The 72,089-nt window shown below is 38.5% G+C and overlaps 1 protein-coding gene and 1 pseudogene across 1 annotated transcript; both read left to right on the forward strand.

The window, feature by feature from the left end:
• The first annotated feature begins 11,813 nt into the window (after positions 1 to 11,813).
• On the forward strand, positions 11,814 to 17,175 carry LOC149207912 (uncharacterized). The gene is made up of 8 exons (XM_089398182.1): positions 11,814 to 11,904; positions 12,431 to 12,604; positions 13,097 to 13,437; positions 13,879 to 14,457; positions 14,926 to 14,959; positions 15,077 to 16,326; positions 16,954 to 17,028; positions 17,149 to 17,175. Exons 1-8 carry the CDS (start codon positions 11,814 to 11,816, stop codon positions 17,173 to 17,175), a joined length of 2,571 nt encoding a protein of 856 aa, XP_089254308.1.
• Positions 17,176 to 28,822: 11,647 nt separating this feature from the next.
• On the forward strand, positions 28,823 to 30,895 carry LOC149207913 (protein ASPARTIC PROTEASE IN GUARD CELL 2 pseudogene; annotated as a pseudogene).
• The last annotated feature ends 41,194 nt before the right edge of the window (positions 30,896 to 72,089 follow it).

Below are 72,089 nucleotides of genomic sequence, written 5' to 3' on the forward strand. Positions count from 1 at the left end.
CATTTAAATGACCTGTAAACATACCATGTTAGGTAACCAAGTAGATGCCATAATCAAACTCGTACCTTAATGTATCTCAGGGGAGGCTATCTTTTCTGCACAATAAATCTAGATTAGCATGATATAACTTCAAAACATATCAACTTAACATAAATAAGATCATGATATCCATAACATTAACTAGTTAACATGTTCACATCATAAACTCATAAACAATTGTTATTCATGCATAACAATCACATATGCACAATCAGTCTAGATTAGTACAATACAATATCAAAAATATGTCATCTCATACCTTAATACCGTAATCATAACCATCTATACAGGCCAATCCAAATCAAAAAAATACATATAACATCAATATCTTAAATTCAACAAACCTAATCATCAAGTTAACTAACATAAAGCAACAAAAAGTTACTACCATTCATGATTATCCAACACATATGCATATAACCGCACTGATTAACTAACATCTAATATACATGTAACAACAACAACCATAGTCCCGGATGCGGGTGGAGATCGGGCGGGATAGCCAGGTGTCGGCGGTGGCAAGTCACGTGGGCGGTCGTATGCCCGGACATGCCACGACGCACCCTGCAGCAGAAGCCATAAATACGATGGGAGACTCCGCATACTCGGCTTCAATGCTGGGTTTATGGCTGGTTCGATGCACATTCATTATGCAGCTTGGTTCGAGGCATATGGCGCCCGTTATTTACGCTCCCCCGGTCGCCTGGATTCATACCTGCAAACATTCCACGCAGAGGTTAGTGGAGGAGATTCTGAGCACACATTCTCTGAGGGATTCGGGTTCGAAGGTTGACCTGACGATGCCGCGGGAGAGGCTAAGGATGGTTAGTCGCAGAGGAGGTTCTCGGGGCCGCTCTGCCACCCAGCACCCTGTCAATTCGCCCTCCTCCTCTGCGAAAATTGCATATGAGCACATTAGAAGCTCCAACAGACCTGTAGTTCGCGGAGCTATGTGTGGATGGGGAGAAATTCCGTAATGTGGGCATCTGGAGCACCCAGCTATTCGTTATCGAATTCCTTGTACGCTGGAAAACAATACTCTGATAGTTTCAGTTATGGTGGAACACTGCAATAACCACAGAGGTCCTCAGGACAATCTGGGCGCACCGGTGGTCGATATGCAGGTCCCTGCAGTCGATATGCGAGAGCCTCCCTCAACTCGCGCTCCCCCAGCCACTCAAATGGATGAAGCAGGCCCTAGCGTTCCGGTTCAGAGAGCGTTGAGCGCGGATTTGAGGGTTTCACAAAAGCTTAAAGGTCAGGTGAAGGATGGGGAGGTCTTGCAGAAGCTTAAAGGTCCGGCGAAGGAGGAGCCCAAGACGACCGATGAGGATTAGCTCCGCTGTCATCAAGCTCAATGCTGCCAGGAAAGCAACTCTTTTTGCTCCATGTCAATTTACTGTGCTCTTTGTATTTCAGTCTATGTGTCATCCATATCGGACTTTGTATCCACTATGTCAGTCCACCGTGTCAGTTTATCGGTTTGTCTATCCACCGTGTCAGCTCACATATCCACTGTGGCGGTTACTAAGTCTACTGTGTTGAATCATTTTTGTAATGATGCTACTCTGAAGGTTTTTCATGAAGAAAATCCCGCTGAAAATGCAGGGCCACAGCCCTGGTGTAATTCTGATGTAAATTTTGATTTTTGTAATATAAATTAGCATAGATTTACGGAGAAAAAAAAAAACAACAACAACCATAGACTAAAATACACGTACATAACCCTAATGCTTATAACAACATGTTATCGGGAAAACTAGTGTCCATTCAGAGCTACTAGTACCACTAAGACGAGTAGCTATCTTAGAAACAAACAATCTAAATCACTTGTGTTTTCCTTTATGAGAGATAGATGAGAGAGAAGCAGAGAGTACCAACCTCAGTCTTTCACTAGTCTCCTTGATTGTTTCCTCTCTCCTTTGTTAGAGCTTTCACCACCCATTTCTCCCTTGTCCCACTTCAAAGAACACCTGTAAAGTCAAGGCAGCAAAATACCATCAAAGCATAGAGATCTATAACCATAAATAATGTAGGATCATATGTACATTAACCATACAAATGCATATACAAATACAAGATTTAGAGATATACAAGCATATGGAGGAAAACTCAAATAGCTTTATTGATAGAAGTAGTAGAAGAGAGGATTACAACCAAGTTGTCTGATCCAGCATCATCCTCCCAGCATGAAAGCCCTCTTCACCTCATACAAAGCAAGATCACCCAACAATGTCTTCAAAGAGAAACCAACAACACTTCCTTGCAAATTACAAAATTCCAGCCTTTGGATCTCTTGTATGAGGGATCCATATATAGATGTTTACAAGAGAGTGATTCAGCTTTTGGGATTTTGATTAGTGTCATTTCACTGATAGTTCTTGGTTCCACTTGGAGATTTCAGATCTCTTACTCATCCCTGGGTGAATTCAAAGAGGCAAGTGTCATATGAGCAGTTTCTAGAAGATTCTATGGGTTTCCACCTAGCAAACTTCTTTTGCCATTTGTCTGCTCTCGCTCATCGCACCCTATAGAAGTGCTTTCTAGTACACATCGCACCCCCCATGTGTAATAGGTGAGATGCATCACACCCTATGGATGGAGCAGTCTGTATGGTCCAGTTTTGACCAGTTCTGAGTAGTTTTTCATGGAGAACTTTTGGGAGATGATGTAATCAACTGACCTTGTTCCTTTAGGGTATGAAACAACACTTTTAGGGGTTTAGAAGCCCTTGGTTTATGGACATATGTGATTGGGATTGCATTGCCCAAATATGTCTATAACAATTTCCCCCTAAAGCATGAGGTCGTAAATCTTTTGATGTCAGGTGAAATGCTTTATAAATGGGGATCTGAGGTTTTTTGAACTGGAAGGTGACCTGTAATAAGAAATAATACAATACGTTATCTTCACAATATTTTCATGATCTAGCTGAGGCAGGCATTCCCATGCTCAGATTTAGAAATTCATATTCATGTACATAAGACAGACAATTGTCTGTGTGGCAGACTGATGATTTTGGTAGAGCCATCATCCTTTAGTTTGGATGATTATCTATGCAGCTGTGATGTACATTTGATGTCTTTATTTTCCTGAATATATCGCAGTCCGGATGGATGAAACTAGATTCCAGGTCTTCAAACTCATTCAATCTTCGCCCGAAGTATAAATCGATCCATGTGAAAAGATGTTCTGATGTTGAACATGAAAAGACATCACCTGATTACCAGCCAGTGATGTAAGCTGTTAACAGGTGCGAGAGGAATCACCGATAATGATAATGACCCTCAAGGTACTGCAGTACCATTCACATGGTGTGAATACATGAGTTTATGTCGAACACCACGTTAAATCTTTCGGTCGAAGGCCATTGATGTAAACCTGTCACCAAAAGTGAGAAACTTGCCATTAAGGCATGCAAGCTTCAAAGTATTGAAAGGGTTGTCCCTAAGTCAACTTCTTAGATAATGAGCTGATGTTGACAAGAAGTGACCCGTCGTAGGAGGGCCTTAATGAATCCCACATCTACGACACAGAATGGAGCAAATGATTTTGTGGAGGCAAAAATGATCTAATGATATAAGGTTCAGGGTGGCGGTCATGAAAAGTGGAGAGTGAAGGTATTGCAGTGGATGAGAAGTTAGCTAGGTTGGTGAATTCTCTGAGCGACTTCTCTTGAACATACCGGTGACACTGAAATGGATTGGTAGCATTAACCCCAATGTGGATGGTATGGTGGACCAATGGTGATATCATCAACGAATGGAATAACCCAACCCGACTCAATCATGGTGATGGAGTGAAAGTGTCATGTTCAAGAGCGACCTGTTATCAATGAAGTTATTAAAGTTTTCTTCCCTTTTTCCCCAATCATTGCTGAACAGTACCTCTTTATTTTTGTCAAGCTTGAGGAGGATAACATATGCTTGTTCTATAATTTTCCCTTCAGGCAAACCTGTTGCTATGTTTTAACAAGCCTAGTCACAGTGAAACTCGCTCTTGTCTGCATGGACAAGTTTGTCGCTATTGTTTTAACGAGTTTAACGACAAATATAACTCAGTCTTTTTCAATTTTAGAGAGTCTAAAAAGGGACGTAAATGCAACTCCAGTGGTCCTTTTTCATAATGTAATCCCTTAAGTCCGAAAAAGTGTAAAATAATATGAAAGGGATGATTTTTCGATAGTTTTAACGAGCCGAACAAGACAAGTGCTTGATCTTTTTGTGTAATAATCCCTCAAGTCCAAAAAGATTAAAATCTAGAGGATGGATGGCACTTCCAATCAATTTAACGAGCTGGAGAGGCCAATTGCTCAGAAATCTTTTCATATTTTACGAGTCAGATGAAAAGAGCTTAAAGGAGACACATTTTTTGAGGAACGAGTGATGTTTTTTGGATAGAAACTGGTTCCAGGTAAGGTTTGGAACTTTTCAATCATGGCAGTGTAAAGAAGGTGGCTAATAGAATCACTTGTCACAGTTGTTCCTCAAAGGGTAAACAATCAAATGGAGGCTTATGATCGGCTAAAAAAGAGTGGAGGTGATGGTACGAACATGACCGAGGTTCAAAAGCTAATAATTATGCAATCGCAAAGATTATTTACTGAAGGTGGGGTTCATTTTTTAATGAGCTTAAACTCTATGGGAACAATTGCTCATTGCTAGGTTTATTTTTTGACGAGCTTAAAATTCACGTAAAACTTCTCATGGCGAGGTTTATTTTTTAACGAGCTTGAACTTTGCGTAAAAATGCTCGTGTTTGAACCTAGGAATGAAATCTGGTGAATGAGCTGGACCACTCTGTCTTCATGTGGAAAACACATCACTCGAAAGAGTGAGGAAACAATAGCTCCCATGCTATAAATGTAGTCACGTCCAAGGAGTAGATTGTAATCTAGAGGTCCTTGGACTACCATCACGTTTAGATGAACAATTTTCCTTCTCAAAGTTATAGGCAAATTTGGAAGGATCCCTAATGGTCGACTGGTTCCTTTGTTGAAGCTTGTCAGATTTCGAATCTCAGGCAGAAGCGATGGCGAACCAAGCGCTTTCCAAGTAGTTGAGGAAAGGATACTCACAGAAGCCCCTTCATCTATGATAGTACCAACCATGATCATTCTGTAAGCTTGTACTATGATTCGGAATGGTACATTAGATGGTAGGCAGGGTCTACCTAGTAGATTCCAATCAAAGGAAACGACTAGATTGCTTGGAGGTGGGACCGAATAAATGGCTGGATAAAACTTTGACGAACTTCCTTCCTATGGTAAAGGAATGGGTAGATTTCCCCCATGTTCATCGGAGTCTGTTTTTATGAAAATAATTTGAACAGTGTCATTCTCATTCTCTTTGGTGACAGTATCATCTGAAGGTGGACCCTCTGAAGACAAGATTGGGTCGACTGTTGTCTCGACCTGTTGGCTTTGGTCCAGTGTGGACTCAGAGGGTTTAGCTTCAATGATAGCTGCTTCAACCGACAAAAACAGTGTGTCAGTCGGATTTTCGACTAGCGATGGACTCGGCAAGAGTTTCTTGTATCCAGGAGGGAGTCACTGCGGTGAAGCAAGATAGTTATCCAAGACTCTTTTCGCTTTGTCTAGGAAGGGACAATGGTGGAGGGCATGATCGCCTTCACATAGTCTACAAGGAAATTTAGATCTTCCTTTTTGTCCATTGACTTCGTTTTCACTAGTTGATGGTGTGCTCTCAACATGATTGTCAGAGGTTGAAGACACTAGACTAGTCCCTCAAGATCTGTGGGATGTAGGGACAATCTCGATGATAGTGGTCTCCCTTGCAAATGACACATGGAGATTTATGTTTGGAAGGTGCAGTGTGTGGATTTTCGCCAGATGATGCACGGTTGCCCCCTTTTGCTATTGGACTCTTCTTCTTCTTCTCCTTCCCTTTCTTCTTCTTCTCAGTTACTTGGTTTTTAGCATTGCAAGCTTCACCAAGCAAAGAGGAAGAAGGAGAGGGAGAAACAAATGAAGTGGAAGGTTGAGGAGCAACTTCATCTGGTTGTTGATTGGATTGTCGAGGAATTGCGGTGTTTTTAATGACAGAGGTTGAGAAAAGCCAAACTAGCAGGCCAATTGTGAGTCCTGGAAGGGACAATGTAGCCATATGTGGAGCACCAACATCTCCCCAAGAAGAGAAGGGACTAGGATTTCCCCCAAGGGGAAATCCTTGATTGGTAAACTCCATTTCTCAACCTAAAGACCAATGAGGGAACAGTGACATTATTCCGATTAAGATAAATTTTATGACGCTTTGACACAAATTGCTTTTCCAATTTTTAAGAGTCGAGGAAAAGCTAAAGATGGCTCTAGTTGCCTTCAATTTTTAATGAGCCTGAAGTGACAAGTGCTCAGATGGACCTTTTCTTTTAAGGAGTCCGAAAAGGAACAAAAGTGACTACTCTGGAAATCTAGACAGAGGGATTACTAAACCAATCGCAAAACTGTAGAAGACTTTTTACAGTACGGCAGTCATTCTTCCTAATGTTGTGTTAAGTTCATTGCGATTGATAGGGCGGTAGACACGACTTCCTAAGGATAAAGGATGTAGCCTATTGTGGTCTCCCAATATATACTCGACGGTACGTGGGAGCACAAGTCCGTACTGGCACTTGTCGTCTTAAAGAGGAAGAATCACCCAACCTACGATGAAATCGATAGTTACCAGACTTTACAATACCAGAAAATGTCTCTAGCCTAGACTTCTAAATGTTGTGCGTTAGGTTCCAAAGCGTTTTTATGTTCATTGAAGTTTATTTTACAGTTGATCTTTCTTAAGAAGTTTTCCTTTAAGGTTCACCACGTGATGTAGATATACAATTCCTAAATATGCAATCTAAGATGATAAACAGTTGTTTACTTTCTTTTTGCAATGAAAATCCTAGCTACTAAGAAAAATAAATGAAATTCTTTCAACATAGAGCAGGAGCACACACTAAATGCACTTTTCCTAAATCAACTTCAGCATGCAGTCTTAATGTAAATGCACATGCATGTATTGTTTTTTAGTTTCCTTAATGTGAGAATGACAAAAAGAAAACAAAGTATAGATCTGAACTATCTTCTCTCAAAGCAACAGTACTAACAATTTTCTTTTCAAAAAAAAGAAAGTAAAGCCAAGACGACATTTTGCGATTTTGAATTTAAAATTTCTTTCAACACTTGAAATACTAATTATTCAAATCAAATACAATGGCAAAAGTGTAATCGACTATCTAAAAGAGGAATTCTTTGTGACACTCTTTTCTTGACTGAAAATGACACTTGTGACACTTTCAAATCAAAAGACGACAGTTTGATTAAGCTACTTTTTGCAAAAGAGAACTGTAGATGATGAAAAATACATAAAAAACATTCACAATTCCTTCTGATGGAGGCTGAATAATGCAAAGGAAGATGGTTTCAATAGAGATATATTGATAACAAACAGTAAAACTACTGAATAAAGATGAAGACAATGAAGAAAAAACCTAAATCTGGAGGTAGAAACAGTCTTATTCAATCATCGCACTTGTAACACAAGGAAACAAGGATGCATCTCACCTGCAACACATGGGAGGTGCGATGCATCTAGGTTGCCATGAAGAGACAGTGCGATGGACCAGGGATGAGACTGTGCTTGGTTTTCACTCACAGTTTGCAGCTAAGTTCAGGGGTTTAAGCTTAAGTAATGGTAGTCAGTAAACACAAAGTATAGGGGCTGATCTAATGAGGTTATTTGAGCTACCACAAGGGCACTTAGGATGTTTGCAAGCTACATGTTCAGTTCATAAACCAACCCGGAGATTGACTGAAGCAGCGTTGATCTACTTTGCAGTTGCATAGTAGAAGTAGTTCGAAGGCTAGCTAGCTTGACTTCAGGCTCCATCTGTGGTTTATAAAGTAAACAATAGTAACAAAACAAACAAACTATTCGTTCCCCAGTGGAGTCACCATTTTGTTATCAGGAAAACTAGTATCCATTTAGAGCTGCTAGTCCCACTAAGACAGGTAGCTATCTTAGAAACAAACAAACTAAAGTCACTTTTGTTTTCCTTTATGAGAGATAAATGAGAGAGAAGCAGAGAGTACCAACCTCAGTCTTTCGCTAGTCTCCTTGCTTGTTTCCTCTTTCCTTTGATAGAGCTTTCACCACTCCTTTCTCCCTTTTCCCACTTCAAAGAACACCTGTAGAGTCAAGGCAACAAAATACCATCAAAGCATAGAGATCTATAACCATAAATAATGTAGGATCAGATGTACATTAACCATACAAATTCATATACAAATACAAGATTCAGAGATATACAAGCATGTGGAGGAAAACTCAAATAGCTTTATTGATAGAATTAGTAGAAGAGAGGATTACAACCAAGTTGTCTGATCTAGCATCATCCTCCCAGCATGAAAGCCCTCTTCACCTCATACAAAGCAATATCACCCAACAATGTCTTCAAAGAGAAACCAACAGCACTTTCTTGCAAATTACAAAATTCCAGCCTTTGGATCTCTTGGATGAGGGATCCATATATAGATGTTTTACAAGATAGACCACATTTGGTTGCCACCATGCCTTGAATTATAACAAGGTCTTTAGTAATGCATTTGAGGAAGAGGAATGAGATTCATGAAAAGGATCATGAAGAAGACACGTGAAACATAGTCCAGTGACAAATCATTTGTTTTATTTCTCGTTTATCTTTCATAATACCTTTTTTTAAATAAACAAACATTTCGTTTTATCTTTGATTGAGAATGGTGTCATTCATGAGCATCATTATGGTTCTTTTAGTTTCGTCAAACAATAATTTAATTAAAATTTATTAATATGTTTTTAATTTATATAGAAATATAATTTTATTTTATCATTAATTTGATGTTATATATTAATATTTTAAAATTTTAATTGGGTTGGAGGTGGAAAAATACGAAAAATTAGTTAGCATCGAGAAATAGCTTTTCAACCAACGAAATGGTAATGTGACCTAATATTTTGTATAATGAAATTTTGGTGAATGGTTTTTTTTATGTATTTAATTTGGTTAGTATATAAATATTTGGAATAAAATATATTAATTTTTATGGTTTATTTAGTTTTTATTTAATTTAACACATCATGGAAAAAGTTATAGTATTATATTAATTATATATATATATATATATATATATAGTTTTTTAAGAGAAAATTGAGTAGACTTGTACCATGTTTAATGTTTTGGGTGAATACTCCATTTATTATCAGGTACTTAAAACCAAACAGATAGTAAGCTTGAGAGTTGAACATACTTATAAATAATAAGAGCATGGAGACTAGAAAAACGATCATAAAAATGTAAAATATTAAATTAAATTATGAACGGTCAAATGAGATGAGGGATGAGGGAGACAAATTATTAAATAAAGTGATTAAATTATTAAATAAAGTGGTTAAATTATTAAATATAAATTATTAAATAAAGTGATTAAATTATTACATAAAGCTGTTAAATTATTAAATTAAATAGTTAAATTAAACCCTTGTAATGCTCCTAGTAAAGCGATAATGTTAAGTAAGACAGTAAATTTAACTGTGAACTAAAGTTTTGTTTGGTAAAATTATAATAACTATGTTGCTACTGCTGTTAATTATTATGATAATTAATTGTGCTACTACTGTTTAATTAAGTATGTGATTAATTGTTGTTAGTAGCTATTGAGGTAGTTGAAACAAAAGAAAAACCTAACTACTTTCATGTGACGGTTGAGACCCCAGAGGAAAATGGGGAAAAGAGGAATGCCAAGTCTGGTAAGGATCAGATGGCAGTTGAACAAAGATATGCTATGTCTGGTAGAGATCAGATGGCATGTGCTTGGAAGTGAGAAGCTTCCTGAACCGCTACGTCTGGTTAGGACCAGATAGCGTGACTCTGGTATAGCCAGAGAGTTGCAGACAATGAAAATCTGCAAAAGTGCTTGGGGGTGGAAGATCGAGAAGGATCTTCCTAAGGTCGGGTGGTTGACAAGCGCTATGAAGGGGTTTGCTTATGCTAAGGTACGGCTTGCTTAAGCACTAAAGAATTTGCTTATAAACTGTGGAATTATTTAAGGTCTATGATAGGCAAGTGAGGGTAACGGGAAAAAATGATTTGATAATTTTAAGAATTAGTTTTTGCGCTACTGGCAGAGATGGAGTTAGATTTTTCAATTAAAAAAAAAAGGCGAATTCATGCCGAAATAAAACCCCTGTAGTATAAGCGGTAAAGAAATAAAACAGGAAACTGATTATTGTGCAAAGCCATCTTCTGTAGCCTAGGTAGAAATCAACCAAAAGAATTCAATACTGTGCATAATCATTGAGTTTACATTTCGAACCGAGAACAACAGTATAGTACCCGGGACACCCAGGCTTACAACCAAAGAAAATACAAGTTGTTCGAATCAACTGTGGAATAATACATATACTTTAGAGTAACAATCAATTACCAAGTATACAACCACAACATTTAACAGAATATTTAAGTATGCAGAGAGAAATGATGACGGAAATACTCCTGTTCTCGAGGAACAGAGGAGGGGCCGTGCCCATCATGCATATGTATTAAACGATAGCAAGTATCCCTAAGCCAGAAAAGAACCAGCGAAGCCATGTTTGAGTCATTATATAGCCAGTAAGGGCTTTCATTGCCAAGCCGGCGTCTCATGACAAACTAACAGTAGAAGCAAACATACATTGAAAACGATCAAGGATACATGTTTAAAATTTATATTCACAATAAAAGTCACAGAGAGGGCAAGTACGCTCAATATACACTGAGTAAAAGTATTGGAACCCAGGTAATGGCTTCCATTTGAACCAGTAATATTTCTTTAAAACAAAAAAACTAAATTCGAAACAGTATCATAGAGGAAAGAACCCAGTAAATCAACTGGTACATTCGATCGTCTGCAATGACTAACAGTCCATAATAATGAAACAAATTATACAGTTCAAGTCGGGCATACAACGCCTCTCATCTAAGGTTTCCGCCTAAATGCTGGCGAAGAGACCAAGTTAAAATTACAAACAACAAAATGAGAGAAAACGTAAATTTCTTCATGGAAGGAAACCCCTGTACATGGCGAAGGGTTTTCATTGCATATGCAACTCTGATATCCTGTCAAAATGGACAACGGCTCAGTCTGTTACCATGGAAACGCCCTACAAGCCTTACAATAGATGCATAAACTCTTACCCGGGCATGGAATGGTGGAGAAGCGGAGCAGGCTCTTCGACGCCGTCGGCTTTAGCCACCGAACGCTTCACCTGAAAACACCATCATAACCAGAATTGTGAGATTTATAAACCCGTGGAAGAATATGAACACAAAACGAAAAGAATCGTAACCAAAACCTGAACTGTGAGATTTATAAACCCACGGAAGAATATGAACACAAAACGAAAAGAGTCGTGACCATGGAATATAGGGGATGAGTTACCTTAACTGGCATTGAGAGACAGAGACTTCCTGCTGCGTACCAGACCGCCTGGAGGGAAGGAGTGTTGTGCAAGGCGAAGCGCCATAGAGCTGTGAGCGACAGGAGGTCACTCCATCAATGAAACGAGCTAAAGGATTAACCACGCATAAAGACCATTAAATCTTACCACCGCCTCATGGCTCGATGACAGCCCTTGATCTGGGCGGGTTCGTCTCCGTCGTGGGATCGGACCTAGATTAACCGGGAAAATAGCTGCCAAGTGGTAAGTTCAAGGTAATGTCAGTCTGCATGAGTCCTGGAGCATTGAGCACGCGGAGAGCACATGGTGCCTGCTGGTCGGCCATCCATCGTGCCAGATGGACGATGTGGAGCAGGCCAGCTGGGGCAAGTATCAGATCCGGACGTGACTCACGGCATCAATTAATCTCGACAGTATAAACCAACACTCAAATAGAAATTGCCATAAAATCATTCATACCTTGAAGTACCCGCTCATAAACCTTTTGTACATACAAATGTAATGTCAACCGCATGATTAACCGAAGACAGAGAAAGAGTCAACTATTGTTCATTCGCCATTGTATCATGGTTATGTATAGTGGTTAGTACAGTGAATCTCATTTCAATTCTTGTATGAGTGGGTATAGGTATAAAGTTATTTAAGTATTCCTTATTACATTGATTGGCTAAGAATGAGATAGATAACGTTATTGCATTCGAAGGACTAATAAACATGTATACATATTTATACTGTGGTAAAAAAAAAAATTATTTCTATATTGGAGTGTTACAAGTGGTATCAGAGACCAGGTTACAACTCTGTGACCTCAGGTTAATTTTAATGGAGACAGCAATGCATAAGTAACTCCCTAACAAGCAAGCAAGGGGTATATTGAAATATAAAAATTACATCTGTTGAAATGAGATAATTTTGTTCAGGTGACAACAGAATGAGGAGAACAAGTAGCGCTCCTCATGGAAATTTGAATCGACCAGACAACATTACTCACCCTCAGAGGAATCCTGAGATATGGGTACAACTGGGAGAGGAAGGCCGCAACACTGATTTGACTATATTGGAGACAGTCCAGGAACTGAAGAACGAAATGGCCCGTTTGCATGAGGACAACGCAAGACTAAACATGGAACAAGAGAGGATCCTGAAAAGTTTATCCGATAAACAAAACCAACAGCAGTCTCATCCTAGGCCTGAGCAGACATGAGTATCAGATGAACAAGGCTATCACACCGAACAGGAGGAAACAGAGGAAAGGGCAGAGGTTCGAGGAGAGAAGTCTATTAACGCTTCTGAACATCAAACTCCAAAGAGACAGTGGATAGAACTGCAAGGGGAGTTTCGGAAGATTAAACCACCACATTTTGATGGGGAATCGGAGGAAGCTGCAGAGGCTTGGCTAATTAACATGAACAAGTATTTCCAAGTTTACGAGTATGATCACCATCTTAAGGCACGGCTGGCCATCTTCCAGCTGCAGGTCAAGGCTACATTATGGTGGGAAGAAGTCAAGATGGTGTGGGGGGTGAGTGAGCAAGATGTGACTTGGGAGACTTTTCAAAGATATTTCAAGGAAAAGTACCTGACAGAACGCTTCTATGATGAAAAAGCACGAGAATTTCATGATCTGTGGCTTGGGCAGCAGACCATAGATGAGTTCATAACTAAATTTACATCTCTGCTTCGCTATGTACCGTACATTCGGGAGGAAAAGGCTAAGGTGCAGCGGTTTGTTAGCAGCCTACCCCAGGCAATGCGGGAAAGAATCGAATTTGATAATCCGAAGACAATGGACGAAGCAATATGGAAAGCTAGAATATGTTATCAGCAGAATAAACAAAAAGGAGAAAATTCTGGGAAGCGCTGGGCAGATAAAAAGGGCAGCAGAATGACTGTAGGAGTCAAGGGAACTCGCAGCAATTTTCACAAGGTATTCTCAAAAGGGGCCAGCAATAGAAACCCATCAAGGAATCAGATCAGATTTAAGCCACCTGCTGAATCTAAATATAGTGAACAGTCGGGTAGAGCTGATAATGAGGGTTCAGCTAGGCCATCGGTTCAGTGCTGGGGTTGTGGCGGACCACATTATATTAAAAATTGCCCTCACCGGAAGGAAAGCGATCAGGTGTCCCAGATTTACGAAGCCTCCACAGTGGGAGACGTGGCTCGGTCCATACCCAGAATAAATGCCGCACTCGAGGATCGACAAGCTGATTACCAGCCAACAATGATAGAATTTGAAGGTAAGATCCTTGATCGAACTGTTTCCATTTTAGTAGACCCAGGAGCTACTTTAAGCTACATAAGTCCCAAAGTTGTGGAAAATTGTAGTTTGCAAGCTATTAAGTTTAAGAATCCATGGTTAGTACAGCTTGCCACCGGGGCCAAAAGACGAGTGTTGGCTAAGGTCAGCAACTGTCCACTAAGGTTAGCCGGTCAGACAGTAATGACAGAATTGAATGTACTCCCTCTCGGTTCGTATGATGTGTTGATAGGGATGGATTGGCTGGAAAGGCGGTGGTCTGTAATAAACTGCAAGACAAAAACAATTTCTTACCGAGATGAACTGGGAAAAGAAAAGGAAATTCAAGGTATCCAAAAACCGGTGCAGATCCGGCCAATTACGGCCTCACAGCTAGCTAAAAGTATCCGGAAGAAATGTCAAATATATGCAGTACAAGTAGGATATGCTAGATCTGAAGATAAAATTGCGACTGTGGAAAGTATACCAGTAGTGCGAGATTTTACAGATGTATTTCCTGAAGAAATACCAGGGCTGCCGCCCAAAAGAGATTTGGATTTCACCATAGAATTGGTACCCGGTGTAGCCCCAGTATCCCGAGCACCATACCGGATGAGTGTGCCGGAATTAACTGAATTAAAGATGCAGCTGCAAGAGTTGTTAGACAAGAAGTATATTCGTCCCAGCGTATCTCCTTGGGGAGCCCCTGTATTGTTTGTTAGGAAAAAGGACGGAACTCTCCGTATGTGCATAGATTATAGACAGCTGAATAAATTGACAGTTAAAAACAAATATCCACTACCCCGCATTGATGAACTGTTTGATCAGGTGAAGGGGGCGACAATCTTCTCAAAGATCGACTTGAGGTCAGGCTATCATCAAATCAGAATTAAGGATGAGGACATAGCCAAAACAGCTTTTCGAACCCGTTACGGGCACTACGAGTTTGTGGTACTGCCTTTCGGGTTGACCAATGCACCTGCAACATTTATGTGTTTGATGAATAGTGTATTTCATCAGTACCTAGACAAATTCATGTTAATCTTTATTGATGATATACTTATATACTCCCAGAATATTAAAGAGCATGAGGAGCATCTCAGATTAGTGTTACAGACACTACGGGAACATCAGCTATATGGTAAATTTAGCAAATGTGATTTTTATAACGAGCAGATCCAGTATTTGGGGCATATTATCACTAAAAAAGGTATAGCTGTGGACCCCGAAAAGATCAAAACCATAATGGAATGGCCAATACCAAAGGACGTGGCAGATATCAGGTCTTTCATGGGGCTGGCTGGATATTACCGGCGGTTTGTGGAAGGTTTCTCCAGGGTTGCATATCCTATCACCTCTTTGCAAAAGAAAGGAAAAATATTCAAGTGGACAGCAGATTGTCAACGGAGCTTCGAACAGCTCAAAAACTTGCTCACCACTGCACCTGTGCTGAGTGTTACAGACCCAGAGAAGGAGTATGTAGTTTGCACAGATGCAAGCAAAGAGGGTGTAGGAGGGGTGCTAATGCAGGAAGGGAAGGTGATCGCGTATGAATCCAGAAAATTGAAAGAGCATGAGCAGAAGTATTCTGCTTATGATCTAGAACTAACTGCTATAGTTCATGCGCTGAAAATGTGGCGCCATTATTTGGTGGGAAGAAAATTCTTATTGATGACCAATCACCATAGCTTAACTAGCTACTTTAGTCAACCAACTTTAAACACTAGGCAAGCTAGGTGGGTAGACTTTTTGGGGAGTTTCGATTTTGAAATTAAGCACCTGAAAGGAAAAGAAAACAAGGTGGACAATGCACTGAGTCGAAAAGTACATTGCATTTATGAAATTGGTATTAGTGAAGGACAGACCACCCTTAGCAAACAAATTGAAGAGGCTGTTGAACAAGATCGAATCTACCTACAAAAGAAGCAACTGGTGCAGAATTTGAATACCCACATAATACAACAAGGTTATGAATTGAATGCAGCCGGAATTCTGTGTTACCAGAAAAGAATTTATGTACCCAATCAGAGCGATATTAAAGAAAAGATTATGGATGAATATCATAAAAGCCTTTATGCGGGACATCCGGGCTATCAAAAATTAATCACCTCGCTTCGGAAGGAATATCATTGGCCAGGCATGAAAAGGGACGTGGTAGAATATCTGGCGCGATGCTTAGAATGTCAACAAGTTAAGGCTGAACATCAACACCCTGCGGGTTTACTACAGCCATTACCTATACAAGAATGGAAGTGGGAGATTATCACCATGGACTTCATTACGGGGTTAGCAAAGTCCAAGAAGAATAATGACTCTATAATGGTTGTAGTAGACAAACTCAGTAAGTCAGCTCACTTCATACCAGTCCAATCTACATATCGTGCGGCTCAAATTGCAAATGTTTTCATGCAGAACATATTTAAGCTCCATGGGCTGCCAAAAACTATAATATCCGATCACGATGTTAAATTTACATCAGCCTTTTGGAAGACCTTGTTTGAAGGTCTGGGGACTCAATTGAATTTTAGCACCGCTTATCATCCGCAAATTGACGGGCAGACTGAGCGGGTGAATCAGGTGGTGGAGGACATGCTGAGGTCATATGTGATGCAACAACCCACTCGATGGGAGGAGTACTTACACCTTGTAGAGTTTGCTTATAACAATGGATATCATGAGTCCTTGCGGATGAGTCCATTCGAAGTACTTTACGGCCGAAAATGTCGTACGCCATCCAGTTGGGGTGGACCAGGAGACAGACTCATGCTGGGTCCTGAAATGTTGGAAGAGATGGAAGCTATGGTCAAGAGAGTCCGGGCTAATTTAAAAATAGCTCAGGACAGACAAAAAAAAATTTCAGATCGGAAAAGAACCTTTATAGAATACCAGGTGGGTGAACATGTATATGTCAGAATCCGGGCAAGGAGAAGTACTTTACAATGGAATGCTTGTGCCAAATTGGCATCTCGCTTTTGTGGGCCCTTCCAGATTTTAGCACGAGTGGGGCCGGTAGCTTATCAGCTAGCCCTACCTAGCCATATCCGGGTCCATAATGTTTTCCATGTGTCCGTTTTAAAGAAATATGTTTATGACCCTAGACACATAATAAGTTGGCAGGACATTCAAGTAAGAAGATGTTGTAAGATAAACATAAACCAAAATGGAATGTTAGGAAACTGCTAATCTAAATATTATGTGTTTCAGGTGGAACCGGAAGGAGAGTTCCTGGTCGAGCCATTGAACATACTAGATCGGAGAAGGGTCGAGCTGCGGAAAAAGGTCATCAACCAGGTTAAAGTGCAATGGCAGCACTTTGGGCTAGATGAGGCCACCTGGGAGGATGAGCAGAGTATGAAAGAAGCTTATCCCGGATTGTTTCTGGGTGAACAACAACATCAGGACGATGTTGAACTTCAGGAGGGGTAGATGTAATGCTCCTAGTAAAGCGATAATGTTAAGTAAGACAGTAAATTTAACTGTGAACTAAAGTTCTGTTTGGTAAAATTATAATAACTATGTTGCTACTTCTATTAATTATTATGATAATTAATTGTGCTACTACTGTTTAATTAAGTATGTGGTTAATTGTTGTTAGTAGCTATTGAGGTAGTTGAAACAAAAGAAAAACCTAACTACCTTCATGTGACGGTTGAGACCCCAGAGGAAAAGGGGGAAAAGAGGAATGCCAGGTCTGGTAAGGATCAGATGGCAGTTGAACAGAGATATGCTATGTCTGGTAGAGATCAGATGGCATGTGCTTGGAAGTGAGAAGCTTCCTGAACCGCTACGTCTGGTTAGGACCAGATAGCGTGACTCTAGTATAGCCAGAGAGTTGCAGATAGTGAAGATCTGCAAAAGTGCTTGGGGGTGGAAGATCGAGAAGGATCTTCCTAAGGTCAGGTGGTTGATAAGCACTACGAAGGGGTTTGCTTATGCTCAGGAATGGCTTGCTTAAGCACTAAAGAATTTGCTTATAAACTGTGGAATGGAGAAGTACTTTACAATGGAATGCTTGTGCCAAATTGGCACCTCGCTTTTGTGGGCCCTTCCAGATTTTAGCACGAGTGGGGTCGGTAGCTTATCAGCTAGCCCTACCTAGCCATATCCGGGTCCATAATGTTTTCCATGTGTCTGTTTTAAAGAAATATGTTTATGACCCTAGACACATAATAAGTTGGCAGGACATTCAGGTAAGAAGATGCTGTAAGATAAACATAAACCAAAATGGAATGTTAGGAAACTGCTAATCTGAATATTATGTGTTTCAGGTGGAACCGGAAGGAGAGTTCCTGGTCGAGCCAGTGAACATACTAGATCGGAGAAGGGTCGAGCTGCGGAAAAAGGTCATCAACCAGGTTAAAGTGCAATGGCAGCACTTTGGGCCAGATGAGGCCACCTGGGAGGATGAGCAGAGTATGAAAGAAGCTTATCCCGGATTGTTTCTGGGTGAACAACAACATCGGGACGATGTTGAACTTCAGGAGGGGGAGATGTAATGCTCCTAGTAAAGCGATAATGTTAAGTAAGACAGTAAATTTAACTGTGAACTAAAGTTCTGTTTGGTAAAATTATAATAACTATGTTGCTACTGCTGTTAATTATTATGATAATTAATTGTGCTACTACTATTTAATTAAGTATGTGATTAATTGTTGTTAGTAGCTATTGAGGTAGTTGAAACAAAAGAAAAACCTAACTACCTTCATGTGACGGTTGAGACCCCAGAGGAAACGGGGGAAAAGAGGAATGCCAAGTCTGGTAAGGATCAGATGGCAGTTGAACAGAGATATGCTATGTCTGGTAGAGATCAGATGGCATGTGCTTGGAAGTGAGAAGCTTCCTGAACCACTACGTCTGGTTAGGACCAGATAGCGTGACTCTGGTATAGCCAGAGAGTTGCAGACAGTGAAGATCTGCAGAAGTCCTTGGGGGTGGAAGATCGAGAAGGATCTTCCTAAGGTCGGGTGGTTGACAAGCGCTACGAAGGGGTTTGCTTATGCTCAGGTACGACTTGCTTAAGAACTGAAGAATTTTCTTATAAATTGTGGAATTATTTAAGGTCTATGATAGGCAAGTGAGGGTAATGGGAAAAAATGATTTGATAATTTTAAGAATTAGTTTCTGCGCAACTAGCAGAGATGGAGTTAGATTTTTCAATTAAAAAAAAAGGCGAATCCATGCCGAAATAAAACCCCTGTAGTATAAGCGGTAAAGAAATAAAACAGGAAACTGATTATTATGCAAAGCCATCTTCTGTAACCTAGGTAGAAATCAACCAAAAGAATTCAATACTGTGCATAATCATTGAGTTTACATTTCGAACCGAGAACAACAATATAGTACCCGGAGACACCCAGGCTTACTACAAAAGAAAATACAAGCTGTTCGAATCAACTGTGGAATAATACATATATTTTAGAGCAACAATCAATTACCAAGTATACAACACCAACATTTAACAGAATATTTAAGTATGCAGAGAGAAACGATAACGGAAATACTCCTGTTCTCGAGGAACAGAGGAGGGGTCGTGCCCACCTTGCATACGTATTAAACAATAACAAGTATCCCTGAGCCTGAAAAGAACCGCCGAAGCCATGTTTGAATCATTATATAGCCAGCAAGGGCTTTCATTGCCAAGCCGGCGTCTCATGACAAACTAACAGTAGAAGCAATCATACATTGAAAACGAACAAGGATACATGTTTAAAAATTTATATTCACGATAAAAGTCACAGAGAGGGCAAGTACGCTCAATATACACTGAGTAAAAGTATTGGAACCTAGGTAAGGGCTTCCATTTGAACCAGTAATATTTCTTTAAAACAAAAAAACTAAATTCGAAACAGTATCATAGAGGAAAGAACCCAGTAAATCAACCGGTACATTTGACCGTCTGCAACGACTAACAGTCCATAATAATGAAACAAATTATACAGTTCAAGTCGGGCATACAGCGCCTCTCAACTGAGGTTTCCGCCTGAATGCTGGCGAAGAGACCAAGTTAAATTACAAACAACAAAATGAGAGAAAACGTAAATTTCTTCATGGAAGGAAACCCTTGTACATGGCGAAGGGTTTCCGTTGCATATGCAAACTCTGATATCCTGTCAAGATGGACAACGGCTCAGTCCGTTACCATGGAAACGCCCTACGAGCCTTACAATAGATGCATAAACTCTTACCGGGCATGGGATGGTGGAGAAGCGGAGCAGGCTCTTCGACGCCGTCGGCTTTAGCAACCGAACCCTTCACCTGAAAACACCATCATAACCAGAACTGTGAGATTTATAAACCCGCGGAAGAATATGAACACAAAACGAAAAGAATCGTAACCATAACCTGAACTGTGAGATTTAAAAGCCTGCGGAAGAATATGAACACAAAACGAAAAGAGTCGTGACCATGAAATATAGGGGATCAGTTACCTTAACTGGCGTTGGGAGACAGAGATTTCCTGCTGCGTACCAGACCGCCGGAGGGAAGGAGTGCTGTGTAAGGCAAAGCGCCATAGAGCTGTGAGCGACAGGAGGTCACTCCATCAATGAAACGAGCTAAAGGATTAACCACGCATAAGACCATTAAATCTTACCACCGCCCCATGGCTCGACGACAGCCCTTGATCTGGGCGGGTTCGTCTCCGCCGTGGGATCGGACCTAGATTAACCGGGAAAACAGCTGCCAAGTGGTAAGTTCGAGGTAATGTCAGTCCGCATGAGTCCTGGAGCATTGAGCACGCGGAGAGCACATGGTGCCTGCTGGCCGGCCGTTCATCATGCCAGATGGACGATGTGGAGCAGGCCAGTTGGGGCAAGTATCAGAGCCGGACGTGACTCACGGCATCAATTAATCCCGGCAGTATAAACCAGCACTCAAATAGAAATTGCCATAAAATCATTCATACCTTGAAGTACCCGCTCATAAACCTTTTGTACATACAAATGTAATGTCAACTGCATGATTAACCGAAGACAGAGCAAGAGTCAACTATTGTTTATTCACCATTGTATCATGGTTATGTATAGTGGTTAGTACAGCAAATCTCATTTCAATTCTTGTATGAGTGGGTATGGGTATAAAGTTATTTAAGTATTCCTTATTACATTGATTGGCTAAGAATGAGATAGATAACGTTATTGCATTCGAAGGATTAATAAACATGTATACATATTTATACTGTGGTAAAAAAAAAAAAAATATTTCTGTATTGGAGTGTTACAACCCTCGAAAAAATGAATAAGGTTAATAAATGGGAAAGCAAAAATTAATTAAAATATAAATTAGTGAAAAAATATAGAAAAACAAGGAAAGGAAAGGGAGGGGGTTTAGAAAAGGAGAAATATGAAGTAATATTTTATTTTTAAAATTGATATAAATATATAAATTTATTTATTATTATAGGGTTAATAATTTATATTTTTTATATAATATTATGTTATTTATTTATGTAATTAAAAATGAGTTAATAATATTTTTATGTTTATATATATATATATATATATATATATATATATATATATATATATATATATATTAATTAGTAATAAAATATTTTAATTAATTTTTTTTATATAATATTATTTGTTCTTAATAATTATTATTAAAATATTATTTTTCATAAATTAGTCGTTATCTGGTTTTGATGATGAACCATACTTATAAAATTTCCTCTATGTGATTTCTATTAAAAACATTGTTCTTAATGTAGTATGGATTACAGAAGCCTGAATTGAGAAGATCTAAAATGTGAATAATAAGGAAATCAATGAGAAAGTAGGGGTTTAACTATAGAAAAAATATAAGATGATATTTTATTTAATGTAAATAAATTATTTATATATTGGATATATGTGTGAGAGATATTAATCATATTTATATATGACATAAATTAAGTAAAATGTATATATTGAAATATTTATAGAAAGAGGGAGATGGAAAATATTTTGAAGAAAGGCGTTGGGGACACTGGGAGGAGAATTGTAATAGAACGTTGAATTGAGAACATCTAAAATGTGAATAATAAGGAAATCAATGGGAGGTAGGGGGGTTTAACTATAGAAAAAATATAAGATGATATTTTATTTAATGTAAATAAATTATTGAATTGAATTGAGGCTTGTGTGATCCATAATAGTTGTAAGAAGAACTTCGGCCTAAATCACATGAGGAAAGATCTTTGTCGACTTGTTTCGAATCAACTAGTGTGGTTCATCGTCAGGACAAGTTGAAGAAATAGATCGAGCTATGCAAGTTAAATAGTCTGAGCAGAGCCCCCAATGGCTATCTTGACCAAACGCTAATTTTGACTTTGGGACAGAGTAAAAAAGTCATTTTTATAATATAGTTATATTTGATGACCATTCTTTTAAAATATATAAAAATTTTATATAAATAAAATAATTTAATATGTGTTAATGTTAATAGTTAGTTAAAAAGGTTTAATAATTAAAATTATAAGTTATAAGAAATATTATAATAACAATAAACATAGGGTATAGGATAATAGTTAGTTAGAATGAGAAACCAGAAATATAAATAAAAGAAGGAAAAAAGTAATAAAATAAATGAACAAAGCTAGTAAAGGTAAAAGTTCGTTGAAAAGAAAAAATTAATAATAAATCAAAATAAGAGAGGAAAAACAAACAAACAAATAAATATATAAAATAAAAATATATAAAACTAAAATATAGCTAATAAAGGTAAAAGTTAGTTTAAAAATAAATAAATTAATAAATTAATAAATAAATAAATAAATAAAAATTAAAACTTAAAAAATTAATATATATATATATATATATATATATATAAAACTGAAGCTAGGAAATAAAATTAAGAATGTGCCTAGTAAAGGTTAGTTAAATAATAATAATAATAATAATAATAATAATAATAAAATAAAAAATAAAATAATAATAATAATAATAATAAACATAAAAATACAAATAATAAATAATAAAAATCAAAATATATAATAGGGAACAAAGCTAATTAAGATAGTTGAAAAATTAAATAAAATAAATAGATAATTATACCGAAAAAATAAAATAAAAATAAATAATAATAAAATAAATATATGTATATATAAGGTATATAAATAAATAAATAAATAAAAATAAAATAGAGAGAACGACACAAAAAAATAAAAGGGGGATAGGAAAAGGACCAATAAAAACCACAGAGCAACCCTAGGAGGAAGGAAGGCTCCAGGGGGAACACAGAAAGCTAGCACAAAGATAAAAGGGGCGGAAGGAGAAAGACTAAGAGGACAGGTCAGGGATCCAACAGCTACTGATTTTCTAGCCTTCATCTCTATTGAGATTGATAGGCCTTCTTTCAATCTCAATAGCTTCCCTGAATTTACAATGATGGAATTGAGCAACCTTAGCAACAACCTTGGCCTCCTCAATACAAACCTGATGTAAATAAATTATTTATATATTGGATATATGTGTGAGAGATGTTAATCATATTTATATATGACATTTATTAAGTAAGATGTATATATTGAAATATTTATAGAAATATTTATAGAAAGAGGGAGATGGAAAATATTTCGAAGAAAGGTGTTGGGGATGGCATGAGAATTGTAAAGAATTTGAAAAAGGTGAGGGGGAAGGGGAAATATATATATATATATATATATATATATATATATATATATATATATATATGACTCTCTACCCCCGTACAAGGAAACACATGTTCTTAACCATTATGCCCACTCAAGCTGTATAATAAAAGATATGCCTATCAAATAAATATGTAAATTTTCACGTTCCAATTTCATGGGGAGAGGTTGAAAATTAAACTATTTGAAAGATTAGAGCTACCCCCAACCTAATTGACTGCCTTTTATTTTAACTAGCTCAAAGAAGAAAATTAATATAGCAAATATTAGAACCAATTCTCATGAGCTCCATAGTGAAACAGGTCGTTGGGCAGTTCCTAAAATGCCATGGATGGAAAGGATCTGCCATATATGTGAGAATAGGAACATCGAGGATGAAAACTACTTCCTCTTAAAATGCCCTGGGTATAACCACATTAGATCTCAGTTTCACAATCTTTGTTACAATACTGACCTTCCTAGCCTTTTACAATGTCAAAATTATAGTGAGCTCGGGAGGTTTCTCTCCAAGCTTTTTGAGCATAGGAATAAAATCTTAAATCAAAATAAATAATTTGTTTCTTTAAGTCCGATAGACTATTGTTTGGTCTCAGTGGACGTTAACCATCATCATCATCATCATCATTTAAATATTCAAAGAAGAAAAGAAAATCAATCCAATTAAATTTAATTACCTTTCATTTAAATATTTTAAAACTTTATATATATAGTTAGATTAAACTATTAAATTTACGATCTTCAAATTGTATTGTTCAAAAACATTATATAACAAATCTATGCATTAAATCATTTTTAATTATTTTTAATATTTATTTATTATACACTTAAACAATCAAATCTTTGAGAATTACTAAATTTTAAGTAAAAAATTATATTTTGATATCTGATCTTGTAAAATATTTAATAAATTTGGGTTAAGAATAAATAAAATCAATATACATAATTAATGACCAAATCAAAGGTATTGCTACGCGTTTTAAAAAACGTTTCTTAGAAGAATAATTTTAAACGTTTCTTAGAAGAATAATTTTAACTATTCACAAAAGGGAGGGACGTATCCACAGTTTGAAATAAAACAAGAAAAATGAAATATTATAAATTTGTTGGGTATGCATGTAGCGTCAAATTCCATTATGTATCAATTATTGGCCACTGATGTACATTCATGCCTATTAAGATACATTATTTGCTATTTGCATTATGGGGTGCCATTGATTTTTAAAACATGAAGTATTTGTCTGCACGCAAATTTTGATTGCAGTCCATGCATAGTTGGTCTTTTCTGTAAACTAAATTTTGGTTGATGTTTACGTGCAAGGCATTAACTATAGTTTCTGCTCAGTGCTTTGGCTTTTCCAGCGCTTTATACGACAAATAAGTATTTGGCTGCATATGAAAAGCAATGACAGCTTTAGCCCAATAAAAGACCGCTGATTAAAAATGGTACGCACATAGACTAACACACGTTGTTATCAGTTAGGTCATGAATGACCATACATAGAGATGAGCAGATTATTCATCGAGTTAAGCGAGCCCCCGCGGATTAAGTGTGGTAATAATTATGTGGTTCGCTAATGGGCATTAAATGAATGGTGCTGTATATATTTATAGTTGGATAATTGGTTTGCCAAAATTTAATAGTGAGTATATCTAGTCTCAACTCATTTAATGTCTATCCGCAAGCTACTTATTTTCAACTTGTTATGTGTGTATAATTATTTGAAAATTTTACGTTTTGTTTAGGCACTGCTTAAGTAGGTTGAGCAAATAAATATTCACTTTGTTATGTAGCATTGAATCTCATGTAAGTGCGGATATATATTTCAGAATTATTAACAATAATAATTTGATCATATTCACCACCATATAGCTCTAGGGTATCTCTTACAAGTTTTAGGATTTTTTAAGTCTATCTTCTGGTTTAATTTGCCTAGAATTCTATGAAAATTTATTAGAATTACAAGTTTGAGTTGTGAACTCTCCACAATCTCAATATCACATGAGTTTTCCAGAATACTAAATCTATATATACTTTGACCTATCAAAAACCCATTCTAAATAACAAAAATCAAGATGTGATAACAAATATTTTCACCTTAATATATAATTTTACAATTCTAAATACCATTAAATTTATAATATTTTTGGTTTAGTTATATCTCACCCATTTATTATAATATTTATAACTTAAAAACATTACCAACCCATCAAAATTGTATATAATTTTACAATTCTAAATACCATTAAATTTATAATATTTTTGGTTTAGTTATATCTCACCCATTTATTATAATATTTATAACTTAAAAACATTACTAACCCATCAAAATTGTATATTTTAATTTTGGTAAAAAAAATCATTAAATTATTTGATTAAACAATATTTTAATCAATTGCATTTATTTTGATCAATTCTTTAATGGTAGGTTTTTATCAAATTTTAATTCATAATTTGACAGAGATTTGATATCCATAATAAAAGGCAGCTCCAACTACGTTACGTAATCAAATGGAATGCGTTAAACCATAGAAAACGTGACTTCTCCCTTTTTTTCGGATGAATAGATTAGACGCTTTTATTCTCTCCGTATCATAAAAATAGAGAATGAATGGAATGTATGGTTGTTTAAAAACATTTTGTTTAATGCGAATCAATTATGTCACAGAATTTTGAACTGTGCAGGATTTTCTGCTCAGACTTACGGTCAATCTCTATATTTATATATTTGGCCTTTTTGCACATTTAATTTTGGGTGGTCAGGATTTCTTGCAGCGGAACTTCAGAGCTTTTATTGAATTTAGATTTTACATTTATTTAAAAATAATAAAACTTCTTAGTACAGAATTGGTATTTAGATTAAGGTAAAATTTTATATATTTTGGTAAAATATAATTATTAGGAAAAAATTATTTTATTTAAAAATAAAAATTTAGTTTTAATTATTATTTTTATTTTTTTTAATTATTAGTTCGCGGATATCCATGGTCAGTGGGTCGGCTACGTCTAGGATCGAACAACGTTAGGGTGGACCCCACCCGAAGGGGGTCACACCCTTTGGTTTCGACCCTGTGACCTCCCATTGGCGAGGCCCGGGCTTGACCAATTGAGCTAACCCTTGGGGCTTTTTAATTATTATTATATTTATCATTTTAAAATATTTAAATTTTAAATTTTGAAATATTTCATAGCCATTGCTTACAATCAAGTGTTCACAAAATATTTTTATAATATATAATAATATTATTTTATCATAACTTTAAAATAAATTTTTATTAACATATTACTTTTTCAATATATATATATATATATATATATATATATATATATATATATAAGAGAATGGTTCCTTTGGTTGGACATTTATAACCTATAGTATTTTCTTATATCGTAAATCAATGTGATAAGAATATGAAATTTGTTGAAAAAATACTATATATCTTAAATCAATGTGATGAAGAATATGAAATTTGTTGAAAATTTAAATTTAATTAATAATAGTTGGCTTTGAAAATATTAATTTATATAAATAAAATAACAACCATTCTATGCACATATATTAGGTGCCAAGAATGCTCGAGAAATAGACAAAGTTGCTGAATCATAATTTGAGATAAATAATTATGGCAAGGAGATAAAGTAATCTCAACTTCACCTTTAGATTTGAAAGAGTATGTAGAAGACATGTAAAGGAAAGTAGGTAGGTGAGGTTTTCGAAATGTTAATTTGTTTATTTTGTTAGATGTTGATGTTGATGGATGGTATATGTTGATGTGAATTATTTATAAATATATTATTATTTTTTGTAAAATTATTGGTTTATTAATATACTATTAAATTTTTGACTAATTAAATATAGTTAAATAATTATTATTTAATCTTATTTACAATAATTTAATAAAAGAAAATATTTTATTTATTTTAATATTGGTTGTTAATATTTTATTTTAGAAAAAAATTATTAGAAAAATGACATTATGATAAAGTTCTATTAATTTACATGTTTGCATCTAAAATTTGGAAGTTTTTGTAAAATTGATGGATAATTAATAAGTTCTAGTCAAATTGAAATTGATGACTCATTAATTCACCCAAAATTATAAATAAGAAGGAGCAAGATGTGTTTTACAAGTCCACAAGTAATGGTTTTATAGTTTAATAATGATGAGCCTATATATTTATATACTAAAAAAGGATAGTATTGAAAATATTATTTATTGATTTAGAAGAGAAGATAAAAATACATTAACACTTCTAATTCTTAATCATAAAATTTTCACCTTAAAAAGGAAAAACAAAACAAAACTCTTTAGACATCACTTTTCAACACTTCTAATTCTTAATCATAAAATTTTCATCTTAAAAAGGAAAAACAAAACAAAATTATTTAGACATCACTTTTCAATAGACATGATACCTATAAACATAAAGTTGAATCTCAATTTGAAAAACTTGATATAAAGACCAATTTGAAAAGACTTTATATAAAGATTAGTAGAAAAGGCAACATATCATGATAAATGGAAAAAACCACTCACTTTTGATTAATTAAGTAGAATTAGATTTTTTTAAGTAAAATCATTTTCAATTTGAAAAGACATGAGATAAAGATGAATAGAAGAGATAGTAAATAATAATGAATAGACATAGCATAAAAATGAATAAAAAAAAAATAGTAGATAATAATTAATAGATAAAAACACTATTAACTCTTTGAAATTGGATGGTTCAGATTAAATATTTTAATTAAATATAGACCTAATGAAACATTTGACTCAATTAAACATAAACTAATAAAATTAAACAAACTAATAATAATTATTTTTTAATCTAAATAAGTCTCCTACAATACAATACAATACAATACAATACAATACAATACAATACAATATTAAATTAAATGTTAATACAATATAATATTAAATTAAATGTTAATAATTGTATACCAGAAACTTAACTGGCCAATTCACATCTTCTGATAACAAATGTTTCCACGTCATGAAGTACGTAAACATATTCAAACCCTTAATTGATTAATATGTGTTTTTCCACGTCATGAAGTACGTAAACATATTCAAACCCTTAATTGATTAATATGTGTTTCAAATACCTTTTGAAGATTTGGTATGATTTTCCCCCTATATGAAATTCAGTTGAAATAGGCTGGACACTAATTGAATTAAAAAACCAAATATATATGTGTAGAAAGGGACTACATTGCCTAAATCATCAGGCCAGTCCGCTCCAACACAAAACCTAAGACGAAGAAGGACGGTTTGGAACTTAGAGCTCCACTAACCAAAGAACGAACTAGAAGAATATTTTTGGGAAATGTTACAGTATTTTTCATATTTTAGGTTAAATGGGGTTGGCGTTAAATTAAAATAAAATAAATAGTTGGGAATAGGACAGGGCCAATGAGGATAAATTGAGGGCTCTGAGGGTATCACTCATTCAATTCCGTATCGTGTTCTGATTGCGGGAGAGTGAAGCATGCTGCGTTGAAGGACGGGAAATTGAGTGCACGTCCAGAAGAAGACTGCAGTGGCAGAGCGCAGAATCTTCTTTTTTGATGTTCATGGTGTCTCGATTCTCCCGCTCTCTGCATTAAATGTAACCCTTTCATTGCTTGTTTATTCAACAATCATAGATCTGACACGCTCCCCCCACGGCCTGTTGCCCCGACCCTTCAGAGCTCTCATGGAGAAAATACGATTCGCTGAGCCCCTTGTTCTGTTTTCCTTATTGTTGTGTTTTGGGATGCTTCTGTTTTTTCAATCTGTGCACTGTAGACCGATCTCTGCCCCCAAGTTGCCCGCCTACCAGGCTCTGGATGTTGAATCTTTGCTTCGAGAAACAGTCACCGCGCCTCGCCGGGTTGAATATAAGAGCGAAACGAAGCCGAGACGAATGCCCTGGAGCATGCAAGTTGTGCACAGGGACGCTCTTCTGCACAAACATGGCGCGAACGCTACGGCGTCGTATGAACGCCGGTTGGAGGAAAAATTGAGGCGCGACGCCGTACGGGTCCGCGGGCTTGAGCGGCGGATAGAGAAGACACTGGGATTGAATGGGTCGGCGAATGGCGAGCAAAATGTGGCGGAGGTTGCCGCTGAGTTTGGCGGCGAGATCGTGTCGGGAATGGACCAGGGAAGCGGCGAGTACTTCACGCAGATAGGCGTGGGAACGCCGACGAGGGACCAATACATGGTGCTCGACACGGGTAGCGACGTGGTCTGGATTCAGTGCGAGCCGTGCCAAGAGTGCTACTCGCAGTCGGATCCCATATTTGACCCGTCGTTCTCCTCTTCCTTCTCCACCGTCGGCTGCGACTCTGCCGTCTGTAGTGAGCTCGACGCTTACAATTGCCACAGCGGTGGCTGCCTCTACAAGGCTTCCTACGGCGACGGTTCGTACTCCACTGGGGGCTTCGCCACAGAAACACTGACCTTCGGCACCACATCGGTCGGCAATGTGGCCATCGGCTGCGGCCACGAGAACGTCGGTCTCTTCGTTGGGGCCGCAGGGTTGCTCGGCCTAGGCGCCGGGATGCTCTCCTTCCCTGCACAAATCGGCACCGAGACTAGCCACGCCTTTTCCTACTGCCTAGTCGACCGCGGGTCGGATTCCTCCAGCACACTCGATTTCGGGCCGCAATCCGTCCCAGCCGCCTCGATCTTCGCCCCACTGCAGACAAATCCACATTTCCCCACTTTCTACTACCTCTCCCTCGCCGCCATCAGCGTCGGAGGCGTGCTCCTCGACTCCATTCCCGCCGACGTCTTCCGCATCGACGAAACTTCGGGCCGCGGAGGATTCATCATCGACTCCGGCACCGCCGTAACGCGCCTCGAGACAACCGCCTACAACGCCCTGCGCGACGCCTTCGTGGCGGGCACCAGACAACTCCCCAGAGCCGATGCGTTCTCCATTTTCGACACCTGTTACGCTCTCTCGGGCCTACAATCCGTGAGAGTTCCCACTGTTGGCTTCCATTTCTCCAACGGGGCGAGCTTGATTCTGCAGGCTAACAATTATCTGATACCCGTAGATACCATGGGGACTTTTTGCTTTGCCTTTGCGCCAACCACCTCTGGTGTGTCCATTATGGGGAATACTCAGCAGCAGCGCATCAGGGTCTCCTTCGATTCTGCGAATTCTCTTGTGGGTTTCGCTCTAGACCAGTGCTGATTACAAAAATAATCTGCTGAATACAAAATATTAGGTATGTTATTAGTATAAGAAAGCGACGTTATAGTTATGAATAGCGTGCACATTCTTCCATGGGAAGGGAATTTAGGTGGGTGTTTTCCTTTGGAAATGATGGAGATTCCTATCATGTGATCAACTTAGGCTGTCAAGTGAAGTCATATTACAAATTTTAGTGTCTGTGTGTATGTAGCATTTGGCACTGTCAATGGAGGAGTGGAGTACGCTTATTGGGTTTGCTGTCATTCTTATGACGAAAATGTACCATCATAACGTCAAATTTAATGAAGTATTTTGCATCAATTTTAAAATTCTGTTCTCCGTAACGCATGCAAAAATTGAGATCCCATATTGTCAAAAGGACCAATCGGTATCATGAATGGACGGAATCTGAATTTCTCCCAAATTGACATAATCTATGACATATTGTGTTTTGGAAATTTCACACCAAACGATTTTCATGGAGCTCGAGATTGTTTATTAAGGAAATAATTCCACCAAAGTGATTATTTTTATTAATTTAAAATTTTGTTTTTCCAATAACTTTATTGAAATATTGACATTTTTAAAGTTAAAAATATTTAATATATATATAAATTAATATTATATATCTATAGAGTATTTATTCTTAATATATATGGTATATAGTTTGGTTTTTTGAAAAATTTTGTTGATAAAAGAGTCACTTTTATGATACTAGGAGAGTTGTATATGAGAAACACTTTTTTATTATGTTATATTAAATTTAAATGTTAAAATATTTGTGAGAATTTTTTTGATAATTTAATTAAACAAAAATATGGCTATTTTGGAATTTTTTTTAATATTTTTTTGAGCATCATTAGAAATTTCAAAACCTTATTACTTTGAAACATAAACCTTAAACCTTATTCAAGAGGACTATGAATTCACTTTGGTAAGATTTTGAAATGCTATGGTGTATAGTTTGGTTTTCTGGAAATTTTTTTGTGATAAAAGAGTCATTTTTATGATACATGAGAGTTATATATGAGAAACACTTTTTTATTATCTTATATTAAATTTAAATGTTAAAATATTTGTGGGACTTTTTTGATAATTTAATTAAACAAAAATATGGTTATCTTGGAATATTTTTTTGAGCATCATCAACATATTCAGGTTTATGTAGAAATTTTAAAACCTTATTATTTTGAAACATAAATCTTAAAACTTATTCAAGAGGACTACGAATTCACTTTGGCAAAATTTTGAAATGCTATGCAAACTATTAGAAATTTGAAGAGGACTTGCTTACAAATATATGGAGATTAGTTTCTTTTAGTAGTAGTAGTAGTAGTAGCGTGTGGAGAGAGAGAGAGAGATTCCTCATTTTTTCCTTATTTATTTGAATTTTATGTGTCTAAGTGTATCTAAAGATAATGTGTCTATTCCACATCAATTTATGGTAGACAAAAGAGACCCTTCCCTTTAGAACTATGTGATCAAATAATTGGGAGACATGAGGTTTATTTGATAACCAATCAATTTTGACTCTGTAACTTGTGGTAATTACAATGAGCATAAATAAATAGTAACTATGATTGTGCATTATGTAAAAGGGAAGCATGCATTTATGAGTAGCAAAACCAATGTAACTAGAAGGGTAAGACCTCCATCTTATAGAAATTTTAATGGGAAGGACCCTCTAGAAAAGAAAACCATAGCCAAAGTGGAAGCCATGGAGGTTGCATATGGATATAAGAAGAGGTTTTGTCATTTCAACGAAGTAGAGGCAAAACAATTTAAAAATTCAGTTTTCAAAACACATGGTAATACCTCCTTTGATGTTATTGATGTTGACCTCCTAAAATGGATTCTAAACATGGGGTTTTCTTATAGTACTGACACTAGATACTTTAATATAGTAGATCTATATTGGCACAATACATATTTCATTTTGTGGTAGTGGAAGAAGAAGGCACCCAACAACAAGCTATATTTGACAAAGTGGATTTGTTGGACCAAAATTATGAAGCCTTGGTCAAAGCTATCAAAGAGATTGAAACTTTTGTGAAGGAGAAAAATTGAAGCTTCTATGAAGGAGAAAAATCAAAAGATTGAGGACAAGTAATATTGGCCTAGGAAACCACTTTTCGTCATTTATATTGATTTTGCATTGTTTGTGGAGAGTGTAAATTTGTTTCCTTCATCTGCCAACTCGTTACCTAGTCAACATTGTCCAATCAATGCCTTCCAAGCATCACCCTATGTTATGTCCAATTGGTTGCCATGTGTCATAAGGAGATATGCCAAAGGAACTTAGGATAAAAATAATATGAGAAATAATATAATGCAAAAGTAAAAATGAAGGTGTAAAAATAGAAATGTTAAAAGGTAAAAATGACTAGGTAAAAAAATTGGGGTGTAAGGTGTGTGGATAAAAGAAATATTAGTTGTAAAGTAATGTGTAGAGGAAAGGGTTGTGCAGAGGAATATGAACTGGGATAATGCTCTGTACAACATGGAAAATGACCAAGTGTGGGAAATATTCATGTAAATAACTAAGTAAAAGTAAAAGAGAAGGTAAGGTAATTCCTCATGAAAATAATACTTAGTTGTGGAAATGGGAAGTAGATAAATGACATGAATAATGGAAATAATGATTAAAAGGGAAGTAATGGAGATATGTGGGGAAACCATGATATATTTTCATATGAGATATAAGGCTATCAAATGAGAACATAGACATGAGCAATTTCTCTCTTTCTACTATCTTTTCTTTCCTTCTCTCTACTCAAAAGAGAAATCACCCTTATTAGCATTGTGTGGAAAAGTTTTGCAACATTAAAGATTACTAAATGATTATTGGTTCATAATCACTCTATTTGATGTGTGACATAAAAACACATCAACACCTATCAAAGGATTTTGAGAGATCAAGTGTTATGAGTATGTTGGTCTTTATGGTGCTCTTGAGTAGGTTGATGACCTCATGCGATATGAGAATGCCATTTAGTATCTCTCTTATTTCCATATTGCCTACTTGCTAAAGGGATATTAGATGGGGAAGAAGAGGCTTGAGTTGCTTTAAAATAACCATTATGATTATGTTGTAGCAGCTACAACCGCCCACCAAATTTTTTCCTATACTTCGTTTTTTGAGCCCTCCTTCTTTACCACAGTAGCTCATCTCACACCAATCCAAGTACTCGTTCTTCGACTGAGACTTATATTTTCATTTTGTATTGTGTTTTCTTACATAGTTGATTTTCTAACTCACAATTTGATCTCCTAACTTGTTCCCACAAAAGTTTTGGGCTTGCCCCCCGAAACTATGTAATCCTGGAGGGAAACTAGCCTTGATGATGGGAATTGCATGGTCCCGACTGCCAGTGAGACTTGAGACCAGAAAATGTGCATTCATGAGGAGGTAGTACAACACTGAGCCTAGAAATTACGCAACCCTCACTAAGCTTAGAAATTGCATAGTGCACTGAGCCGGAAAGCTGCCAAGTTCCCAAGAAATGTGCTCCCTTTCCTCGCAGTGCGTGCGGCAAGTTTCCCCGAAAAAGGAAAAAAAAAAAGAATCCATAAAATATAGGGATCTATTTTTAGAATCCTTAAGGACGCACTTGCACTATTTTTAGAAACTTCCACCAAGTGTCACTTTTTCCTTGATTTTAGGCATGTGGATCATAAACCCTAATTTGTCCAAATCTATTTAATCGACGCTACTAGAGATCATTTGCACATTTCATCTTGGAGCTCTAGCATTCCCGAGGATATCAAGGAACGTTTAGTGCGATCATCATCACTTTTCTGGGTGAGTTTTGCTTTTATCGTCTTTTCTTGCTTTTTTCTTGTCCCTTTTTGTTGTTTGGCTTGTGTGAGTGTTGTTTCAATTGTTTCTCTTCATGGTTGTTGGTGTTTTTACTTTTTTTAAATTTTAGAAGTGTCATTTCAAGTTATATATTTCCTTTCCGAAGTGTTGCACTAGGTTTCCTGTTTTTGCACCAATGGTCATCATTGCAGTAAATCTCATCACTCACTTCGTTTTACCTTCTATTTGACCAATTGATGCACTGATTCACATGAATCTACCTACACTTAGTCATGTCAGCACTCATCTTCACACTATCTCTCAGATCTGCTTTTTTCACACTTCGCTTGGGTAGATCTGGGTTTACCTAAGCTGGATTTCACTTTGCATAGCTAACATTGCGCAATTTTTAGGCTGAAGCCACAAGCTTGGCCTCTAGAATTACGGAGTGCACAGTCTAAGTTGGCTCCAACTACATACTGTGAAGTTCCAGGAGCCAGCCTCTCATCTTGGCCACTGAGACTACGCAATGTGTAGTCTCTACCCAAGCTGAACTACGCATCGCACAGTTTCAACTAGTAGACTTCCACCTTAGTTGTTGGGACTGCATAGTGTGCAATTAGCATAGTCATCTAGTCCCCCCATCAAGAAAAAGTATGCAATCCTTCCCATCTATTGCCCATTTTACTGCTTGAACTTGTCTTGTAAGTTTTTTTTGCTTTAAACTGACATTAGCTTGCAATGAGTGTCCTCTTTGTCTCACAGGTACAACAGTTGTTGAGAACCTCTCCAACAATCAACATTAACATGGAATCTAAGAGAGCTTCATCAAAGGAAACCACCGAGAGCAGTAGTAGGGAAGCATTTGAGAAAACATCATTTGATTTGTCAGTGTATGAAAATACTCAGTTGTTTATAGAGAAGGGAATAACACTGACATGGCAACAGATCAAAGACACTTTTGTAAAGGACTTTGAGGAAGATTTAGAGGACCGACAGGTTTATCTTAGCATTCGGAAATTAGGGCTATACAGGGTTGAATGCAGGTATCCCGCCTTCGCGTGTGCAAACATCATCAGCTGGATTGTCTCACATTCAGATGAACATACTATGACATTGAGTAGTGTCAGTGGGTAAAATCTTGCCACCTTCAGGGCAGAAGACTTTTAGCAGATGTATCACTTTCCCAAGCCAGCGAAGCATATGGACTCACTCTTTTATGCTACTCACAGCTACGTGAACACAAGAGACATTGTCAAGATCTGGGTGAAAGAGTCACTGAAGTTTCGAGAGACACCCACCCATATGTACAAGGAAAATTCCCTCAGTAAGGCTTATGAACTCTTAATTATCTTCGTTTGTAGGATCCATGGTCAAGAGAGCACATAAACCTTTCCTGAGGGGTGGGTAGTCTTATTGGATTTGTTGGTGAAAGATGGGAGGCCGTTCAAATGGTCGGATTTGTTGGCTCAACAATTGAAGGCCCATGTAACACAGGCTCGGAATCTGCCCAAGGATGAGCAAGCAAGATTCTATATGTCCACATACTTACTGGATACAATCTATGTGCAACAACAATTCCTTGGCATTAAATGGACATGGACACCACAAGAGACTTTCGTGAACATCTATTACAAGTTTCTTTAAAACTGTAGTTATGGAGGAATGGAAAGGCTAACTGACCACTTTATCATCCCACTATACAAGCTTATATTTGAACAAGATCCACCTTGCATGTCTCGAGAAGCAATGGAGGTGATAGTAGACATTGCAGATTGGTATGCTTCACTAGGTGGCACCTTCATCATAGTGTTTAGCAGAGAGAAGCCTCTGCATGTCTTACCAAGGTACGCCATTGACAAAATGATCATGCAATAAGTATCATACCATCTTGGTACAAGGTTGTCAGCAGCACTGCACAGGAAGAAGAAAGTGCCATGGCCCACTCTTCCTTTGCATATTGGATTATACAAGATAAAGAACTTGAAAGTCATAGATGTCGAGGCTAAGGAAATAGTGAGATTTGAATTCGGCACTAAGGACTTTAATTTGTATGATCCCCATAGTATTTGCAAGGACCATTATACAAGAGCTTACTTTCCATGGATCAGCAGGGCATTTCATTGGCCAAAGGAGGATCCTTGGAGGTACTACTACAATGCCTCCAGACTCAATGAGATGGTCAGTATAGCAAGGAATTCAAAGGCTGCTCCACAGATAGTCATAGCTCCAAAAGTAATAGCAGCAGAAGGCAATAATCCGTGTAGGACAAGGGAAAAAGGAAGATTGTTGATAGTCCAGAGGGAGAGAAAAGCTACAAAATGAAAGCAAATCCTCTTATCGCAAAGGCAGATTTGGCAACAGAAATAAAGAGGAAGTAAACGATGTAGAGAGCAAGGCAAAGAAATAGATAAAAGCAGAGGTTGTAGGAAGCATAACTGAAATTGTAGGATACAGAGAAGGAGTTGAAGTAAGAACAAGAGTTGAGGAGGAAAGAATGGGAAGAGAATCAGAAGGAGGAAGAAGAACAAAGGAAAGTCGTGATGACAAAGGAAACATCCCTAATATAGGTTGAAGAGCCAGAGCAACTAGCAGGTGAGGAGGAACATGAATAGATGTAGGATTAGGAACTTTCTTAGTAGTTTTAGCAATTGACTGAAGTGACAAACATGGATTTGGAACAAGAGCCGCAACATGAAGATGTTGACCTGATGCCAAGAGCGCCCCAGGTCATACATTAGTCTCCACCACCTCCAGCAGCAAATCCAACCCTGAGCGAGAAAGGAGATGCTGTTATCCTTGATGTTGATTTGGTCATGTATCTGTACAATCTATCATCTGATGAGTTCCGAAATAGGATTGTACAAGCATGGAGGAAGCACTTTCCAAATGATTATGAATCACCTGCATTCACCAAGGAAAGGGTGATAGTGTCAGATACCAAGAAGCATCTAACTGCCATTGCCAAAGCCTGATTGACCTATGTAGGAGTAATAAAGATCAAATTTTCAGTATTTGACGGTCAAGAATGAGTAACCAGCACAAAACTTGCAAGCTGACAGGTAAGAGGCAAAACAAATTTGAGTAGTAGCACACAATGTAGTTTCTACATTGGGGAAGATGAGAGAAACGATACTTGTTGAGGTATCAACACTTGGAGAAACAATGCAGAAGCTATATGACGAATTTGTCACTGTGCATAAAGTAGTTGTCCATTTTCATGGCCAACAACAGTAGAGAAAATATTTTTTTTAACTCCCAAAAACATACATGCTGCTATCGCCTATATACAGGAGTGGACAATGTCGTACGAAGGGGCCCTGCTTGAGTTAGTGAATCCATAGGCATAGCTGGAGAAAGCAAAGGTTCAAATGTTGATTCAGAACAACAAGCAACCATCCTCACTCATTGGTAGTACACAAGCCTCATATGTGTGGTTGTAAAATAGTTTGGATGTCTTGGTGAGAACACACCAGATCCCATCAATCGGTACCCTCACCAAAGCTAAACCCAAGAACCAAGTCCATAGGAGGTCGAAGAGTACTTGGAGTAGCTAAGACATGATGCCACTAGGGAGGACTTGGTGCTAAGTGCACACAACATGTAGAAGTTCATAGGTGGTCATGTCAAAGTCAAAACAATGTTTCTCATGCTTGAGAATGAGTTGGACATAGGTTCCAAGATAGTGTACCCGGATGCCATGGAGGCTAGAGTCGGCTACCAGCAATAAATTGTTAAGAAGTTTGGGGACACTATTACAAAGTACCAAGCTTGGCACCAATATGTGACCAAGAAGCAGCAAGTGGAGGTTTCTGAGTTGGACTTCCCTCATACTCCAGAGTCATAATAATGTGTCTTGTTAGGCTATCCCTACCCTATTTTTTCTTATAGGGGTACATGTGGAAAATGTAATATTATTTGTAATTATGTTGTAAGTGAAATACCAAGTGTCGATATTGGAATATGAAAAGTCACCATGCAATGTAATATTTCATTTTGTGAAGAAGTTGAAGAGTCATGAAGGTATTCAAAAGGTCACAAATGGGAGTTGAAGAGTCACCCCCTCTTGTTATAAATAGAACCTCATAAATCATGTAACAGGCCTTTGGGAGCCAAGCTTTTGGCTAGGCTTAGGCTTAGAGAAAACTTGGTAGTATTGTGAAGAGCCTTGGCTTCTCCATAGTGTAGAGCGACTATACTTCTTTGGAGGAGCATGTGTTATTGACTATAATGTTCCACTATTAGGGCTAGTGGTCATCAATGGTGTATGTATGGATGGAACTTTCACTTATAATAATAAAATCAGAGCCAACGCACTTTCATGCATATGTTATTAATATAGTAGGACTATTCTTATTGTATTGGAAATGTATGTTATTTAACTTATGCATATGCTTATGAACTGTTTTGTGCATTTGTACGAATCTTGTTGAATGCAAGTTGTTATATTAAATCATCAATTTAACTTTTGGACTATTTTGCATCTTAGCTTGTGATGTCATTTCACTCGTGTGTTGCTTTCAAGTTACGTACTATTATAGGCTTCCAAGGGGCACACTTCCTTTTCACTTCGTGTATTGGAACCTTCATATATCGCACTTGACTCTCTGCAAGGTCACACACTTTCTCTCACCCAAAGTTATCATACTTCCCTTAGCGTCTTTCTGCGATCAAGGCATTAAATTACCACCCAATGTTGGGAATCCTACTCCAAATGGTGTGAGGTATAGCTGGGACTTCATATTGAGGAGATCCCCTTAATGTTGGCAAGTCCAACACCATCAACATTTCTGGTGTTAGAAGGAGGGCTAGACGACAAGTTGATCCCTTAATGTTTGTTTTTAATTTCTACACACATTTGATGAATTCTCACCAAATCATAAGGCTGACATGTTTTCTAACTTTGCAACTTTGAAAGTGTCGGTGATCATTTTAAATGACTTGTCCAATTTAAGTTCAATGGCAAGGCTGGAATAACCTTGCTTAGGCACACAATTGATTTTCTAGGTTTCTACGACATGCATGACATCTAGTCTGAGGATGTTTCCTCTGAGTTGTTTTCTCTCACGTTCGAAGGGCACACAAAGCAATGGTGTTACGCATTTCTCGCAACCTCCATACACTCTTTCAAATAGTTTTTTATAGAATCATGTCGTGGTTTCACTCTCTATGGTCGTAAATCCCTTAATAAGAAAATATTAAAATTGTGAAAATCACCTGACGAATCTCTCTGGGATTTTCACGATAGATTTATTCATTACTGCTTTGAATTTCCAGAAAATGAAGTTGATTGGGTCTTGGATGGAAGATTTCAAAATCTTGTTAACATTTTTTAAAATCCACATGAGCTATAATGTTTCGAATCGCTCCCAACATACCTTGGTGTTAGAGCTTCTAAATCTGAGATGGACAAGGTTGTTGTTCCAATTGACCCTTCATCCCCTTCTCATCAAATAGTTCTAGCTCTACAGGTCGAGGTGGGAAAAGTTGAGAATTCACCTATTGAACTACCATCATATCGTCTTACCCCACTTACTCAGAATTTCAACGCAAAGTTGGATTGTGACTCTAATGGTTGTGATGAAGTACCATCTCGTCATCCTCCATCCTTCGGTCCCTTTGGTCCTTTGGATTTTGGTATGTTGTGTTCATTTGTATCAGATCTCTCTTGTGATGTTCACAAGGATCAAGTTCTAGATGGAATTGGTGTTTAACAACCAACCTCCGATATCATTTTTTATGAGCATGTGTCGGAGTCTGAACAAGAATCTACGGTGAAGGATGACCTCCTTCTATCCATGCCTCTTCCACTTTATCCTGACATATTCCACGATTTTTTTCATTCTTGTTCAATCTTGTGAAAATTCATTTCCGAATGTTACTACTTTTGATCATTGGAAAAACATGTGGAATGCCAGTTTTTCATTTGAATGTGGAGAGGAGAAATATGTCTTCCTTGATCCTCCCAATCTCTCATATTAACTTTCCGGAAAAATAGAGGGTGAAAGTTCTCATTTTCCATCATCCCCTATTTACGATTCGTCAAATCATGAGGATGCCTCTGTTCATGATCTTTAACTTTCTGATCATGATTGTCATGATATTTTCATTCACTCATTCGATCATGATTCTAATTTTTCCATTATTGATCTTTCTAAGCGACTCATCTTTGATTCCATCTTTTGCTGAATTGAAACCTCCCCAAGATTTCGAGGCACTTCATCCCAAGCTGATGATTATGTCATCATATCATAGTCTTGACGTCAGTTCCACCTCTTATCAGAAATGTGTTGAATCTTTCTAGGCTCCTCATCACTCCATTTTTCACGTTGAAAATTAATCTGTCTTATCATTTTCGCATCCTCCATCTATATCACACGATCCTATCACTCAATCACTGGAGGATTCATATGTAGGAAGCATTATTGCAAAATACAAATTTTATTCATTCTTCATGCTTGCTCATTTTTCAAGTTCAAAAGTGTGTACTTGTTTGTCTTTGATTCGAAATGTGTTATGAAACCATGGTACATCCATAGGGTGCCTTTCATGTGCTTTCAATTTTTAATTTTATGTGGATGCATTCAAGATTCAAATGTTCTCGTTTGTATTGTCTTATATTTGTTGTTTGTTGGTTTGCTTGTATATCCTTCTTGAGATACATGCTCTCGCCTACATGGGCCAACCAATGCACCAATGGCTGCATTGGAAGTATCACTTTACGTAAGTTGGCCTATGTTCTACTCAGGTTAGGAGTAAGAGTATTTTTTCTTTTCTTGCTTGTTTTGATTTTCTTTACCTTGTTTACTTTACCCTGCTTCTTTCCTTTGGTTTGTTTTTCTTTTGCAGTTGTAGGTTATTTTTCACATGAAACCGTGTTTGGCTTCTTTGAAAAGCAAGGTGAAGTTCAAGAGGAACTTGTACTGCAATCAACACTTGGTTATCTGTCTATTCCCTCTCTTTACGTGAAGCTTGCATTTCTTCTAGAAGATGATACCCTGATGGAAATATGTTCCTTTTAGAGAGAGTCATGGTGAAATCATGACTCTTGCACTCTTAACTAGTGCCGCCTACTCTAATCAGAATTCTATTTTTGGTTAACCTTTGTCAACTAAATCGAGTAGAGTAAGGAGAGGGGGAAAACCTTAACAAGTATGTTAGAGGTACATATAAATATCCTTCTTTGAAGGGAAAATCTCTTCTGCTCTCAATAAGTTAGGATCCCTCTTCCACCTCATGAAATAAATAAGTTCCTATGCACAGTTCTTTGAACAAATGAAAAATGAAAAAAACAAAAATTGAAATAAAGGGTGAAAGAAGAGAAAGGCTTCCTGCGCAAAGAAGTGGAGCAAGTAACTTCATCGGGGTACTGTCCAAGATCCATGATAGTGGAGCAATGCTTGTGTTCCTGAAGTGACTCTATCGAGGTACATTCCAGGCCTGCTGGCAGCGGAGCAACACCAGAGATGAAGCTAACAATATGAATATCTATTTTACTTGTGCATCTATATACTCCTCATCCCCAATCGAAACAAATCAGTTTGACTTGGCTTGGTATGTTTGCTTCTAATGAAGAGAATGGTATGGCCTATATGTTTAACTCAAGCTAAGTGAAGAGGCTATGATAATTGAAGAACTGAACAATAATTCTAAAAGGGTTAGACTAGATTTGCATGAGGCAAGGTCCATATAGAGAGAGGGAGTTCTAAAAATGTGTCGCCAATGTTGTAGTGGCTATAACCACCCTCCATAAATTTTCTGATGCTTCGATTTTGGAGCCTTCCTTCTTAACCACAACATTTCATCTCGCACTGATTCATGTATTTGTGCTTTGATTGAGACTTATCTTTTAATTTTGGCTTGTGTTTTATTACTTAGTTGATTTTCTATCTCACAAGCTAATCTCCTAACTTGGTCCCACAACAGTTTTGGGCTTGCCCCTAGAAACTACATAATCTTGGAGGCAAAACAACCTTGATGATGGGAATTGTGCAGTCATGACTACTAATGAGCCTTGATATCCGAAAATTCACAGTCATGAGGAGGTATCCCAACACTGAGCCCATAAATTGCGCAACCCTCACTGAGCTCAGAAACTGCGCAGTGAACAGAGATGGAAAGCTACCCAGTTCCCTAAATCTGCACTTCCTTTTCTCACAGTGTGCATGGGATGTTTCTCTAGAAAAAGCAAAAAATAAAAAAATAAAAGAATCCCTAAAAAATAGGGATCTATATTTAGTATCTCGAAGGAGGCACTTGCGCTATTTTTAGAAACATCCACCAAGTGTCATTTTTTCCTTGATTTTAGGCATGTGCGTCATAAACCCTAATTTGTTCATATCTATTTAATCAACATTGTTGAACTCATTTTCACATTCGATATTGGAGATTTAACATTCTCAAGGATATCAAGGAACCTTCTACGCAATCATCCTCACTTTTCTTGATGACTTTTTCTTTTGTCATATTTTGCTGCTTTTTTTACCGCTTTTTGTTGTTTGCCTTCTTTGAGTGTTGTTTCACTTGTTTCTCTTCATATTTGTTGGCGTTTTAACTTGTAGAATTTGTTATACGGGAAAATCACCTCCTCATAAGCTCAGAGGAGAAGGGAAAGATGACTAAAACACTGACAAAGTTCACAGGACTATTTTTCAAGAAAACACTCCCTAGGAACTATCAACCTACTTTATAAAGCTTCCTAGCCATGCATCAGGTGTGTTACTGCATAGGGTAACTCTGTCTGTTGCCTCGAGAAGAGCATTAATCAACTTAAGTGAGTTTCTATGGGTCAAAGGAGAAATTTGACTCAGAAATATCCCTATAATCACTCCTATGTCAAATCATAAAAGTAGGAAAACATCTAGATTCGACCTGTTTGGAGGAATTACTATTCCTAATGGAGTCTACAAAGAGGTAGAGAGCAAAAAAGCATGGAAAAATTTATGCTTTTGCCCAAAGGAACTCATGAGGGATTTGGCAAGGCTTATCCTCTCATGCTATATATTTGAGGCTAGGGCCATTGTGAAAGAGGTCGAAACATTTGAAAGGATTGCCTATTTGACTGTCGAAGCTAGTATTAGACATCAGCTCTTCAAGAGGTTAAGAAGAGATAGAGAGAGAGAGAGAGAGAGAGAGAGAGAGAGAGAGAGAGAGAGAGAGAGAGAGATGGAGGAGTAAGGGAAGGCTGATGCAACCGATGGTTGTAATCACTCTTTTATATCATTAATATAGACTTGCAATTGTGTTGTCCACTCCATGGCATTGGTATTGTGATTTATTTACATGTTTATGCAATGTTAATGATTATGAGTGGCTTAGATGTATGCAATTAGATATCCCTATGTATTAATGTATTGATTTTTGAAGTTATATGCTGTGATATTACGCCTCGTCTTATTTATGTGCAAGTATTGATCTTGGAGCTAGCTGAGGGGTCTTCCACTCCGCTACTGTGTGCTCTCTAGCAACACCACACCAAGACCTAAGGTAACAATCCTTCTTCCTACTTCAATTATCATTTCACTAATATGGATATGTGCATGTATCTATGGGCTAGTTGTAGCTAGTCTGAGTATCTGCCAAGGATCCCAAGAAGATCCTTGAGGGTATCTCCATCACCAAACACTTGTGCATTAATCCCTATAGTAGAATTGGCGACTCCACTGGGGACTACACTTAGTTCTCGATTTTCTCCCAGAAAGTTCCTAGATCTCTCTTTCTTCCAAGCCTTCTTGTACTTCTTGATCCCCTTTCTGACCACTCAGGACTATGCAGCACCCTTCTCTCAGTGCTCAGCCTTAGATCTGATCCCCACAACCTTCTTTTTCAAGCCTATTCCTCACTAATGCACCCTGCCAGTGTAAACAGTTCTTTATAAAGCATTGTGGCCTTGCACACAGAGCATTAGTGTAGGAACTGACTCTCTGTACCTTCAGTTACAGTGTGCTAGCCAACCATTTCTTGATAAATAGACTGTTCTGTGACCTCAAGGGTTGGAAATTTTTCTTGTAAACAGATCAGGGATCTGTAGCTATGCATGTTTGATTGATATCTATCTCCTAAACAAATTTTTTCTTTTAGGAAAATAGCTCTACTGCTTAAAATGTTTCATAAAAAAGAAAATACTATTTTTTTTACAGTTTTTTGCTTAGTTGGTTAGATCTGCATTTATTTGGTTTCAAAAGTTGTTAATGAGAATTGTAGTTATATCGGTTGTGCTTGTGTTTTACTGAACTAGATGCATGGTATATATATTGATGTATAAATGACTCCCTTGTAGAAGCAACTTATTCATCGAAGGTGAAATTTAAAGCATTGTTTTTACATGATTTGAGTCAGAGTCCAACATAACTTCATACGTTAACACCTCCACCAAAGACTTTAACAAAGTACATTTAAAATTTACATAATAAAATCAATCAAAAACTCTTTCTTGAGTAAACACATATTAGTTTAGGCTATGATCTTGGGCTAGGCAGTGGTGAGTTAACTGCCCAAGATCATACACCAAAACTAGTGTCATTAACAAGGGAAAGCCTTTTGCACTCATACTATCCGGGACCACTCCAGTAAAAGCAGAGCTAAATACGAGACAACATCGGACTGTAAACAAAGGTAGCCCGCCTTCACTTTCATATCCTTTGGATATTCTGTGTATTGGGAATCCCTTCAGGGATATCAAAGCTGAGTCAGGGAGTCAGGTATCCTGCCCACACAACGTACTGTCTGTGACTATGTCCCCCCTAGTAGTGTTTGTGATTTGAGGTAACCACAGTGGCCATACTTTTTAGGGACGAACAAAAGGTGACTGGGGCAGGCTGCCTTGATATCTAACTGTTATAGCTCCAAATCTCACTCTTGATGTTTGTGATGCTACACTCATGGCCTAGGGTAACCCCTCCTTCTAGACCTGGTCCAAATATTCAAAAAACGGTGTTTTAATCCCTATACGCGACATTGCCCTGAGCTAAATGCATGTGTGCACGGTTAGATGTATACCCAACTCGCGTATATGTCTTAAAACACTTTAAAAAATTAAATCTCCTTAATTTCAGGCAGAGATCGTGGGTTTTACCTGCTGTTTACCTATTAGTGCCCGTGGCCCAACTGTTCCCAATGAATTCCCAACTAAAAAACTACTTTGGGAGAAGTATAAAAAGGCTTCAATGGGAAGGCCTAAGGGAGGAGAGAAGAGATAGAGAGATCACTCTGCTGAGATTATCCCTGACCAGGTCTGAAGATCCTTGTGCTTCGAGCACTTCCCCCATTTACAGGAAACCCTTGTTTCCTTGTGTTATGATGTCTTTCTACTACTTGGGATATCATGGAGTAAGTCATGGAAGGATTTTGTTGAAGGCTTGAGACTGGACGAATCCAGAGGATGGTTCTGCTTGGAGCCTGCGAAAGGACAACTCAGGTGAAATCGTTCCTTTCTATACTTTAGTTATCTATAATAAAATAAACACTTGTCTTGTTCTTGATATGAATCTTCTTCATGTTTATGATATCAATGTTACGATTCACATATGAATGGTTGTTTTAATTGTATAACTAACTACCTTTCCATATGTTATGAAGATGATTTCTTTATGATGCTTGGTCCATATACTGCTGTACTTTCTTGAATTGATTGTTTTGCAGGTTGAAGGAGCGAAAGGAACTCCAAGAGGGTTTGGACCCTAGCTGGATCTTCCCAAACGAAGGACCCCCAGGTGCACCTCTCTTCATTTAGTTTGTTTATATTAGCATAATGGTTGTGTGGAATGTGTGTTTCTCTATGTCGATAACCTCTGATCTGCTAGGGTATCAACCAAAGACCCTAGGGGAATTTATCCTTTAACACTAACACAAACGAACCTACTGTCTTCGGTTTTTGGGAGGTTTCTCGTCTTCACGAGAGTACTTGGCCCCTTAATCTGAGGTTTAGGCAAAGCTCAAGAGTAATCGTAACTGTAAATTTTTCCAACCCTGTCTTTTATGTGATATTCGGTTTCATCTCCAGCAAACAGTGGTTATCAGACAGGGTCATACCCTCTACTTGTTGATTGATTTCTTTAGAATATTTTTTATTGTTTAGGTGTTAGTTTGTTATTACCAAGACTTTAATAAACATCACTGTAAAATCTATTGATAAAATTTATCGGTCACCATGGTACATCCAACCCTCATCGTCAATCTAGACGGCTACTAGCTCTTCCCCCACTCACTATGGAGGATCTGTCGAGCCCCAGTGAACCATATTACCCATATTTTGGTGATTAGTCTCCAAGGTCTCACACTGAATCAGTCTAGACATCCCACGACTCAAGTTTACCAGAATATTTCTTCACGGAGGTTTCATTCCTCCATATAATCCTCCGATCACTAATCTGTTGGGACCATTCTCGATTGCAATTTCACCTGTACCTTCTGTGTCTTCTGCTGAACCTATACCTACCATCCCATCAACGAATAATGGGTTGTGGGATTTTGTGGACACTTTTGGTCCTCCTCTACTTCCCCAGTCGACAGTCAGTACTACACCTCTGATGGCAAAGCCCGCTATCCCAACTATCCTAGGTTTGAACCCTATAGTGACAACTAACGCGAGTGGAACCTAGTACATACTGGTTTTCACCCTTTTTGTGTCAGCTTCCAGACCTTCGACAAGCACTACATATAGGGCTCCTTATAGTGCTCCATATAGCACGGTTAGTACGGGTCCCTTCAACGACCCTTTTGGTTGGAATCCATTGCTTAGTTCCAAGCCCCAGGTTCATATGCCTGGGGGCACCTTTCCCAATATGCACATACCGGCCAGGAGTGTTACAGTTATCCCTTTGTTTACAGGACAACAAGGATAGTCATTGATTGACATGAACCCTCCTTAGTTAGTCAAGGGCATACAACTAATTATATGTCTAGCAGTATCCCTCAACAAGGTCTCGCTCAATCCATCTGGGCACCCCACTCTCAACCTCAAATGAGTTAGGGGGCAACTCCTTATCCTAGGGGCACTTATATCCCCCAACCTAACAACCACTATGGACAGCCACAATATACAATTGTTCCCCAAGGAAATTATTATTCCACGCATCTTGTGTATAATATTGGGAACAACACGATGGGAGGACCACAAGGATCCTAAAGTCATTTTTCATTGCCTTGGTCCGATTCAGGGGCATCAAAAACCTTGCCTTTCTCAGCAATGCTTAGATTTGATATATTCACAGTCTAGCACTTTATACAGCATCATTCCCAATGCCCCTAGAAACTCCAATGCTCCCGCTACTCAGCAACCTGGTGCGCACGCTAATGGTATTATCGGCGCTACCTATGGGGCTGTTGTAAAACAACTTAGCAGTCACATTGCCCAGTTGTCAGTTGACCCCACTACTCAATCGGCTACTCTTCCTACCGTCGCAATAAAGTTTGTGAAATCTACACAAAATCTTGGCAGTAAGAACAAGAAGAACAAGAAAAAGACCACTCCATCTGAAGAGCAGTCAACTAAGTAGTTCAACCCAAAGCAGAGATTTGATGCATCTCCTGATAGTGGAAAGGACAAATTTGTCAAGTTATCTTATAAAATATGTGCGGAAGACCATATCACACATCGTGTCCGCGTCTCCACTAATGCACTTATTTCCTTGCTCAAAATGACACTGGTCGGACCCTCACGGTCCTAAACAACCCTTTCCATGCTCATCAATAGCAACTTCTTATCGCAAACCAACCTCAACCCCCGCAAGGGCGCAACAATGGTTTGCATCATCCTTCAACTGGTGAAGGACCTCTACCATTTACACCTTTGAAATGGTTGATCTTCAAACCAGAGCCAAAACTTATGGAGCTCTAGTTTCTAATGTTGAGGAAGCCTCCTCAAGTCAAAACCCATTGCCACCTAATGATCTCCATATCAAAAGGCCAGTTGCTGATCTTGTGATTCACCCCCCAAAAGGGGCACTTCGTCGCACAACGCATAATAGATATGCACGTGCTACCTATAACTACAGTATTGTAGAAGATTTGGCGCAAGCACTGTCAGCTATGTTAGCGTTCAAAGTATTGCAAACGTGTCCAACACAAAGGAAAGCTCTTCTTTCGGCAATTGGTGGGGTCGACCCTCAGGATTCCATGCTTGCAATTTTCGACATGGAAAAATGTAAACCTCCCCTTTCACACCAACTTGCATTTTAGGTGAAAATATTTTCGAAGGGGCAAGGGGTACATAGAACTGTCATTGACGAAGGTGCTTCAACCTGCATCATGTCGGCTTCATGTTGGCTCACTTTGGGTTCTCCAACCCTCTCACCACCATTGAATTCCCTTAAATATTTCGACGACCACACTTTCATCCCAAAAGGTTACCTTGCCAGCTACCTCATCACTTTGAGTGGGAAAACGGTAACGGTGGATATCGAAGTAGTGGATCGAAAACTTGACTAAAATCTACTGTTGGGTCGCAGTTGGACTTATGCCATGACTGCCATTATATCTACTATCTTTCGTATCATCCTATTTCCATTGGATGGAAGGATAGTCACAATGGACTAGCTATCCTTTTGCACCCTAGATTACTCCCCGTTACCCAGCGGCTCTGTACCCTTATTGGGTGGTATTCCTAACTCTTACGTCAGTATCCATACCGGTCTATTGAAGGGCTCTTCCCTGATGGGTTGTTTTCCTCTCCTGTCGCCTGCGATTTCGTAGACGGTCTCTATGGTCTCATGTTTTCCTCATGAACTGACCGATCTTTGGATCCTCCTAGCCCCTTCAGACATTAACTCTTATGGAGAACAAATGTTGCTGTCACCAACTGACTTGGCCTACCAATCCATTCAATCTGCCTCCGAATCTCTAGTCACTTTGGTCATGACCAATGGTACCTCCTCCTCTCCCATAAATGCTCCTTCTAATGATCTCTTGAATGAAGTCCTACCTTCAGACGAAGCTATTTGAGAGATCATGTGTTTAGAAGATCGACCTTGGGAGGATTCTCACCATCGCGTTTTGATATCTGATTCACACACAATGCCCAATAAAATCCTGTCTTTTGACACACCTGAAATCGTTCCCTCACCTTATATGACTATCCAAACTATGGACTTGGAAGGGAACATGGGAAATATTTCAAAGACATTGCTCATCGATATTCAGTCGAGACAAGCATCATTGAAAACATCCAAATTGGAGAATATTGCACTCCTGAGGAAATTTCAAGCTTCACCTTCCTTTTTAAGGAATTCCGCGATGTCTTTGCTTAATGTTACGAGGAAATGCCCAGCATAGATCCATCTATTTTCGAGCATGAGATAAAGATGTATGACAATGCCAAGCTTGTCTACCAAAGGCTTTGACCAGTCCACCCCCGCAAAACTGTAGCCATCAAGACTGAGGTGGAAAAATTGTTACGTGCTGGTTTCGTCTACCTCGTTCCCTTAACGGAATGGGTTTCCAATCTGGTTCCTGTAGACAAGAAACAGGGTACCATCCACATTTGTGTCAACTACCAGGACTTGAACGTTGCATGTCCAAAATATAATTATCCGACACCATTCATCGACCAAATAATCGATGACTGTGCTAGTTGTGAATCCTTCTCATTTATGGATGGTTTCTCAGGTTATAACCAGATTGCCATAAAACCGGCAGACCAGCACAAAATCGCTTTCATTTGCCCTTGGGGAATATTTGCATCTCAAAAACTCCCATTCGTTTTAAAGAATGCTGGAGCAACATTTCAATAGGCGATTGACTACGCATTCCATGATATCAGACATATTGTTCAGGCTTATTTGCACAACCTTCTAGCCCATTCCAAGAAGCGAACTCAACACCTATTTCATTTACGAGAAATTTTTTTTAGGTGAAGGTTCTATAACATATGTCTAAATCCACATAAATGTGTTTTCTTTGTCGAGTCTAGACACCTCCTTGGTTTCATTGTCTCAAAACACAGGATTAGGGTTGATCCTGATAACGTAAAGGAAATTACTCAATTTCTCGAACCACAATCCATTTTGCAGCTCCAACGTTTGCAGGGGAAAGAAAACTTCTTACAACAGTTCATCGTAAATTATGTCGAGTTGACGAAAGGCTATATGCACCTACTAAAGAAGGGAGTGACATAGTTGTGGGATGATCAAGCCCAACGATCATTTGATGCCTTGAAAAAGGCACTTATATCAACCCCACTTCTTAGTGCTCCCAACTATGGGCGCGACTTTCTCCTCTATCTAGCAGCCTCACCATCCTCTCTTGGAATGGTGTTGGTCCAAACTCACGATGATCTGAGTGAGCATGTGATCTATTATCTATCAAAAGGTCTGGCTGGGCCCAAACTCAGATATTCACATGTGGAAAAGATGTCCTTGGCAGTTGTCTTTGTTGTCAATCAATTCCGACATTACATACTGCTGCGACAGACTATCGTCATCGCTTTGGAGAATCCCATGAGACATATTTTGTCTTATCAAGTCATTGGTGGAAAATATTCCAAATGGATAGTTATCCTCCAATAATTTGATTTGGTTTTTGCCACTGCCAAGGCGAAAAAATCCTTAGTCTTCACCGAACTTTTGTCAGATCTTCACATTGTCAATCCAAAAGAGATAACCCACAATCCTCTACCAGATGAATCTATCTATCTGGTCGAATCTACTAACCCTTGGTACGGTGACATTCTTGTCTACCTCCAAGCGCAACGTTTCCGCCCTAAACTATTGTCAAGCAACCGTCGTCTCATCCCCCACCAAGCCTGGCATTATTTAGTGTTGAACGATACTTTATATTGTCGTGGCATTGATATAGTTCTTTGACATTGCCTCACTCATGAAGATGCATAACACATTTTAAATGAATGCCATGCTGGGGCATGTGGCGGTCATCTTTCTAACATGTCTACTGCCCAGAAAATTTTACCCACAAGCTACTACTGGCCAACCTTGTTCAAATATTGTATCAAGTAAATCCAGCAATGCCACCCTTGTCAAGTGTTTACAAAGAAAATGCACGCTCCCCCAGCCCTACTGCACCCGGTTATCTCCATCAACCCTTTTGCCAAATGGGGTATCGACTTTGTCACATGCAACCCCAATTCCTCTACTAGACACAAATACATTATTGTGGTTGTGGACTATTTCACGAAATGGGCCGAAGTGCTTCCCACTTTCCGAGCCAATGGATAAACTACAAAACTATTCCTGTTTAATCATGTTATCTTCCATTTAGGTGTGCCCCGCACGATCATTACAGAACATGGGTCTCATTCTCAGACTCACATGATGTCTGACTTAACATCGTTGCTCGGTTTTCACCAGGACCAACTGTCCTCCTACTACCCGCAAGCTTAATGTCCAAGTAGAAGTTGTTAATGGCATCTTAAAGACCATGATCGGCAAGTTAGTGGGGAATCACAAAACCCACTGGCACCGAATGTCATATCCTACGTTATGGGCATATCGAACCTCAGTCAAAACCGCTACAAGATTTACACCATTCTAACTAGCTTATGGCCTAGAAGCAGTTTTACCTATTGAGTGTCAAATTCCTTTCCTAAAAATTGTTGTTGAACTCTTGTCGGACACCACTACCGAAGAAGAGCACCTGCTATAACTCAATCAACTAGATGAAACCCATCGAGATGCCAAATTGGCACTTGAAGCCCACAAGCGTCGGGTCAAAGCCTAGTACGACAAAAAGGTCAAGCCTCGTTCTTACCAAGAAGGCGATCTTGTTTTACTCTATGATAAAAAACATGACCTCTTGGGGGCAAGAATGCTTCAACCCTTATGGATCGATCCATATGTCGTCACCAAGGCCCTCTCAAAAGGGGCATATGAACTTCAGGACTATGAAGGAATCCCGCTCGATGAGCCCCGAAATGGGCTCTATCTGAAAAAGTATTATGCCTAGTACTACACTAGGCATGTGCTTTGTAATTCTATGTATTTATAAGTTTTTCTTATTTTTAATGTGACTGGATTTTTTGATATTTTTTTAGTATATGTCTCATACATATTTATTGTCGTGTAGATGTCTTCATTACCCTTAGCATACGTAGGATACGTGGATGGTGCTAGTCGTCACACACAACACATTGCATCAGCTGCTTGGGTCATTTACACACCTGAGTTGGAACTGCTTTGTTTTGGGGGAGTCTTTCTTGGTACTGCCACCAAAAATATTGCTGAGTATATGTCTGTAATTTCACTTCTCACTAAAGCGTCATCTCGGGACATCTCCAATCTGGTGGTCAAGTTAGACTCTCAACTTGTCGTTATGCAATTGACAAATCATTATCACATTCACAATCCAATCTTGTTACGTCATTATTTAAGGGTATGACTCTTGGAACGTCAATTTGAGTTTATTACATATGAACACATTCCTCGAGAATTTAATGCAGTTGCTGATTCATTGGCAAACTATGTATTAGATTGGCATCTATCTCATTTATTATAGATACATGTATGAAAGTAAAGATTTACACAGTTAAAAATTTACAAAAACACTTAAAAAACATTTACATCATAAAATACCAAAATATCTGTATATATATATATATATATATATATATATATATATCGAATCCAGTCTTTTACATTAGAAAATTTCCCAAAAATTGGGTGTTTTAAGTACAAAATGGCTACTAAGCCTTGCTATAAACACCCACTGGCTATACCATGAGCTTGCTAAAAGATCCTACTGCTCATGAAAAGTCAATACAACTCTAGCTATCCTCTGAAGAGGAACTAAAAACTGCTCAGGCACACCAACAGTGAGTCACTGCATGTGAGTGAGAATCTCCCTCATGGGAAGGGGGGAAACCCATGCTTAGACCTTCGAGGTTCCTCAAAACCTCGCGGAGAAACTGTGCATCATCCCCATCTTCAACAACTGCTCCCATACCAGCTCCAGGTAGCCGGTCCCCTCACCTCACTTGGTGAGGCATGCTTGCAGGTTGCACCAGTGCCACATCTATGTCAAGCAAAAGATTTATGTCAGTACTTGTTCACCCATAACAACAAAAACATTACATAACCATTCAAAAGTTAAAAAATTCTTTAAAGTACTCTAAAAAGCCTTCTTACCTTGAGGCCCCCAATTTGTAGCAGGTGGCAATATCAAGTCAGGATCGCCTATAAAGTCCATGCCCTCGTAGGCATAGTCATCTATCATCAGGATCTGATCATTGAGCCATTCAAAGGAATCTTCTTCAAAAAAATGTCGGATGGTTCCCCGTCTAGTGCGAGGATTGAGAGATGCCCATCGCCCTTACCTGGGCTCCCTCAGATCAAGCGGACCTACAATCATCCACGGTCTCATAACAGGCACCCTCTCAAGTATAAAAGGATATAATGAGAGTACCATACCCAAACTCTGTTGGGTTCGAGTCTTACATGCCATCAACTCCGCCTTCAGCTGACAAAGTACTGCCTCACACTAGTTGAAGATCTTAGGCTGGAAACAATCAATGGCAAGAAACAATTGGGCCTTTGTCGCAACATGGGGACTCCTAGACCCCGCCAAGTGCACAATCATCCATAATATGGCCCTCATATACATGGATCTGATCCACTCTATAGGGACCCTATTGCTCACAAGTCCGCTCTCAAGAATGCAATAAGCCTGGATCAGCTCTAGGGTGGATTGTGGGTTGGTACTACCCCCAGTCAATTTTTCTCATGCACCTTTGCACGACAAACAAGTCAAAAAATAGATGTCAGCTCTGTTGATCGAAAGCTGATGACTCCCGATTTGGAACACCCCTTGGTTTTCATCCCAACGCTGAATGATCTAGCTTAAAAGTTATTCCAGACCTTTCATCAGTTCAAGCCTTGCATATTTCATCAAACCACATTGGCCAATGCAAGTATACAAGATTTATCATTTCTCATAAGTAATTCTTGACGATCATGGGCTCGTTCCCTCCACAAACTAGTCATGATGGATCAAAACCTGCACAAATCAACCCAAAAATTAGTGCAAATGGGGCAAAAATGCTTGAGAAATCACTGGCTAGGGTTTTAGAATGCACCCTCATGCACTAACACCCCCCCTTAGACAAAACAAGGCACACTAACGCCCTCCTCTAGGTTGTGAAGGGCGTTTAACGCCCCTCTAGACCTAGAGGGGGGCTGTTAGGTCCCTATAATACTAGTGATTACCCCATTACTAATATAGTTATATCCCTTATTAATATTTTTGTGCCCCTATTGTGCCCATATTATTATTACTGTGCCCCATAGAATCCCTCTATTTTTATTTTTGTGGCTTTATATTATTATTGTTAGGTCGGCTTGGTTATATTGTGACTCCTTAGACTCCTATATATAGAAAGGAGGTTTTGTCATTTGAATCATCCAAGAATTGTTAATTTATGTAATATAAAGGAGGTTTCCCCCTCGAGGAGGATGAATTCTAAGGTGTTGATCTATCTTTTCTATCTTTTTGTGAGCTGGTTTCATAACATTTGGTATCAGAGCTTTGGATTATAGGGTTTTGCTGCTCCAAATAGGTCATCATGGAATTTTCGCTATAACTTTTTTCCTGCGATGTTTCAGAAGCTAAAAAAAATCCCCATTTGAGACAAAATCACACTAAACCTTGGGTCCAAATTTCAGATCTTTTTGCACTATATTTGTGGAGATATGATCTGAGGAATTTGGTCTTTTTGTAGACTCCTGAATTACATTCCAAACATGTGACCTGGGAAAAATCGTCATAACTTTCTCTCTGAGCATCGGATTGAAATTTCGTAAGAAGCTACAGAAAGAGGACGGACTTCAGTTTATTGTATATTTTTTTTTAGTGCCAAAGGTCGAAACAGTGACTCGTTGCACGTCGTACAAGTTCACTCTACTAAACTAGTCTATAATTAGGTCACTGTGGGATATTTGGCATAACTCCTCCATGGAGAATCCAATTTGGATCAGACTGGTGGCATTGTAAAGAGGACACATAGGGCCACTATAGATTCCAATTTTAGAACTGGATGATATGAAATTACAGAGATACATCAGATTCAATATCAAGCTTCTACAAAGAGGAAAAAGGTGTGTAGTTTTTTTTAAATTTTTGCATAAGCTTGGTTTGAAAAATTAGTTTGAAGGAATTCAAAGGGCATAGTAAAGCATTATTATCGGTAATTGATGCCCCGAGGAAAGAAAATACAAACACCTTGTAAGAAACCTGAAATCTCTAGCATGACTCATGAAGAACAGGAAGAAATGCAACATGATATATCAAAATTATGAGACCAAGTGTAACAAGTGTCACTTGCACAAAAAGTAACAAAATCTAAGATGGATGGTTTAAAGAAAGATGTAGAAGCTAAGATGGATGGTTTAAAGAAAGGTGTAGAAGCTAAGATGGATTGTTTAAAGAAAGGCATAGAAGCTAAGATGAATGATGTGGAAGATAATTTGAAGTCAGGCATGGAAGATTTGAAGACAGGTTTTAAGATAGATTTGACAAAGTTTGTACAAGAAATGCTTACTAATGGTGAACGGGTAGTAAAGGAAACTCATGATGAGAACAAAAGAAATGTTAATCATGATTTCATAGACTCTAATGTTGGACCGAAGACCCACCATATTCCAAAAATTGATATGAGGAAGTTTGATGGCAAGGATCCCGCAACATGGATATTACAGATGGAGCAACTTTTCGATCTCAATAATTTGCAAAACACACAAAAGCTACGTATTGCAACTTTATATTTGGAAACAAATCAGTTTGTATGGTATCAATGGCTTTGCTCTCATAAACAAATTATCACTTGGGCAATTTTTACAGAAGAATTCAGAGCACATTATGAGGATACAAAAAGCAACACTTTTTTTAGCCAATTGATAAGTCTCAAACAAAAGGGTTCAGTAATGGAGCACATTGAGGAGTTCCAAAAATTGAACATAAGGGTAAAAAATATTACAGACGAGCATATGATTGATGTGTTCATAGGGACTTTAAAGGATAATATCCAACAGGATGTTCACCTTTGGGAACCTGATTCATTAGAGAAGGCATTTAGGTTAGCAAGAAAAATGGAAAGCAAAATTATGGCAACCAGGAAGCATACCACTCACAACTATAAATATGGAAGTGTTGTTGCCCCTAGGCTTCCACAACCTATAAGGTTGAAACCACAACAATTGGAAGAAAAAAGAGCAAAAGGGCTTTGTTACAGTTGTGATAGCAAATACACTAAAGGTCATAAGTGTGCTGAGAAGAAGTTATTCTACATAGATTGTGACGAAGAAGAAGAAAAGGAGCAATAAAGGTCAAAAGAAGAGGATATACTCCAGGAACAAAGCCTAGATAAAGAAGAAATGAATCCGACCATATCTTGTAATGCATTGGCTAGAATCACCACTCCTCAAACCATCAAGATAGAAGGACAAATCAAGAAGAAAAAGGTAATAGTGTTGATTGATTCAGGAAGTACCCACAATTTTATTCATTGTAAGATAGCAAAAGAATTGAATTGTTTCCTATATCCAACACCAGAGTGTCAAGTGATGATTGCAAATGGAGGAATGATAAATTGCTCTAGCAAGTGCCATAATATCAAGCTATCCATGGGAGAATATGTATTGACTAGCCCAATGCTTTCCATTCCAATGGGAGGTGCTGATGTTGTCCTAGGAGTCCAATGGCTACAATCCTTGGGTATAATAGCTTTTAATTTTCAAGAACTTTTCATGAAATTTTTTGCGGAAGGAAAGGAAGTTGAATTAAGGGGTATTGCAAGAAAACCGGGAAAGATAATCAGCTCTAACGGTATAACAAAGCTTCAAAAAAAGGAACAAAGAGGTGTAATTGCACAATTATGTTCGCTAGATGTTTCCACATCGGAATCATCTATTTCTCCAGATCTCCAAAAAGTCTTTGGACAATCATTCGAAGGTATTTGAGACTCCCAAAGGTCTCCCACCTATTTGTCATCATGATCATGCTATTCATCTAATTCCAGGAAGTGTTCCTCCAAACATCAGGCCGTACAGATATCCCTATGCTGAAAAGAGTGAAATTGAATGTATGGTTGTAGAAATGCTAGAGGCTGGTATAATTCAACCTAGTCAAAGTTCTTTCTCTATTCCAGTAGTATTGGTGCACAAAAAGGATGGATCATGGCGCATGTGTCTGGATTATAGGGAGCTCAACAAGCTCACTATTAAAGATAAGTTTCCCATTCCGGTCATTGATGAATTACTGGATGAATTGCATGGATCAATTTACTTCACCAAGTTGGATCTTCATTCAGGATATCATCAAATCAGAATGAAGATTGAAGACATTTTGAAAACAACATTTAGAACTCATGAGGGTCATTATGAATTTTTGGTCATGCCTTTTGGCCTTACCAATGCACCTTCTACATTTCAAGGTTTGATGAATTACATTTTCAAACCCTTCCTTAGAAAATTTGTGCTAGTATCTTTTGATGATATACTAATCTACAGCAAGTATTGGAAGGATCATGTTGAACATGTTGACAGGGTGCTACAACTATTGGAGGAGAAACAATTATATGCAAAAAGATCCAAATGTTTCTTTGGAGTACAAGAGGTGGAATATCTGGGTCATACTGTATCTCAAGAAGGAGTTAAGGTAGACCCTAGCAAAATTAAAGCCATTAAGGAATAGAAAATCCCCACATCCATAAAGCATCTGCGAGGATTTCTTGGGTTGACAGGGTATTATCGCAAGTTTGTTAAGAATTATGGGAGAATAGCAGCACCTCTAACAACATTATTGAAGAAATATACATTTTCATGGACTCCAGAAGAAACAAAGGCCTTCGAACATCTTAAAGAGGCAATGTGCCAAGCACCAGTCTTAGCTACACCGGACTTCACAAAAACCTTTATTGTGGAATGTGATGCTTCAGGAAATGGAATTGGTGTTGTTTTAATGCAAGATAAAAGACCCATTGCTTTTGAAAGTCGTCCAATCAAGGGAAATTTTTTACACAAAGCTATTTATGAGAAGGAAATGTTGGCAATACTACATGCACTTAAGAAATGGTGACCCTACCTAATGGGAAGACACTTCAAGGTAAAAAAGGATCATGATAGCCTTAAATACTTTTTAGAATAAAGATTATCCTCTAAAGAGCAACAAAAGTGGGCCACAAAGATGTTGGGTTATGACTTTGAAATCATCTACAAAAAAGGGAAGAAAAATGTGGTGGCAGATGTACTCTCAAGAAAGGATGAGGATGTGGAATCATTGTTGTGCACCATTTCTATTATCCAACCAGATTGGATAAAAAAGGCAAGGGAGGAATGGAAGAATGATGAAGAAGTGTGGTCACTTATTCGAAAGTTACAACAAGATTCCAATACATCTGATACATTTAGCTAGCAAAATGATTCGTTATGGTACAAAGATCGCTTATACCTTTGTAAGAATTCCCAGCTAAAACAAAATATTCTTATGGAATTGCACACTTCTCCCTTAGGAGGGCACTCGGGATTTTTAAAAACTTACCACAGGGTTAAGAAGGAATTTTTTTGGGATGGCCTTAAATCAGATATTCAAAAGTTTGTGGCAGAATGTTTGGTTTGCCAACAAAATAAAGTTGAAACAATTAAGACACCGGGTCTATTACAACCTTTATCCATTCCAAGCCAACGTTGGGAGGAGGTTTCAATGGATTTTATCCCAGGTTTACCCAAGTCTGAGGGAAAGAGTGTCATCATGGTGGTAGTTGTGTTGTTGGGAAAAGTATCCAATACGGAATGACCCTATCCCACTCTAAGGGTGATAGTACCTCAGCAACAGTCGAATGCAAAGCTATTCGAGATTACTTCTTTATGAGATGTAAGAGAGGGGAGAAAGAGATCCACTAACTGTTGTCTTCCGCTAATGATTGATCCAATCTTCTCTCTTTGCTACTTTCTCCCAGCTCCTTGCTCTTTCACTGGCCCAGCTACACAAAGATCCTGCAAAAGGGCAAGAGAGGGAAACTACAAGAAGCATACATTCATAATTGATTCAAGGATTAGAATAAATCAAATACACAAGTATAACAATTCACCATTGAGACACATGCATATAGAAGAACCTCAAATGCTTTATTAATGGAAGAAGTAAAGTTCTGAGAGTGTTACAACCATAAGAGGCCCAATCCAGCAACACCTCCCAGCAGAAAGAAATCTCCTCTTCACCTCCTTCAAGCAAATCACCCAATAGTTCTATACTCAAACCAACAGCACTTCCTTACATTCACCAGATTCCAGCCTCCTTAGACCTCATGAGAGAGCTCTATATATAGGAGTTTTGGGGAAAGGATGAGTCAGCTTGAGGTTGGCATGAAGTTGACTAGTGTCCTCTCCCACTTCAGTTATTCTTCAGTTCTTGAGTCCACTTGGAGGTTCTTGCTTCCACTTGGAGATCTAGATCCTCTTACTCATCACTAGGCGAATTCCCTGATCCAAGTGTCATTTTGGAAGCTTCCTGGGCATTGACACCTTGAGGAATGACTGTGCCACTTGGCCAATCTCACCCAGCGCAGGTAGCCTTCATTACAGTTGACATTCAGCGCAGGTACAGAGTGGAGCAGTTGACATTCAGCGCAGATGCTCAGTGGAGCAATTGACATGATCCAGAATTTGCTTGTTTTTGAGTGTTTTCAGGTGGAGAACTGATATTTAGTGCTGTGCTTTGCTGACCTTGTTCCTCCAGGGGTAGGAACAACATGTTTAGGGACTTTGGATCCCTTAGATTATTGACATTTCATGCTTCATGCTGTAAGGCACAAAAATGTCTATAACAGTTGCCCCCTAAAGTATGAGGTCGTTTATCGGGTGAAATGATTTATCAGGAGGATCCGAAGTTCATTCAATCGCTGAGAGGTGACCTGTAATAAAATACAATACAATACATTATTTTTCATTCTGCTTTCATGATCTAGCTGAGGCGGGCATCCCCATGCTCAGCTTTATAAATTCATTTTGGTACATAGAACAGACGATCGTCTGATAGTAGACTGATAATTCTCTCCTGAAATTATCATCCTTTGAGTAGGATGATCATCTGCTGTAATGATGTACATGTAAAATGTCTTTATGTTTCCTGAATATATATCGCAGCCCGGATGGATGAAACTAGATCCGGGGTCTTCAAACTCGTTCGATCTTCACTCTAAGTACAAGTCGATCCATGTGAGAATTGCGCTGAAGTCGAACATGGAAAGACATCGCTTGATTACCGGTCAATAATGTAAACCATTAACAAGCGCGAGAGGAATCACCGATAATGATAATGACCCTCAAGGTACTGCAATACAATTTACGTGATGTGAATAAAGGACTTGGCGTCGAACACCACGCAAAATCTTCTGGTCGAAGGTCATTGATGTATACCTGTCGCCGGAAGTGAGAAACTTGCCATTGAGGCATGCAAGCTTCAAAGTACTGAGGGGGTTGTTCCTAGATCAACTTCTTGGATAATGAGCTGAAGTCGACAAGAAGCGATCCGTCAAAGGAGGGCCTTAATGAATCCCACATCAGTGACACGGAATGGAGCTAATGATTTTAGTGGAGGTGAAAACAATCTGTGAAATACGATTCAGGGTGGCGATCATGGGTGGATGAAGGATAATGTATGGCAGTGGATGGGACACGGTTGACTCTTTCTGAACAACATCTCTTGAACATATAATGACACTGATGCGATGGATCAGTAGCATTACCCCAAATGTGGATGGTTTGGCGAAGACCATGGTGATGAGACCGGTGAATGAAACAACCCAACCCGATGTGATACGGAAGAAAAGTGTCATGTTCAAGAGCGACTTGCTACCATTAAAGCTTTGAGGTTCTCCCAATTTTTCCCCAGTCATTTTTGACCAGTACCTCTTTATTTTTGTCAAGCTTGAGGAGGATAACATATGCTTGTTCTATAACCTGCCCTTCGGGCAAGCCCATCGCTATGTTTTAACGAGCCTAGCGATAGGGAAACTCGTTCTCGTCTACAGACAAGTTTGTCGCTATTTAATCATTTTAACGAGTCTAACGACAAGGAAAACTCGGTCCTTTTCATTTTTAGAGAGTCTGAAAAGGTACAGAAAGTTAACTCCAAAATTCCTTTTTCGTCATCTAATCCCTTAAATCCGAAAAAGTATAAAACAATACATAAGGGATGAGTTTTCGATAATTTTAACGAGCCAAATAAAACAAGCGCTCGACCTTTTTGTGCAATAATCCCTCAGGTCCAAAAAGATTAAAATCTAGAGGAGGGATAGCTCTTCCGGTCCTTTTAACGAGCTGGAAGGCCAAAACTCGGCAATCTTTTCATATTTTACGAGTCAGGAGAAAAGAGCTCAAAGAAGACTCGTCTTTTGAGGAACGAGTGATAAACAGAGATAGCAGCAGATTCCAGGTACAGGTTGGAATTTTCCAATCACGGCAGTGTCACAAGGATGGCTAGGTGAAATCACTCTTCGCAGCTGTTCCTCAAAATGGGTAAACAATCATATGGAGGTGAACGATTGGCCAAATGGAATGGAGGTGGCGGGTGCAAACACGACCAAGGCTTTTTATGGATAATAAATTTACGATCACAATGGTTATTTACCGGAATAGGTCCATTTTTTAATGAGCTTAAACTCTAGAGGAAACTCTTGCTCAATCTTATGTTTATTTTTTAACGAGCATGAACTATGTGCTAAAACTGCTCGGATCTCGCTTTTCTATTTTTTAACGAGCATAAATTCCGCGGTAAAACTGCTCGATAATACCAGTCATAAGATAAGAATGTCTCCTGCAAGATTCCATTTTTTATAGAGCTCGCACCTCACATAAGCTATGCTCCCTCTCATCCTTTCTTTATGCAAGTTCGGAAACGGCTAATCTAAAAAACAGATAAATAACTGCTCTTAGCTTGCACTCCAAAAGGTTTGCATGCCCCCAGGTATAAAGTACAATTTCAAGGCTGCCCCTACTTATCCGATAAAACATTTGTTTTAAAGGGTGAGGCTTGCCTCTTTCTGGTTACCCAAAGATTGTTTTGTTAACACCATCAAACGGAAACATTTCCTCGGCACTGTCTACCGAAGTAGACAATGGTGAATGACCTTTGTCAAACAAGTAACCTTGACAAAAGAATCCTGTTCTAGAACAACCCCTCTTCCATCCACGGATGGGGTACGGACTAGTCATATTCTTTCGCGGAAATTCTACCTTATACCCAAGGTTTCCTCTGCCCGAAGCAGACCAGGATGCATGCCCCCTAGGTTCCAGTCCCATCTTTCCGAATCACTCGCACTCATCGGGAAGGAGGACTGGGGGTGGAGACATTTCTTGAGTGAATAGACCATTGAGGGTTGGTATGTGACTATTTGCGATGCGTGATCCCAGAAATGAAAGTTGGTCTACGAGCTTGACCATTCTTCCTTCGTGTGGAAAACACATTACTCTAAAGAGTGAGGAGACTATAGCTCCCATGCAATATATATAATCTCGTCCAAGGAGTAGGTTATAATCCAAGGGTCCTTGAACAACCATCACGTTCATTTGAACGGTGTTCCCTTTCAATGTAACAGGTACATTGGGGAGGATCCCTAATGGTCGACTGGTTCCTTTGTCAAAACCTGAGAGATTTCTTATCTCAGGCAAAAGCTCCGGGGAACCCAGTGCTTTCCAAGCAATAGAGGAAAGGATACTCACAGATGCCCCTTCATCAATGATAGTTCCAGCCATTACCATTCTGTAGATTTGGACCATGATTCTGAATGGTATACTGGCTGGCAACCGGGGTCTGCCTAGTTGGTTCCAATCAAAGGACACAACCAGGTTTCTTGGTGGTGGGACCGAATATACGGCCGGATATGACCCTGACAATGTTCCTTCCTGCGATAAAGGAATGGGCGCATTGCCCTGATGCTCATCAGAGTCGGTGTTGATGAAAAGAATCTGGATGGTGTCATCCTTATTCTCTTCAGTGAGGGTGTCATTTGAAGATGAATCTTCATTGACGGTGTCATTTGAGGATGAAACCTCTGAAGGAAGTACCGGGTCAACTGCCGTATCGACCTTTAGACTTTCGTCTAGTCTGGATTTAGTAGGTTCATATTCAATGACTGACGCTTCAGCTGACCACTTAAGCGGGCCAGCTGTATTTTCAACCAACGAAGGACTTGGCACGAGTTTTTTGTATCCAGGAGGAAGTCTCAACGGTGAAACTGGACGATCTTCCAAAACTCTCTTCGCTTCGTCTAAGAAGGGACAACGGTGGATGGCGTGATCGCCTTTACACAGTTTGCAGGGGGATCTTGCTCCCCCTCTTTGTCTTGAACCTTCACTTTCGCTGGTTGACGGTAAGCATTCAACATGGCTATCAGAGGTTGATGCTCCCGAATTGTGCAAACGAGGTGACCAGTCCCTTAGTATCCGGGGAATACAGGGACAATCTCTATGGAAGTGGTCTCCTCTACATATGACACATGGCAATTTAGGCCCGGTCTGTGCTGTGTGTGGATTTTTGTCAGATGTCTTTTGCTTGCCCCCAGTCGCCTTAGGCTCCTTCTTCTTCTTCTCTCTCTCCTTCTTCTCCTTCTTCTTCATGGGAGCTTGGCTTTTGCCGGCTCTACCTTGCGAAGATGAAGGATTGGAGGAAGAGTTATAGGAAGTTGAAGGCTGGTGGGCAGCTCTAGACTGATCTAACTGTTGACTCGACTGTTCAGGAACCATGGTGTTCTGAACTACATTGGTTGAGAATAGCCAAATAGGCAGGCCAATTGTCAGTCCTGGAAGCGACAATGTGGCCATGTGGGGCGCACCAACTTCTCCCCAAGAGGAGAAAGGACTAGGATTTCCATCATGTGGAATTCCTTGGTTGGGGCGTTCCATGTTCTCAACCTACAGATCAACGCAGGAATAGGAGGTGATTATGTTCCGTTTAAAATAAATTTTATAACGACGCTTTAGACACAACTTGCTTTTTCACTTTTTAAGAGTCGAGAAAAAGCTAAAGATGACTCTAGTCTCCTTCGATGTTTTAATGAGCCCGAAGTGACAAATGCTCGGATGGACTTTTTCAGTTATAGAGTTTGAAAAAGGCCAAAAGAAACTGCTCTGGAGTTCTACGCAGAGGGTGTGCCAAACTTTTCGCAAAACCACAGAATACATTTTACGGTACGAGTGGTCGATCTTCGTGAATGCTGTGTTCACTGCATTGCGATCAGTAGGGCAGCCGACACAGTTTCCTATGGATAAAGGCTTTGTTCCTATAGGGGTCTCCCAATATATACGCGACGGTACGTGGGAGCACAAGTCCGTATTGATACTTATCGCTTCACCGTGGAGGAATCACCCAACCACTCAACGCTAAGATATCACGTTTAACGACGTCGGAACACGTCTCTAGCTTAGACCTCTATGTGTTTGCGTTATGTTTCAATGCGTTGTTATGTAAATTCAATTTATTTTAAGGTTGATCTTGTTTAGCAGTTTACCTTTATGGATCACCACGAGGTGTATAGTAACACTCCTAAATGCAGTCTAAGATGATAAGCAAGCTTTTCAATCTTTCAACTTTGAAAATCTTAACTACTGAGGGAAAAGAAAGAAAACATCTTTTCACACAGATCATAGAGCACACACTAATGCACTTTTTCCTAAATCAACATGCAAGCTTTCATAATGCACATGCACAATGCAGGTATTTCTTTTCTCTTTCTTAATGTTGGTGCGATACAAAAAGAAAGCTGTTGTATAACTTTGAATTCAATTTCAAGTGAAAGCAAACAAGCTTGTCCAAAATCAAAAGACACCTTAAGATTTACTTGTTTCGACACTAGAAATATACAAATTCAAACCATATGACGAAAGAAAAAGCTCAATAAGCTATGAACAACAAATAAACTAACTCTTAAGATCAAAACGACACTTTATCACAGGTCTAGATCTAAGAGGCCACAACAAGACTAGTTCACTTTCGTTATGGGAAACTGTAAATGATACAAGAAATACACAAAGAACAAACACAGTTTTTTTATACAACCGAGGCGGAATAGTGGCAAGGAAAGTTGGTTTCAGATAGGTACATTGACTGGTAACAGGCTGCAAAAACAAGGGTGAAAACAGGGCAAGAAACAACAGGGAACCCCAGTAGCACAATGCAAGACTGGTTCAGCGCAGGTGGTACACTGTCAGTTTGACATTCAGCGCAGGTAGCCCCTTCGGGAACTGTGCTGAAATGCAGACAGCCTTCACACAGCCTGCACTGAAGAACGAAACTTTCGTTTCTCTTGGTTTCCGGGTCACAGATTGCTCAAAAATTCACAGTTTTTGGCCAAATTAGAAGCTATCAGTGAAGTACACACTAAGGGATGAAAAGGAGGATGAAAAGTTATCACTAAGAGCTGTTTAGAGTCCTTGTGGATCAGCTCTTCAAATCATAAACTTGCCCAGCAACTGAGCTAGAGTAGCTGCCCTTTACTTTGCATTTGAAAGATCCAAATGCAGTTCGATTCGGTACTCCCTGTGTTTATGAAATAAATAGCAAAAACACAAACAACCAACAAGATACGATCCCAAGTGGAGTCGCCAATTTGTTGTTGGGAAAAGTATCCAATACGGAATGACCCTATCCCACTCTAAGGGTGATAGTACCTCAGCAACAACCGAATGCAAAGCTATTCAAGATTACTTCTTTATGAGATGTAAGAGAGGGGAGAAAGAGATCCACTAACCGTTGTCTTCAACTAATGATTGATCCAATCTTCTCTCTTTGCTGATTGCTCCCAGCTCCTTGCTCTTTCACTGGCCCAGCTACACAAAGAACCTGCAAAAGGGAAAGAGAGGGAAACTAAAAGAAGCATACATTCATAATTGATTCAAGGATTAGAATAAATCAAATACACAAGTATAACAATTCACCATTGAGACACATGCATATAGAAGAACCTCAAATGCTTTATTAATGGAAGAAGTAAAGTTCTGAGAGTGTTACAACCATAAGAGGCCCAATCCAGCAACACCTCCCAGCAAAAAGAAATCTCCTCTTCACCTCCTTCAAGCAAATCACCCAATAGTTCTATACTCAAACCAACAGCACTTCCTTACATTCACCAGATTCCAGCCTCCTTAGACCTCATGAGAGAGCTCTATATATAGGAGTTTTGGGGAAAGGATGAGTCAGCTTGAGGTTGGCATGAAGCTGACTAGTGTCCTCTCCCACTTCAGTTATTCTTCAGTTCTTGAGTCCACTTGGAGGTTCTTGCTTCCACTTGGAGATCTAGATCCTCTTACTCATCACTAGGCGAATTCCCTGATCCAAATGTCATTTTGGAAGCTTCCTGGGCATTGACACCTTGAGGAATGACTGTGCCACTTGGCCAATCTCGCCCAGCGCAGGTAGCCTTCATTACAGTTGACATTCAGCGCAGATGCTCAGTGGAGCAGTTGACATGATCCATAATTTGCTTGTTTTTGAGTGTTTTCAGGTGGAGAACTGATATTTAGTGCTGTGGTTTGCTGACCTTGTTCCTCCAGGGGTAGGAACAACATGTTTAGGGACTTTGGATCCCTTAGATTATTGACATTTCATGCTTCATGCTGTAAGGCACAAAAATGTCTATAACAAGTTGACAGACTTACCAAGTATGCACATTTTTGTGCATTATCACATCCATTTAAAGCCAGTACAGTTTCTACTGCATTTATGGAAACAATTCAAAAGCTACATGGAAACCCAAAGATTATTGTAAGTGACAGAGATCCCAATTTCACTTGAAATTTTTGGACAGAATTTTTTCTTGTCTTGGTACTCAGTTAGCTCATAGCTCATCTTATCATCCTCAATCTGATGGGGAAACTAAGATAGTAAACAAATGTTTGGAAGGATATCTTCGTTGCTTTGTATCTTATAAATAGACACAATGGGTCAAATGGTTGCCTCTAGCTGAGTGGTGGTATAACACTTCCTTCCATACAGCAACAAAAATGACCCCATTTATGGCACTTTATGGATATCAGCCACCATCCATCACATCATATTTAAGAGAAAATTCTAAGGTTTAAGCAGTGGAGCATCAAATCAAACATCAACAACAAGTCCTCCAACTCTTAAAGGATAACCTCGTGTTGGCACAAAATCGAATGAAACAACAAGCAGATCAACATCCCAGTGAAAGAAGTTTTGATGTAGGTGATTGGGTATTCCTACAGCTACAACCATATAAACAAATGTCCCTCAAGCAAGCTAAGAAGGATAATAAATTATCACCAAAGTATTATGGTCCATACAAGGTGTTGCAAAAGATTGGTACTATGGCATACAAATTGGAGCTTCCTGCAGCTTCTCGAGTGCACCTAGTTTTCCATGTTTCATGTTTAAATAAGGTTATAGGCAACAAGCTCCCAGTTCAAACAATATTGCCAAAACTTGACGAGGAAGGAAAAATTATATTGGAACCGGAAGCAGTCATAGAAACAAGAACTCGACAGCTACAAAGTCCTTCAATTTCGGAGTATCTCATCAAGTGGAAGAACTTATCTGCTGAAGATTCCACATGGGAGGATGAGAGTTTTATACAAAAGCATCCAAAACTACTCAAGCATTGAGGACAACAATTTTTTGAAGGAGACGAGAATGTTAGGTCCCTATAATACTAGTGATTACCCCATTACTTATGTAGTTGTATCCCTTATTAATATTGTTGTGCCCCTATTGTACCCATATTGTTATTACTATGCCCCATAGAATCCCTCTATTGTTATTTTTGTGGCTTTATATTATTATTGTTAGGTCGGCTGGGTTATATTGTGACTCCGTAGACTCCTATATATAGAAAGGAGGTTTTGTCATTTGAATCATCCAAGAATTGTTCATTTATGTAATGTAAAGGAGGTTGCCCCCTCGAAGAGGCTGAATTCTAAGGCATTGATCTATCTTTTCTATCTTTTTGTGAGCTGGTTTCATAACAAGGGCATTAGTTGCATTTAATGAGCTAGGGCCTCCCCAAATTCTAAAAATCAACCCCCAATGCAACTAAAAAAGATTAAAGAATACATGATAAGGGTTTTTCCATCTACTTGGAATAAACAACAAGTCAAATGGTTTCCTAGATTTCCCACAATAGTCTGTAGAAGATCCACTCCTCTTTAGCTCCAGAACACTCTCACAGCACTCAAATGATGCAAATGGTGAAAATGGAGGCTCAAAAACTTCCTTTTAGTCACTAAGGAGGTATGGCCTATCTTAATTAAAGTCTTAAAGTAGAAGTAGCTCATTTCCTATGTTATTTATCAGGCACCATGTCGACATTTTGTAAAAAATTACTCATGTTTTGATGAAAGGAATTTCAGGGATGAATTGCAGAAATGAGCATGTTCAATTCACTATGAGCGCTTTCTTTTATGGGATCATTTCTCACTCTTGAACTGAAAAATCCCCGTGTTTTCTTCATTGGGCTCGTTAAACTCCTACGATGAAGGTATAAGCATTTTCTTTTTTTTGGGACTCTTTCTCACTTTTAAATTGAAAAATCCCTGAGTTTTTCCCTTCTTCGAGCTCGTTAAATCTACGAAGAAGGAATGAGCAGATCTTTTACCTCTTTTTCCTCTCTCATTAAAATGAAAAATATACCTTGAGTTTTCTTCATTTGACTGGTTAAAATTTGATGAAGATCTATTTGATTTTTTCTTCACGTGACTCATTAAAATTTCACGACAAATATTGAGTTTACTCCATCTCCTCATACTTGTAACAAAATGAGGCAAACTTCTATTGATTGTAGGTTTATCTCGTTATCCAGACTTAGTAGACTAACTTATGGAAAAGGAACCTTTTCGGGTATACTATTAAACATTTGTCACACTCAGTTAAAAACTATGACAAAGGGACCACCCTGGAGTCACTCGTTACGATCTTTTCAGACTCTCGAAATATGAAAAGACCACCGAGTTTACTTGTCTGGACTCATTAAATTAATTAGACGGGGAAAGTGGAAAATACAATTTCTTTATGTCAATATTTTGAAAATAATGTTTTGGTAGCAGTCGCTCCCTTGAACATGGCACTCCCTCAGCAAAACCTTCTTTGTGATGGCCTGTTAATATGAACCTTACCATCCTATGTGTTTAGCCTATATACCTCGATGTTCTTGCATCTCTGTATCCTAACACTCTTTGGTTTTAATGATTCTAGTGCTGCATGGTTAAAACCTTTGTGTCGTTCCTTCTATTGTTCAATGGAAACCCTTTGTCTTTTTTTTCCTCCATCAAACCATCAAGGATATCCTTCCATCATGCCCTCTGTCGATTTGACCCAATGCTCAAACAATTCTTCGAAAAACAATCATTCTTGTCCCGTTTCACGTCAACTGATGTAGTACAGATTATTGCCTACCTTTCAATAGGTATCTTCCAATTGACTTCAACACTCTATCTAGGAAGCAAACGCAGAAACACTTCAGTGCCTTGGAACTTGTAGACATCAGTGGCAGGTCACCTTGTGTTTGGTCAGGGGTTTTCATTATTGGCTCCTGGTTAAATGTTTCTATAAGTGTTTGATGACAAAAAAATTATTGACACTCATTAGATTGTACTGTGAATATTGGATACCATCACCATTATTGGTGGCAATCCTCACATCTGTTAACAATCTCCATTATTGACTGGTAATCAGACAATTTCGTGGCAATCCTCACATCTGTTAACAATCTCCATTATTGACTGGTAATCAGACAATTTCATACATGTTCGACCTCAACGCTTTTATTCACATGTATCGAACTATGTTATTACGGTGAAGAAGAAATAAAGACCTTGGGTAGAGGCTTACATCACTCAGCCTTGTTTCCTCTCCTAAGTTGTGTATATTGTTTTTTGGAGACAACTCATCAGAATGACCTTATTATGACACAAGTCCTACATTGTGCTTATCGAGGGACATTATCATCATATCTCTTTGTTGAGAAATCGCTCTGACATAGCTACTGAGCGTGGGAATGCCCGACTCAGGACATGATTTTATATGTTTTATATATATGTGTTGTATCAACTTTCTCTTATTCCTGAAGCTTTGATCCTCTCTCTCTCTCTCTTTTCGAAGAAAATGACAATTATATAAAGTATTTCGGCCATCGTCTTTTCCTTTGATCTCACACTTTAGGGGGCATCGGTTATATAGGAAAATGACCTCCTCATTAGCTCAGAGGAGAAGGGAAAGATGACTAAAATACTGACCAAGTTCACAGGCCTATTTATCAAGCTAACGCTCCCCAGGAACTAACAACCTACTTTATAAAGCTTCCTAGCCATGCATCAGGTGCATTAGTTCCTAAGGTAACTTTGTATGTTGCCTCGAGAAGAGTTTTAGTAAAATTAAGTGAGTTTCTATGGTTCAAAGGAGAAAGTTGACTGAGAAATATCCCTATATACAATCCTATGTCAACTCATAAAATCATGGAAACATCCAGATTTGACCTATTTGGAGGAATTACTATTCCTAATGGAGTCTACAAACAAGGAAAGAGCACAAAAGAATGGAAACATCTCTACTTTTTCCCAAAGGAACTCATGAAGGATTTGGAAAGGCTTATCCTCTCATTCTATATATTTGAGGCTAGGTCCATTGTGAAAGAGGTCGAAACATTTGAAAGGATTACCAATTTGACTGTCGAAGCTAGTATTAGACATCAGCTCTTCAAGAGGTTAAGAAGAGAGAGAGAGAGAGAAGTTGGAGGAGTAAGGGAAGGTTGATGCAACCAATGGTTGTAATCACTCTTTTCTATCATTAATATAGACTTGTAATTGTGTTTTCCACTCCATGGTTTTGGTTTTGTGATTTATTTACAAGTTTATGAAACATTAATGATTATGTGTGGCTTAGATGTATGCAGTTAGATATCTATATGTATTAATGTATTGATTGTTGAAGTTATATGCTATGATATTCTACCTCGTGTTATTTATGTGCAGGTATTGATCTTGGAGCTAGCTGAGGGGTCTTCCATTCCCCTACTTTGCGCTCTCCAACAACACCACACTGAGAACTGAGGTAACAATCTTTCTTCCTACATCAATTCTAATTTCACTATTACAGATATGTGCATGTATCTCTAGGCCAACTGCAGCTAATCTGACTATTTGCCAAGGATCCCGGGAATATCCTTGAGGGTATCTCCATCACCAAACTCTCGTGCATTAATCCCTATAGCAGAATTTTTGTTTCAAGTTATTGATTGGCTTTCCCAAGTGTCAAATTAGTTTTCCTGTTTTTGCACCAATGGTCACTATTGCAGTGACTCTCCTCATGCACTTCTTTTTTCCTTATCTTTGACCAGTTGATGAACTTGATTAACTTGCATATACCTACACTTTGTTAGATTTACACTCAACTTCACATTATCTCTCAGATCTACTTGTTTTTCACATTTCCCTTGGGCAGATCTAGGTTCCCCTTGGCTGGATTTCACTTTCCACAGCTGGCACTGCACAATCTAGAGGCTCAAGCCACAAGCGTGGCCTATGAAATTGTGTAGTTCATATTCTAAGATGGCTCCAACTGTGCAATTCATAGTTCTAGGAACCAACCTCTTAGCTTGTCCACTAAGACTACAAAATGCACAATCTCTCCCAGGTCTTTGCCTAGGCTAAACTATGCATTATGGAGTTTTAACTAGCAGGATTTCATCTTATCTATTGGGACTATGTAGTGCACAATTCCCACAGGTAACCAGTCCCCCTTGCCAAGAAAAATTATGCAATCCTTCTTGTCTAGTGCTC

Source organism: Pinus tabuliformis, chromosome 1_2, assembly GCF_031772625.1.
Source record: "Pinus tabuliformis cultivar Carrire ecotype Pingquan chromosome 1_2, CPIR1, whole genome shotgun sequence".
Taxonomy (NCBI): Eukaryota; Viridiplantae; Streptophyta; class Pinopsida; order Pinales; family Pinaceae; genus Pinus; species Pinus tabuliformis.

Excerpts from the sequence above, each read along its gene's own strand:
- LOC149207912 (XM_089398182.1), top strand. The coding sequence starts at position 11,814 with ATGGTGCCTGCTGGTCGGCCATCCATCGTGCCAGATGGACGATGTGGA. Across the intron at positions 13,438-13,878 it reads CTCGCAGCAATTTTCACAAG|CTTGCCACCGGGGCCAAAAG; the intron begins GTATTCTCAAAA and ends TGGTTAGTACAG. Across the intron at positions 14,960-15,076 it reads GCATATTATCACTAAAAAAG|GTTTCTCCAGGGTTGCATAT; the intron begins GTATAGCTGTGG and ends GGTTTGTGGAAG.